Raw genomic sequence first — 72089 nt, forward strand, 5'->3', positions numbered from 1 at the left:
CTTTTTGTTTCATGGAGTTGCTCGATTTGTGCAATGAACGCAAGTAGGACGCAATTACAAGGATAGAAGATTCGTTGAAAGTGATCCAGATAACTATTGGTATTATAGAACCTGGTAGATACAACCTATAATCTTGTAAGATCTGATAATTCACAGAATTTCACAGGATTCGATAAAGACACCAATAAATATGTGGAACCCGATAAGAACAGTAGGATTGTAATAGTCTTATTGAAATGGATTCAGATAACTGCTCTTCAAGATCTGATAAGGACGTCCTTTGAATTCCTAGATCCGATAATAATATTGGATTGCCCGGAAAGTTGATGGCTATTTTTAAGAAAAATTCAAAGGCATATTTGAATTTTGATGTATATTTATTGAATTATATATGTACCATTTTGTTCCACAACCTTTCCACCTGTTAAGGAATGTACACATTTTATTTGTTCTCAGCCATTCCGATATATTCAAACCTGTGTCGCCTACTAAAAATCGGCATTGACTTTTCAGACAGCCCAATACTTCTCATATACGATAGATCTGATCAAGTCTCCTCCGAACTGCGCAGAATCCAATAGGAATAATAGAAAATCGGTTGGAGTGGATTCGAAGAATCGGTTCTCTAGGATTTCTTACAATTTCTACCTCATCCCTCTTCAACGTTTTCAAGCCGCAGATACTCGCGGACATGCCTCATCTCATCTCTGAGTGTGAGTGCACGTAGACCCTTGCGCATAATATGCGTCGAGATCGCGTGGGACCTGTTAGCCCCGCCCTGCACCGACCAGATGTCATTACTCATTATACGCCGCGTCGTTATGGGTTCCTCCTTCTTGATTAAAGGACCAGAGCGAACCGTTTGGCCGAACATCGCTCCACCGACCGTCTTTTTGCTGCAAACCTGATCGCGTATTTCACTCGCATTGCAGGCCCGTGCTGCGACAACAAATCGACCACGATCTCGAGCTCATTGTTGGGAATTTTAATTAGCCTGCGCACTTTACTGCCCTGAAAGAAATCGAAAACCCTCCGCGACGTCGCGTGACTCTGAAGGCGCATACTCATCGTGATACTATCACATTCGAGAACTGTTGGTTCGAGATTGGTTATGGGTTCTATTTAGGGGTGTCCGGGATCCCGGTCGGGGCGGGAATTCCTCCCGGGAACGGGATGGAATCCCGAGAATTTCGAGATCCCGAATACATCCGGGATTCCCGGGAATTTCGAAATCCCGTACATTCGGATTGCTGAAATTTTCAAGAATAACAACACTTTTGAAAATCCCAGATATTATTCTATATCCCGTACATTGTCGGGAATCCCGAACATTTTCGAGATCCCGTACATTCTCGGGAATCCCGGATATTTTCGGGAATCCCGGACATTTTACGGGAATCCTGAATATTTTCGGGAATCCCGCACACCCCTAGTTCTATTAGCTTCGTCATATGGGTATATTAGGTCACTTGGCGACACCATTGCGTTATATTGTCACGTCTTCATATCATCAGATGGTATCACTTTACACCACCTCGCATCATCATATCTTCGCATCGTTATAATGCTCCACACCTCACCACACCTCACCACATCGCATCAGATCGTGTTACGTCACATGACACCATCATTGCGTCATACCGTCACATCGTCACGTCGTCATATCGTCACATAGTATCACTTTACACCATCTCGCATCACATAATCATATCTTCTCATCGGTAAATTATCCCATATATCGTCAGATCGCATCACATGCCGTCATATCGTCACATAATTACATCACGTCATCTCATATCACATCTCGTCTCGTCTCCCACTGTCTATTTTATTCTAAACTAGTATTCACATGCGTCTCAAAACGCGTGTTCAAGTCCCTATCACATATTCTTGCTCCGAAACACGAAACGCTTCTAGCTTCCCATAAACTTCGTTAAGCGTGCTTACGCAACGCTCGAGACGCAGAAAGCGCGATTATAAATCCATTTCATAACGTAAACTGTTAACGCCGTATACAGACGCGTGCGCGCATCGGAAAGCCGCAATATGTTCGCGTTAACGCATCCGCGTGCTATATATGGTAGAATCGTATCTTACAATCATACGGAACGATACTGTTGCGCGTTTGAGCTTTGTCGCTGACGTCTGAATCGTAATTGCACGCGAAATATTATAGTCCGCCGCGGGATTTCCTAATATGGTCATACCGTGTATGGAAAGATAAACTACCCTACATTAGGACGTCTAGCATCCTCCAGCGTCTTGCGCAGGAATGAGCCAGTTGTGTAACGGTTTAATAGCAAGAACTATATTACCGGCGTAAAAGAGCCGGGGGGATACAGCTTGCGCGATTCACCTTCGAGAATACAACTCGCTGTCCGTGTTCGAGAATGTTTCACGGTGCATTTTATATGTTAATTGACACCGCAGCATGTTGGCGAGAATATCTTCACCCAGCGGAAAGAAAAAGGAAAATAGTATTTGTCGACGATGGATCGCAATTTGCGAGGGTGTGCCTTCTGAATACCTCGGTGCGTTCTGAGTACTTTTTTCCGAGCTTCTCGTCTTAAACTCGGTAAAGTAAACGCCGCGATATTTTATCGCGGTAAAGCACGTGCGCTTAAAACCAATTTGTAGGGAACAAGGGAAATTCAGAAATCAGGAATGCTACATTGTTTTAATAATAATCTTGTCTGATTTATGTTTAATATGCTTGTAATATGTTTTATGTTTAATATTTAAAACATAATCATGTTTTAAATAATCTTGTTTGATTTATACCACGATAAATGTTCGATTATATACTTTTCAATAGTCTAACAAAAATTCAATCACACTAGAAGTATCCAAGAGTATTAATTCTGGCAACGTGTTGAATCTGTATCAGGAATAAGTCCTGCTTTTATTCACGATTGACGGTCCAGTTTATCCCTCTGAATTCTATTTTAATAAATCTTCATCAGAGCGGTCGTTCCAATAATACATTTCAATAACGGCCAGCTCTGATTGGAAACCCTACAAGAAAAGCAAAGATGCCCGCAACCGAGGAAACATTCGTTTCGCGCGAATAGCTGTCTTCAATGTTGCGCGAACCGTGATTCCTCGCGGCGCCATTACTATGTAAAAATATTGCACCATTTTCCGAGCATTAACGAGCAAGTTTCGCGGTGTAACATAAACCGCGGTTGGCTCGTATATTAAGCCGGGGTCTGAATGTTCTATGAACGGATACGACAAATCCATGCTTCGGTTCTGACCTTCTTTGGCGCGACAGCGTGGGCGCATTTACTTCAGACGGAATTACAGTCCGCACTTACTCCATCTTACCTCAGTCATTTCAATATAAGTAACTGCAATCGTGAACCGTGACCGCCGCTCGTATCATCTGGTTTACGTAATTGGACGCATACACACACGTACGTAGAGTACCTCGAACAGAATACAGCCCGGAAGTAATCCGTGTAATCGGAGGTCCCGCAATTATGGAGGCTAGAATTCGTCGCGGAGCACGGGAAGAAACTGGTTTTACCTGAATCGTTTGCTCTAAAAGAGATTGCACATTAGCCGGGACACCACCAGGGGCTGGGACATTATTTCAGAACGTTATGTCGCTATCGTGAAAAGTAATAATTTTTTCTCGCGTTAGAAATGGAATGCTTCCAGGACGTTGGAAAGGTAGGAGCCAAGATTTAGGACGATTTCGAGCTTTGCCACTCCGTTTCTCACGATCACCTCTGTCTTCGAATTTATACCACTTCTGAAGTTTCTTTCGTTTGCGTCTTCATTTGTATAGGATTTCTCTTGAGCGAACCACTGTCATCTCGAAAGTTTTGTGGATAGTTACCGAGCATCTTCATTAAATTCTAGTCGTGTTGGGAACGACTTCCAGTGAAACAATTGTTCCCTAGTATTTAAAGAAAGTTTCAGAAATTTTCATTGAAGTTCAAGTATTTAATTGAAATTTATTTTCTTAGACTGTTAACTTTCTGAATTAATTTCTTTAGTTCTTTGGTGAATATATTTATATATATGGCGTGGCGCTTGCGCGCGAAACTTACAAAATAAACTATTTCGGAAAAAAATTAAACAAAAGAAGCTTTCGAGACTGAAAACTCTGACATAAATGAAACTGCGATGATCGACATCGTTTCGTATTTGGGTGGACAGATGAAATTTGATATAAGAGGCAGCTAAGTGTGCATCATACAATATCATACCACGGGGAACTTGGTCGGAAGCCAGAGAATGTAAATCACTTAGACGGTCGGGTCTTTCCCTATGCAGAATGGTAACGGATATGCAAAACTAGAGTAAAGTGCCAGCTGCCGTTTGACGACAGGAATAAGCGTGATACACAGTAATAATGCCTTTGCAGTCAATCATATGACACTGGCTAAATTATAGAACAGACTGTTTCTGCACGAAATTTGCATTCGCAACCTAGGCTAGGATGACATAATCCTAATAAAAATATGTTAGACAAATGTCCCCTTTTAGTTGGTAATATAATATCATTGGTTAAATAACACATTTGAACACGCATAAATTAAATTTCATCATAATAAGACTATACCAAATTCCATTAAACATGTATCATTTGCTTGAGAAAATTGTAGCATTAAAATTACACTTCTAACATTTTTTTACAGTTTTTAATAAGAAGAAATTCTTGAAGAAACAGTGAAAATTAAGATTTACGTATTGAATACGGACAGTTTGGGTGTTGCAAACATTGTCAAGCATACATGTCGACGATAATCTCAGAAATGTATAATTTTTAAACACAGAAATAAAAAGCCGTGTGGTCAGACTTTATTATCGAAACTCGAATGATAGTTGTAATAATGAATAAAAAATGAGTTTACACAAAATGAATAATAAATTTTGATTTAAACTTAATTAAAATGCCGCGTTTCACGCTCGCCATAAAAATATACGATCCATTAAATCCTTATGTATGTTTAATTAAAACCTGAGTTTAATGCACAATAAATGCATCGTGCTTAATTATTTCTAGGTTCCATGTACCATTAAATGCATGAAATATTACGAGCTTCAAATAGAGCAACGGTACTGCACGGTACGCAACGGTAAACAGATCGTACAGTTGAGTTTAAGGATTAATATTGATCTCATGAAAGATTAGGCATTCCTCCTCATCTCTATGTACATCTGCAGCAGATCTAGTTCACGAGGCTACACAATCGCGCAAACAATGTTACTTCTCTTATTTTAAATTTTGTACGCGTTCCAAACATTTTCTAACAGATTTCTAAACTAGTATCTACAGCTACATTACACTTTCAATCAACTGAGAAATTAATTGCAATTAACTTTAATTACAATTGAGAAAGCAGAATTCAATTGCTATTAATCTCTTGAGTCCTATGTGTTTGTCAATCGTTTCGATCTTTTAGGTACTTGGGACACAATTATGTTGTTTGAAATATGAATAGAAAGTTTATGTTCAAATATTTAGAGCCATTAGTGCATCTTGAAATTAATTTATCAAACGTACAATTTTCTCTTATCGAACACATTTATTTGTACATACGAAATTCAGAATATGGCCGGAACTGACGCGTTCATTTTACATAATCACTTCAAACGTAATTTACTGTCCGCGGGGAAGTAAACCAGGCACATAATTTTGTCGTGGTATCATCTGCATGATTAATATGCGACGCGAACGACTCGATCGACGGAGCGAATTTTTCGTAAATTTGCATGGATTGTTATATCAACGTAACATAAATATGCTCGAGCGGGTGAACATAAACATCGAACGCAATAAATTGTAGGGGAAAATGTGTGTTAACTGGTGTCATCATTCCAATTGGATGCCAGCTGGATGAAGAAACGAAATATATTTATAAAATTTGGTAGCAGCGTAACACGACTACGAATTCGCGTTGCAAACAGGAAGCGAGCTGTTTGAGGTCGAGAAACGTAGATATCATTTATCCGCGTCGATATCAATGCTAACGCGCGCATCATAAAAATTGCTGTAACTATGCAAACAGAAAGTTTCAAGTTTCGAGATCGTAGTTTATGTCAGGGTTTCGATACGCGATAAGCGTGCACTATATGCGGAAGCAGGCACGTTGAACATTTCTTTCCAACGTCGTTTAAATCAGTCGATAAACGATAAGGTTCAAGCATCTGCACTTTTACTACAGGCACGCATGCAACGCGCTACTCGTGCAAACTAACGAAACTATGATTCTATTGCTCGATTGTACGAGAAATATGGTGCGCTACTTCCATTTGGTTAATTGTTTATGCGCGGGATATAATCTGTAGCACACGTGCGTTGATGTAGCTTTACAGAATCTCGATTTTAAGTAGAAGTGTATGATTAAGTGTTTCTCGATCAGAGACAAACAAATACGTACGGCATTCAAATTACGCAAGTCATTCTTTTTTTTCAAAAAATCAAGTTAACGACAACACTAATTACAGTCCAATTACTTTTACGAATTTAAAAACATAGTTATGATACTTTCAAACTAAATGCCTCAAATATATTCCAATAATTCCTGTTTACAAGTCGAAAGAAATTGAAATTTAAACACGCAGTGGGCGTCGCCCATCAAAGTCGAGTTGGTAGAAAGCGTGTGCGTACACCCGTCATATCCACTTAAAGGGTTAATGGATGTCGACCAGTTCGTTTCTCCTTGCCGTCACTAGGAAATCGTTAAACCACGAACCCAGTCGCGTCCATTGACAAAGAGATACGAACGATCATCAAGAAGTGTCTTCTTTCGATCAGCGGTGCCCCATTGGATCCGCCCGCGCGTTAGACTGGGCCCGACAACATCCGAGAAATCCCGAACCCGTACGAACGCACGCTCGCGCTGGCTGTCTCACTTGTCTCCCTAGCGCGTCTCCCTAGTCGCTCGAGATTCGTCCACTCTCGTTCGTCTCTTATCGCGTATCGCGACGGCGCGCGAGTTTTTCGAAAATACGCGCGCTCACCGCATCGACCGTCGGTCGACGTACCGACTTTAAACCGACGTCGCGACGCCGCGCTCCCATTGGCGCGTACTCGCGACAACGAAAAACGATTCCGCTGTGAACGGCGAGCGACTCGATGAACTCGTCGCCCGCGTGACACTTGAATGCGACCGACGACGCGCGCGTGCTGTCCATCGCGGAGAGATATATGCGATCCCGATCGTAGCCAGTGACGGGTTATCCCGCGTCGGGACAGTGAAATCAAAGTGAAATGTTCGCGTTCGAACGCGACGTAGGACGATTACCGCGAACGGCCGGTTGAAACTGACGGAAAACGTCGAGGGGTGTGTTTGTGTGATATATATATGTGCCAATTGACGATTAACCTTTACGCGTGTGCACGCGGCCGCCGCGTGGGCTTTCCGCGACGTGAAGTTTCCGCGGATCAACGGAGCACGCGCCGCTCGGCGACACGAGGAAGCGGATTCATCGAGGGGCCGGTTCGTTGACAAAGTAGCAAACGTTGTGACCAGGCCCGTTATGGATTCCTATCCGATGGTGAGCTTTTCGATCGTTCCGTATCGTTTCTTCGTGGAAGTATGTTAATGCTATCTGACATCATCGCATTTTTCTCGAACGAGGTGGAACCGAGTCCCGCGGTATTGTCGTGCGAGGAAACTTAACGCGTGACGAAACTTACGCGTCTGTTGGATTATGGGACTATTTGAATGCGTGACGGTGATGCCTGGTCTATTTAACGCTGAAAGAAACGAGGCCGAAACATTTTACTATGTTTTTGTAATTAGTGGGGAGGGAGTAATCACCATTTTTCGACTAATAACGAGTTTAATGAGTTTGCTTTGCAAACTCACGAATAATTTCCGTGAAAGAAGAATACGAGAATTAGTAGACTGGAAGGAAAACCATAAGAGAAGACGAAAAAATATATATATACACTTGTAATTAACGACCGTAAAAAATTGCTTTATCCTTTCGAAGAAGAGAAAAATATACTCGTCGACGCATTGATTCCTGCGTATTCTTGATATTTGATTATCTAATATTCGTCATTAATCACTGAAAATCTCCAGCACCTTGCACACGTGTATCAAATGAATATGTTTTATACGTAAGCACGGAGCAGTAATTCCAGCCCAACTAATGACTAAATAAATCACTGGTCGTTAATCTCAACGATATCTACTAGATTTCCCGAACGATGCCACGTTTTTGCGGCGGCTCGCGAATTGCTACATTTGCACGGGTCGGTAATAGCCTTTTCCAAAGATCGTAAATTACGACAGCCACCATCATTCCGTTCACGATTATGAAAATATCTGTCGCGGTCCGAGACACTTAGGCACCCATTGTGCGTATCGCGCTTGATGACATAATAGCGCTCGCTGCACCCGATCGAATGCCCGCTGCAAATAATAAGAAATGTCTCTATTCGTGATGAACGACCGAGCCGTTGCTCGACGATCGGTTATATCGAAAAAATTTTTTATGTATAATTTAAGAACGTCTTATGTGAAACACGCCAAACGAATTATTCTGTTTGAAGACATTTTCTGAGAATGAAAAACACTTCTGGCTATGGCGTGAATTATGCCACTCTTGATATCTGAAAATTTTCTATTTTTTTTTCCTTCGTCTCTAATTTACACTATAATCAAATTTATGATGAATACACCTAAATCTGTTTTCATTAGTTCGATCATCAATGTTATATGTAACTTGTAAAGAAATTGAGCAGGACAGTTGAAAATTTTAGAGAATCTTGTATACATATGTATAAATAAATATGCCAAATTTCAAAAATTTATGTCAACTATTTTGACTGCAAAAAAAATAATGAAAACTGCCTCGAAACTGGTATAAAAAGAGTACCCTCTTAACGAAATACGTTACGACACAACTTTCCACGTAATGGTACGATTCTGATTCACGGAGGGTTTAGGGCAGCTGGTTTATTTAGGTACCAAATTGTGTGGGGAAGCGTTAGAATTTCCATATAAGGAGATATTTTAGGAGCGTTCGTTGCATCTGCTGGTTGCCATCCAGTGAAATACCTCTCCCTACGTTTCGAGCGTGAGAACGGAAACAGTTTAGGACGTTTTCCATGTGAATTCCCATGAAATTATTTAAAAAAACGTAAAATATTCTCCGTAAGTAACGTCAACAAATCGTTGACTTATAAACAATTCATGTTTTTGTTATTATTTATAGGCTCAGATTCAGTTGCGGACAATTGATCGATCTCAATATTGAATATTAAGTAACCACAAACTAAACAGAAATATTAGAGCCAATCAATCGATCGACAGAAATTTGTGATTACTTAAATTTTGTATTTATTAGTCAACTGATAAACGATTATTTCGAAAACTAATTACTGTGTTTGTGTCCAGTTTGGAAAGCCCTATACAATATGTAGTATATTTATTATTTAATGTTACAATAAAATAATACCATAAAATAAATTCATATAACTATAAGGAAAATAACGATCCAAAATAAAATACTCCAAACAGTTACTCCTTATTTCCATTTTAATTAAAATTTTCCCAAGTCCGCATAGTCTCTTTTCCGAGTCGTAGAAGGTATTTCCCGCAAAAACGTCGTATTCTCGAACGAGTTCTCGGATGGTTGAACAGCCAAGATCGAGATGATTCATCCCCGCGACGAAAACACGGAGGAATGGCGCGGTTAATTGCAAAGTTATCACGATATCTCCTCCGCGTTGTTCGCAGTTAGGCAGATAAATCGGAGGAGCAGATTGCGAGGTAAAATCGTGTTTCTAACTGCTGCACCCGTTGAAGATGAGGTCTCCGGGTCGAGCGCGATGATAATGATCTCTTCCTCGGTGTTATCTTGATCTTCGCCGACTCCTTGCTAGAACACTTTCGATGATCTAATTTTATACAAACTCCCAACTTCTCGTTGGTTTTAGTAGACGTACAAGGTATATATTTCGCGACTTTCTAAAACAGAACTATTAGTCCAATGGAGCCGCGATATTGAAATGATTAGAATTTCTATTGTAAAGGATTTTCTAAGAGAAGCTTTAGCATTTTCTTTTGTCTGGTAACAAAATGTTCGAGTAATTGGAATTAGTGGTGGAATGTGTATACAAAATAAAATTATATTATTTCAGCTGAACGATAATAATTATTATATTAGGTTGTCCCAAAAGTTTCTTTCGTTTTATTAATAATTAATACCTACACAATATTTTATGTTTTATGTTACATTACAAAATTGTGTACAATTCATTTCGCTCCGTTACTGTTACAGCATCAATGTCTAAGAAATTAGATTGTCTATTTATATAAACACTGTCACAGAAAATAATTGAATGCAACTCACGAAAGAAACTTTTGGCACAACCTAATACCTGTAACGAGCCTTCACTGATGTCAGAAGTGGTAGAAGAGTTGTTGCAGTCAAATTGTTTGTTAGCCATTCTATTATTTCGCAGCTCCGAATGGTCCACAGCGATAGTGAGATCGAATCAGAGCCCAAAAGTGCACATAATTGATACCTCACTTTGAAGTCACCATTCACAACGAGTAATAGCAGTGTATAAATTAAAAGAAAAATGTGAAAAGACTTAAAGTATCGTACATGGTCACCCTGGTGTGAGAAGTAGTAAAATAGTTGCAACCAGATCATTTCCAGGTCACTCTATTGTTTTGCCTGAAATGGTCCACATTGATAGTGAGGTTCAACCAAAACCTAAGAGCGTACATAATTAACCTTTTGCACTCGAGAGGTGACTCTCAGTCACCGTTAGGTTTCACGCAGCAAATCTACAATACCTAATGTTTCATTTAAATTTAATTTCTTTGGAGCTCCAAGTGTCGATAAAATGATTGTCGGCGAGGTAAAGGTGACCTTATTCTCAAATTTAGATAGCTTAGGCTATCAATTCATGGCAATAGAATGCTAAGAAACATCTCGAGTTGCTGGCAGATACCAGAAGAAAGGCCTCCAGTGCAAAGGGTTAACAAGTGACTCCGAAACCGCGTGAGCTCATAGAGAGTTAATACAACCCTCCATTCGTCCTTTGCTCCAGTTTTCAATTCTTCATCACCAATCACGCGAATCCTAAACACTCTGTACACTCCGTTCACGTTTTCAAGTTTCGTACCCGTCCCCAGGTACAATTAAGAAAGAGAAAGGCGCGTCCTCTCCCGTCGCTTTAGTTTATTTAACGAGACGGAGAGTCACAAAGAAATTCCAGGCTCGTCGAAAGGTCAAGATCGGGGTTTATTTACTCGGTGCTCTCGTGCACGGGGGAACGAGCCGCAATTAATCGCGAAGCTATCGCGATATCCACGGGAAGGGGCCCCATAAACAGGCAGAAATAACCCCGTCGGAATTTAACGCGATACAGAATCATGTTATTAGTCAGCATGGACGGGACCCGGGAGGATTATCTCGCGCGAGTTCATCGAGCGAGACTCCGGAGCTTTAACTACGCCCGTATCAGCGCAACTGGTCGCCGTGCAGCGGCGGCTATTATTTCGACCTTCCAGCGCATTCCTCTCCGTGATTGCTACCTGCTTTTTGTTTCCTTCCTTCAACGAAATCCTTGGAATCGTCCGTGGATGAAGTCATTTTGAAGGAAAGAAACCGAAACACTTGGCGCAACCTTGCGATCGCCGCCAACTGTTCGTGCCTCGGCCTTGGACTTTTTCGGATCGCTTATCGCAATCGAGCAAGTTCCGAATGCGTTTTTTTTTACATCTCTTCGAGACGCGGAACTGTATTTTTGGGAGAGTCGAGTATCCAGGAAATTAGTGGTAGATAATTTGGAGGCTGCAAGGTGTTAAGGACGAAAACAGTTTCGATTCGTGTAGATAACAGTCCACAGGGCGAATAACGTAAACCAGTCTAAAATAAAAAGGGTGCGAAACTTGAGGATTTTATAATTTCGTCGTACGTATTAGGTTGTCCCAAAAGTTTTTTTCGTAATTTCCACTCAATTATTTTGTGCGGTAGTGTTTATATAAATAGACAATCTAATTTCTTAGATGTTGATGTTGTAACATTAGACATAAAATATTGTGTATGTATTACTTATTAATAAAACGAAAGAAACTTTTCGGACAACCTAATAAAATTCAGTTTGATCAGTCTGAAGATTAATAATATTGGCAAAGTGTTTCACGAAAATCATCTCTGTAGTCGTATGTTTATTGCTAGAACTCTTCGAGCTTCTAAATATCTTACCTACGATTTATCTACACCCTGTATGTGCGAACGGAGGATAATGATAGCGAAGTACGTAAGATGATACGAGATTGCAATTTGTATGTAGCGCGAGAAACGCTGCGTCGAGTGTGCTTTATATGGTGCTTGTTAAATTTTACAACCAGTCATTATGCCCTTGATTCTGGTAAAACTCGAGGAAATAATAATAACGCGCACGGTTACCGCCGTTTCGATACGTACTCGATTTAAGAAAAGAAAAGATATTCTTGGTCTTTGAGGAAAACCGAGAAGGCCGCTTTCGTGCAACAAACTCAGGCGCTCTTTATGTCGAGTGTCTGCGAAACGACGAGATAGAATCTGAAAACGACCGTAATTATACGTGTTTCCTCTTTTTTGGGTTCATATTCTTTGCTATAGCGCAAATAAAGTCGACGGAGATGGGAATATTCGAATAACAGATAGTAAATAAAACGAATGTATAGCCGTTTATTCGTGACATTTATTCCATCGAATAGTTACAAGTCTTTATTTCATTGTGACATATGCTATGTTGCAAATTTTATTATTTATTTCATCTTTTAATATGTTACTTAAAATTTCTACATAAATAAAAATTCAGTGACACATCTATAATACTGAATATATGTTTGAATGCTTCGAACAGAAATCATGACTCGGTGGACGTCTTCTTATTTTTGTTTACCATTACGAAGATACTGTAACTACTTCTTTCCCTTGGTGTAGTTCCCTTGGTAAAAACCTCTGGTTTTTATTTTATTCGTATTCGCAATTAAGCAGTATATTTGTGAACACGTAGCATTGTCAAAAATATTTCCAATACAGTCGAGTGAAATTGCAAAGACGAAAAAAATTGGCTTACACGCTTCGACACTTAAATTTAAGATTTTTCAAGAAGCGGAGTTGATCGATTCGTGCAGTGAACGGCTCGCGTATACACGTATGTATGGAGAGATAATGAATTCGACATGGAACGAAGAATATACCATCGCGAAAATAGATAGAAAATGGCACGCTGTTCGAAGAGAAATCGGCGCCATCGATCGTCGATAAACGAGAATCCGTTCCCTTGTCTTCTTGACATACATAATAAAGCTCGCCGCATAATTCTTTCATAAATTATCTCGAGCGGATATATTCTAATTCGGGCGCGTGGGTAAACGGTCATTATTGCAGCGGCGACAAGGAACGAAGTCGCGTTGCGTGGTGTCCATTGCCACGCCGATGGCTGCGGCTTGGAAACTTATGATGCCATATGGGACACGTCCGAGCCCCGGAATAATTTATGATAGCTTTCTTAAAACGACGCTGGATTCCAGCTGGTGAAGCGTGCGTATAAACGAGGATTGATTGCATCCTCCGCGTCTCGTATATACGCACCTGAGGAACAGGAGATTGTTTAAGACGAAGGTACGATGATTATGGGGCCCGCTCGGGGCTTGGGACGTGCGAAACGATTATTTAAATGTCACATCTGCGTGCAGACCGTTCGAACATCGACTGGTCCCACGTCGTAGCCGCCATAGGTTGTAGGTAGAGATTATGTAAAAGTGTACCCATCTAGATCAATAGTTTCGCGTGATGGGACGGAAGGAATCATTGGAATGTGCGCAGTAGATGATATTATGAGTCAAGTGCTTATAAATAAACAAACTGAAACTGACACTGAGAATCATTGGTTAAGGTTAACGAAAGAATGGAAAGACAGAAAAATGTCCAACAAAATGGCTCCTATATATCAGATTGGCCAAAAAGTTCGTTCAGATTTGAATCCTCAAATAAACAGCATAAATAAACATTTTTCTTAAACAAGGAAATATATTTATTTCCTAACATATTGTTCACATTTCGTTCAATGATCTTTTCCAATATTTTGGTCCTTATCAAGTTAATAATCATCGAAATTGTAAAGAAACAACCATCATCACAAACCGAACGAAATTTTTGGCCAATTCAATAATTCGATGAATCTATAGCAATATTTGAACGTGCCTCGAATTTTCCACAAAAATTCTTGCTAATTTTCCAGATAACCCAGTAACGCTACGCGTTTTCTGGCCGCGCTTAATCGAGCGTTTATCTCCGGATCGAGACAGCGCGGTGCTCGCTCATTAATTTGTTTATAGCGGTCCGGTACACGATTTTCGTAATCAGAGAGCGTATTGTGTAGAGCAGCGCGCGTACGCGGTCATGTATCCCGCGTGTACGTTCGTAATGTTCTTGTATCCATTCCGGAGAAATAATCACCGTCCGCCGTGTGATTAATACCTCTACTAGTTCTTGCAGGGCAGCCATTTTCATCGTTGTTCCAGCGCCGGACCGTTTAGTACGCGGGGATAAGGGTACGCGTGGGTTTATCTGGATCGTCGTCTTCCATTCAGAGTCGGGCACAATGGCATTGAACGATCTTTGCAATCAATTAAATATCGCTCGAATAAATATGAGTTAACGAAGCACCGGGATCTCGTCCGCGCGACGAGGGCCCAGTCGCGCGTTCCCCTCGATCCCGATCGATAAATCCCACGGACGAAACGCCGAATTGATCGCTTTCGAAAGCACAGAGAGTTTCAAAAGTGTCCGCTCCGGGGGAACACCTCGAATATAATTGGACCTGATAAATTATATCTGCCGCAGCGTTGCACCATGTTACCGCGGACTTCTTTATTTACGAGCTTAACTTATCCCTTCTATTGTGCTCGGGCTGACTCGAGCTTGTCCGCGGGTACACTCTTTTATTTGGCATTTTATTGGGGACTTATTATGTAGTCATTTTTGGAGCCTGGACGCGTGGTGAAAGTACTTTTCGACGGATTTACTCGGAGGGTACGTCATCATATTTGTTAGGGTAAGAATAGGGTAAGAATATCTAAACAAATCTAACATAAGCGAACAGAAAAGATTTTTGTATCGATTATCATTTTGTGTTTGGTTGATATTACTGTGAAGAAAGAAATTATTTATTGGAACAAAATTCAAGACAATTTATATTTCGAGAAATAGTATACGAATTTCGACTAAATTGAGAGATTGATTCTCTAATTTAAATCGTACCATTCACGTTAAATAAATGTACATAATTATTATTTTTTGAAATAATGAAAAATGAAAAAGTAATTACAGTACAGAGAGTAATTTACATAATATGAATAAGCTGATTTCTCTCGTTTAATAACACATTCACATATACAAGTTACATTAGAATCATGTCGATAGCTCCATTGGAAAAATTTCCCCAATTCTCTTACATTCCACCTCAGACTCCATTAGAATAAATTAATCTCCACCCTTTTCGACTCTTTCATCAAAAGTAATTTCACAAATCGCAAACATACTTCACAAATAAAAATCAAGATCACAAATGAATTCATAAAGTGTGCAGAGTCCTGATCGACGAAGAGTTTCCGCGTCGCCACGCCACAAGTACGATTTCTAAAAAGCGAACAACCGAGTCGGTCGTCTTCGTAGCCGGAGAAAATTAATTTGAACTCGATCCGACGGTACGTTGCTCCTGGATGATTCGAAAGAGTAGAAGGGGCAAAGCATCCGTGGATATTGCGCTCGTTGCGCAGGATGATATTTTAATACGACGTTATTAGCGATAATTTTATTTTACCATATAAAGAACGAGTTTCCATTAGTCCGGGCACCGTGATTGTGGTCGGGGCTCGTTACGCGCGCGAGGTATTCACCGTCGTTCTCTTCGTGTTCGCTGGTTATGACATTCCTGTTACTCCTTTGACGAGGAAGAAGAAACGTGTTCTTTATTTCCCATTGGGACTCCCGGGACGGTCCGCCGCGGTCGCGTTCTTACTGTACTTAAAAATCCAGCGATCCTAGATCGCCGTCAAGCGTGACGGGACTACGATGAATGGGACAGGGACTCTTCTTCCTCGTACTGGATGAATGAGACAGGAATCCTCCTTTTCTGCTCGGAGTTCGCGGGAACTGGTCGATGTCACTCGTTAAGTCCACGTCCGCGTACAGTAAGGAGCAAAACGGAACCAATCTTAAAAATTTCTGTGTAAAGGTCTTTTTTAAACACGCTCACTGCCGGACTGATTCACATGGACTAGAGAGAATAAATAAGAAAATGTAAATAATTATTATGAAAAGATGTTACGAAGTAGTTCTTTACTTTATTCTGTGTATTTTATGGCGAAGTCTGACTAATGATGGTAGAATCTCCTGAACGGGACTACGAAAGGTAGAGCTATAGGAAGGAGATTATACCATTCTTGATCAGACCTAGTAGCTAACCTCTCATCTTTAATTCAACATACAATATACATCGGTATACATTTCATTGTGATCTGTAATGTTAGAATTCAAATTCTAAAGGTTTTACAACCATAAGGCTATGCCTTTATATTTTCTTCATAAGCTTCCTAATGCGTCGCGACATTCAACAAATTTTATACACAAATTCTGCAGAATTTTATTTCTCTCCAACATAAACGTCCCTTACGGACAAGCCAAAGCATTCAGCGATAAAGACTGAACTGTTAGAAAAAAAGAAAAATTTGTTAAATGCAAAATGAACGATTAAAAAGAAACAAAGATTCATCAAGAAACAAGAACATTGCAACAACAAGAATTACACATGCATTTGGAGCACTGAAGTTTGGACACAGAATTCTACGACGTTACGAATTCGTTTTTTTTTTTTAAATCTCCATAGATTTTCGACGAAGTTTAGATGAAGATGGTGGATTTCTGGATCGGGGATCAAAGCATCGGAGCGACGTGTTCGCCTAATAAATTCAGTCGGCTGGCGGAACGCTGATGCAACGACCGCGTCTGAAACGAGCGCATTGTTTCCACGAGAAACGCTCGCGTAACATCGGCGGGTCGGACCCTCGATAGAAAACAAAACCAGAAGGCGGTGGCTGGCGGGCAGGCAGGCGGCGTGTGTACGAGGAAAGGCGACAACATGAATGAAGCTTCCATTCATGCGTGGCTCTAACCCCTTCCTTCAACCCCCTCGCACCGTCTATGGGATCTTGTCCGCGGTACGAACGACACGACTATGCGACGCACACGTGTAGTGATGGGAACGAGCACCTTGCAACTGAGTTGGCCAAAATTTAATCTAATTACTCCCGGTTACTATGTAATTATACAAAAATAATTGCACGTTCCTTTTAGGGAAAAATAGGGTTTCTATTTGAATTTAGGGGATCAAATAAGGATGGATGTGCTTTATGATATCTGACGGTGAAGTCAGTGATGGGCAAAACCCTAGGCTTCGAATAAATTTGAAGTTTGCCGATATGTTTGTCACGTTTCCTTCTGTGGAAAATTTTCAAAAGAGGAAACGTGACAAACATATCGGCAAACTTCAGATTTATTCGAAGCCTAGGGTTTTGCCCATCTCAGGGTAAAGTGAAGTTTTTGCAAGTTTGATGTATGTTCTTTTTTGTACAATTTCGTAATTATTTTTATCATTTGAGTTCACTGCGACTTCTTTATGGTTACTGCAATGTTCTTCTTTTTATTCATGCATGTTATTCGTACTCATATGTGGTATATGATATACTCATTATGGTAATTATAAATTTTTATTTCAAGAATAGTTAAAAAAGGAATTATTTGAAAGAATGCTCGTGCATATCGTAAACTCTGACAGGATACGAGTACACGAGTATTTTATTTTCATTTCATTATTGGGAAATTGCGGATCGTCGCGGTAGCGTGAAGATGCTGCGACGATGTGAAGTGCGTTCTGAAGAGCGAGCTGAAGCGAATCGTCAGGATGTGTTCCGGTTTCCAAGAGAACCGGCAACTTTTGAATGGGCAGAACGTCACCAGACTTGCCATCGAATAGACGTGTTTACCTTGAGTTGTTAATAAACGTTTTGAGTTCTTGTTCCTTTTATAAAAGACGTGTTGATTACTTAAAATGACTACTACTCGATGTGGCACCAGCCCACGGCGCAACAGTATATTTGGTGTTCAGGAAAATCGGGGCTGGTGTCTGGATCATAATAGACGCAGAAATACATATTTACTATAATTGTAATTCTTCAAGCACCACTGTAATATTACAATTTGATGGTTTATAATTCATAAGGACACGATATAAACATACGTACCGAGCTTGATCCCATCGCTACACACGTGCACACGCGCAACTCGACGGCGCGTATGCCCGCAAAACGAAGCGCCGTGGCACACGTGACCGCCATTGTTGATTGCGGGGAAGAACCTGCAGCGCCGGGCTGGCGCGTTATTCCCTGAGCTTTTTGCAGGATACAGGACACCGATAGCATACTCGTTCCCGTTTAAGTGGTACTCTCGAGACCAGATACCGGGAGGATGCTCATTCATTCCCGCGGTCACGTAAGCGAGATTAGGCGTGTTTGGCGCCGATGTTTTTGACGAGAAACGGCGGCATCGTCGACCTCTCGCCGACCAACCAACGGAACTTGCCGAGGTTAACGACGTGGATCGGTCTTATGGCACGGACATTTGTTTTTCAGGTTCAGAATTAAACGACCTTTCGGTACCTTTCGATTTATTTTGTTTTCCAAAAATTCGTGATCCGTTCTGGTCACTTTTGTTTCTTTTCATTTTTTTAACAGTTCGATGTCACAATCTTAAAGAGATTGTAAGAATGTAAACGCACCTAATTCCTGATTTACGCTGTATTCTTTCTACAGGATTTTCGAAACGAATTTCTAAAAATAGTAACTGTTACAAACAGAATTTTATGCTGCACATATGTTTGTGCAATCATTCTTTAGTATCGTTTGTCTGTTAACACTGGCATTCAATTTATGAAAGGGAATTTCCCGTGTTTTGTACACAAAAAGCATTCGTATCCTGCCTTTTTAAATTGAACATTTTTAGAACTTCATGCTGAATTGATAGGGATAAATAATTATAGTTCACATAGTATTTTGATGACTCAATTAAAATGTAATATGTTTCACCAAGCGAAAGTAAGTTCAAAAAAAAAAAACAAAAAAACTTCTATATTCTTCATAAATTTGTTATTTCATGAACAAATAGATTTTGTTTGTCATTTGTATTTACTTTTACTTCACATTGCAATGAATGGATTCAAGTAAACGACTTGCTAAAATTTAAAACGTGAATCATTCGCTAAATAATCGATTTCACTGTGAATAAATAAGAATCGAACACTTCAATCCATTGATGCAAGCAGCCTCGTACACCCTGTACATATTTCAATGAGTTCTCCTCAAATTGAGTGTTCAAAGCATCGAATTGGCGATCGCGTTTGAATATAAAGCTAAGCGCGCGTCTCACAATCAGCCAATAACTTTCTCCTCTCCAACGTAAAGTTGTAGATGTTCGCGTCCGAAGAGTCAATCACCATAAATTATCACTTTCTACTCGGCGCAACAACTAGCACGGAGCGCGAATCCTTGAAGCGGACTCACTTCGAATCGCAATGCATGCAAATTAGATATTTCATCCTCGAGGTGCAATTAAGCGCGAATCGAGGGCGTTACAAATGAAACGAATCAGCGTGAGAAATAAGTCTATTCTTCGGTCCAGCGTTTCTCAAACTGAGGTTTGCTCTCGAAACAGACCAAAGCAAACATACAGTGAACTGTAAAAATAATGTTTGTAGTAGTGTTTCATTTCGTCAAAAAAATACCTATTATAAATACTGTCGTAATGGATGGTTAATCCAAAGGGCGTTGCTGAATTTCTAAGTAACATAAATGCTTCCAAAGCAGTTCTATCAAAATTATTTTGCACCGTTTCATTCTGCCTTTGTTACAGCTTCTGCTATATATAATTTTTTTGACAAGGATATTAATCGAACAGGAGATTAAATTTGAAATATTTTCACCTTTATTAACACCTTTTTCTTTCTGCAAAAATTCAACAGCTATATGCAATTAGTTTTAAACATTAAGCTTCCAATATTTACACACAACGAAATAAAACACTACGTATATATTCTGCTATATTATTATATCTACTGTAACATTTATTTGTCAGTAATTGAATTCTATGAAATAATAAATTTCATTCAGGTTTCATTGAATCTATTATAGCCGTCACACATGAACAAAGAAGTACGACAACCTTCCCCCAAAAATTCCTAATGAAAGTGCTTTACACGTTGCCTAAATAAGAATCTAGTACTTATTTTCTTACTTTTGTTCCAAGTGGAATTGAGATCGTCCATTGAGTCGATGCGTTGTTCTATCGCAATCATCTTCTGAAAGCGTCCGGCGTCCGAGTGGTTGGATAATTGAAATTCAGTCGCGAGTTTCAAGGTTCAACGATGGCGTGACCTTTGTCACGGATCACTGTCTGAGTACCGGTAGCTTCCCCAAGGAAATGGCGGCGTGACAAGCGAGGTTCCTCAGCAGTGACAATCGAGAGGCAGAAACCCGTAAATCACGCCTTGATCGTGCAGTCGGATAAAATCATTGTGCTGGCGACGGCAAAGATAAACGTGTGTATACAGGGTGATCCTTATAAACCGACGATAGGATCCTTTATTCAATTTTCAGACAAACGGAACAATCATACGAAAAGAATTGAACTTTATATTGTTCAGGTGGCTCTTTTAATTATTTATGGAAAGAACATGGCCACTACTCACAATCTACTAATATTCGCCTGAGATAGATAGGTACTTGTTCGTGGCTCATTCGTGGAACACACTGTACTATACGGCGATAAAAAGCTGGCTAGTTGGTCTGACTGGTGACACTATAATCTCCTTGATTATGCTACAGATTTCTTTGTTATAGTCCTTATTGTACTGTTTTATAGTCTATACTTTACTATATTTATAATACACTGTAGGATTCCATGGTATAATCCAGGAGATTATACAGTCACCAATCAGACCCACTAGCCAACTTCTCACCTCGGCTCAGTACATGTCCACCGACAGAAATTGCTATGATTATTTGATTGAGCAATCGAGAAAAGAAGCTATCCAAACAAGTCAGTATACGAAGGTAGCAATATCAGTAAGACATCGCAGTATCTTACCCAAAGGACACAGCTTATACACGGAAGCCTCGGTTAGTATCAACTCCGAGACAGAAGTCGTGAAAGTCTAAAATATCTTAATCGAATAGTTCAGTTTCAATGAGACACCACGCTCGCAACTTTCTTTGCCCTCGCGAATTTTATACGTTAGCACGAAGGTCCCCGTGTCCTCCAACCCGATCGCAGGAGCTTCCCCAAATTAATTTCGTCGATCACTTAGTATCACCCTGTATACAAGCGCAGGACGGAATAAATAAATGCTCGCTGGGATCGTTTTATATCGAGCTGCTATCTCGACCTTTCTTTGCCGACGGAGAGGCTGGTAGGCTCGTCTTATAAGGAATAAGGGCTGCTTATGTGCGGCCGCGTACGTATTCATATAAGATCGTTTCCACGGCGAGACGCAAGCGCGTCTATCTTTCCTCGGTCACGAGCGAAACTTAAGTACTCGCGCGGTTTGATGAATGGACCGTTGGACACACGCAGCACGTGGGTGGAATTACAGACGATTCCGATGGTCCGTGCCGCGCCGCGTTGCTGGAAACGCGAAACGATCTACGATCCACGATCTATCGGGCGATGGAATCGTTTCAACGGAGCAAAGATCCATCGTGACGTCTGAATCGGACGGAAAACGCTGATTCGATTTTCTTTACTCCTTGATATAGTAGAATAGAGCAATACAGAGGCATTCTTTCCTAAAATATGTGTGATAAATTGAAAATTCATATAATTGTGTCTTTTTTTTTTATATACTGTCATACATAGAGTTTATGTACGAGCTATGGTTAGGTGGTTCTGTTCGGTCTATTTAGGTATAATAAGTAGAATCTTATAATTTATTTTTAATTTTGTTTTTATTTTTGTATTCGTTAATAAACTTGTCTATAGGTTCAAATTATAGATAACTATAACAAGGTTGATAGGTCATAGGTTGAATATCGTAAATCTATATCTCTTTTTTCCACCTTCAACAAACATCTAGTAGTTTGTCTTAATCACTTGAAAATAGAAAGACACTTGGCCCTTGTCTACATGAATTATATTTACATAAATCTTTTTGAATAATGGAGAAGCAAAACGGATTTTTCAATCAGTTAATATCTATTTAATGATCGAATGATGTCTAATATTATTAAATACAGGACTCTCCATCAAGATAAATTACTATTATTATTATTATTATTATTATTATTATTATTATTAAACGTCTTTATCGTGTACAGTGGCATAGTGTTCATTCATTATATGCAACAGAAAGTAATTTACGCAAAGGCGAGGTACAGCTGGTTTTCAACCTACCAGCGATTTTTTCAATAATAAATAAATAAAGTGGATCCACGGACGCGTAAGACAACCATTCTCAATGAATGAGGATCCATAGTAAACACTGCGACAACTCGAGGGTCATCTGGAAGTTTACTTTGCAACTGATGTCGGTTTGACGATTGCACGCAATGAGGAAAATGCAGAATGCAGGAAAGTGGGTTTCACATGAATTATTGGAACACGATGTTACGCAATGTTTGAATATATGTATGCAATTGCTCCCTAGACAGTAAGGAAGGAATTCTTTGTGAAATATCGTTACCGCTGACGAAGAGTGGATCCATTATGAAAATACAAAACGCAAGAAACGGTGGTTAGACCACGATCAGCTTCGATGCCTAAGCGTTCGCTGTAAGAGAGTTATGCTTAGCATTTTAGTTGGATATGAAGGTTGTCTTGATTTATGTTTCGGTTTACATTTATTATGTTTTCTCCAATAAAAAGAAACGGCTAATAGAGAAGCTCTGTCACTGCCAACGAACCGAACCTTTGGGCGATGCATTAAATGAAAAGAGACGACTCCAACAAATTAATTAATTGCTTGCTCGTTTGAAATTAAACGCACAATAAAATACTATTCCTTTTTGATTGATAACTTCCAGCAAAACAAACTTCAGCGTTCGCCAATATATATTCCAGCTGCGTCAATCGAACGCTTCCGCCCATTTTTGCAACCATCGTACGTCTTTGGATCCATCGAATTTTTGCTCGAATCATCTCGTACGTTGCTCCGTACCGACGATACTCGACTTCCGAAGACCGAGAGCGTTCGAAACGCCAGTTCTAGTACATAACAAACTTCTTTCCGCGGTACACGCGTTGAATTCGCGCAGAAGAAGCGCAGGAATGTTTACGAGGTTCGCTTGGCGTCGGCGTTCTTTTCTAGGAATGTAAGAGCACCTTCGTCGCTTGCTTCCCGTGGAAGATCTTATTTGTAGAGCCAGCTATTATCTTCGAAAAACGCGGCTGAATAATGTCCGGGTTGACGATGCGCCGCTGGAATACGATGTTTGATGAATGAAGGCGAAGAAGAAGCCGGTGAACCAGACGGACGAGGTCTGGCTGACTTCCTCTCAATGGGACGAGTCGGTTGGCCGTCTTTTTAAAGGCTGGCCTCTCGTGTCGTTAGGCTCCGATAATTCGTTGCGTCGTTTTGTCCGTATATGGACAGGGAACGAATCGAGTTGCTCGTATTTATTCGTATCCTTTTTTTCCCCTGCGGCATTGTTGATTTATAATGCCCCTTTTCGTGTCGTGCAATTATCAATTCCTTTGCAACGTACTTTGTTTATTTTTTCAGGTAATAATAATAGGGATATGCTTGTGTAATTTGGAGTAAAAATATAGTAGCTTAATACGTTGAGAAGGTAAGAAATATTCGGACGTGTTGAAGTCAACAATTCTGTATAATAAAGTGAATTGTTTTGAATGATATATGTGATAAAGTAACCAAAGTACAGCTCACGAATACTAATTTTTAGATAGAGTTCTACGTTCCTAGTCGATGCTCTAATCTTTTGGAAAGTGAACTTCGTAATATAACAATTTCGCCGTTTTCATTCTTTGAGGTTTTTAACCCACTTAACTTCGATGAGCTAAGTAATATATTTTTACACATGTATTGCAATTGCTTATTCTATTTTCTATTTTCCTTTATACTGATTATCCATTTAATACAAAATAAAAAATGAAATGCGATTTACATACAGGCAAAGTTTATAAGTTAACCACGCTTGATATTTTCTTAATATACAATCTCTCGATGTTTCGAATCACGTAAATCACTAAAAATAACCATTGAGATTCTATCAATAGTCCATTAAATGGGTAATTACTGCGCGTTAACGGATAAAAGCGGTCGTTGCAATTTAAACGATCGATGCCCATATAAGGACATTCCGATTTGTACTCCGCTTGTGTTTATCTCCCGTGCCAAGGTTTTTCCAACGAAACGACAGGTTATGATTCATGCAGTAATTATATTCGTTAATAACACGTTACAACAATCGCTTCATGAATATTTCCTCGTTTGCTTTGTCAAGGTCCTTTTTATACAAACGTTCCAGAAACCCGGAGTTTCAGTCATGATTATTGACGGTGATATCCTTCCACATTAATTATTTGTTATAATGCTTATGGTTAATGATTCGTAAGTCGCGGAGATTGAAGTTCATAATAAAATTAAAAAATAATAACATTGCGTTAATTTAATCTTTTTGAAGGGGTAATCAAATTGAATACTTAGACACAAATGAACATTGTGACGGAATGTTTGGAATTTTTTAGTCGTTCAATATTAGTGCCATACCATAAATAATTTTATTATGTGTTTACTTCTGTTAGTTTTTTAATCTTAAGTAATCTTCGACTGTTCCAGGTTTCTATATTTTTATTTATTTTCAATGCAGGAAAGCGTACTCCTTAATCAACAATTTCCATTTTCCTCTAACTTAAAAAATATTTTCCCCTGAAAATTTAGAAATTTCAACGAATCTTCCACGTTTGCTTCCAACCCAATCATTTTATATTTTACATTAGGTAATACAATCACGTTTATTCTGGAGACGAGTCAGGACGCACAGGTCGAAACGCGAATGGATGGTGTCTCGAGGACTGTCAAGTTGTCGTCTTTAAATTAATAACCATTCATTGACTTTCGTTGTTGCTTTCGTGCCAAGTCTGAACCTATCCCCCGGATGACACACCGTGATTTACGAGCTGGCTGGCTTTGTTTAATAACGCGCCGCGTATGAAAGGCACCCGGAAGATTCCGCGATGTTAGATATCGAGGGTTTCTGCCATTTGAAATCGCGGTATTCCAGAGATAGGCATAGCGGCGCGGTAAGCTACGTTGTTGCGCTGTTCACCCAAAACCAGAAGTCCCTAAGTAACACCAGGTGCACGCACTCGAAGGTGAAATATTCTGCTTTCGGATCGCTGGAAAGAATCTCTCGCTTCTTCGGGAAGGAACGAACGCGTGCCTCTTCTCTCTGCCCCTCAGCCTCTAACGGGGAACGTTAGTAGTATCGAACAGACTTTCTCCGATTCGATGTTTTCGAATTTGTGCGATCGCGTGGTGGCATGGTCTTCTAGGGATACTAGTTGTACGATTTTTTTGATCGATCTCTTCGGAACAACCGAACGATTAGTTAGAAGTTTACTTATTAAGCTTGGGGGTTGGCGGATGAATGGCTCGGGGAGATTCGAGTGATACTCGAAGCAAATAGAGATTCGATTAGGATCACAGGAAATTATGATTTTTCTGTCAAAGCATAAATATTTAGGTATAATTCCAGTATCTCTTAAAAATTCATTTCGAGTAGTTTTTTTAATTTTCAGTCCTATCTTAAGTAAAGGCATTTCAGTCAAAATGGCTTTCCATTATCGTGAGTTGTACAATAAGTGGAACTTACTTGAAATATATTGCGTTAATTAAATTCAACGATATTATAAAATGCTTGATTTAATCACGTTTATAACGACACAACAATAAAACAATTCCTTCTCTCCTCTGTCAATGATACTATACTCCAATTTCAACTTCTGTCTCTAATTCGAAAACTGTCCTAACAAAAGGTACCTGTGTAGCTGTCTTCAATTAGTCGCTCTGAATTCCCGCGAGGTTTCTTCGTCGATATTTCACTCGGGAGGACAATGGCCAGGTATAGTTTTCTAATCAGAGAACGGTCTTACCATTAAGAGGGTAATCCATCATTCGTCGAGCCTACGTAGTCCAAGTGAAGCCTGGAGGGGGGGCCTAAAATACATCTGAAACAGGTGTGGCCGTCGTGGAAATAGAATAGGCAAGTTCGCGGATTGGCGCGAGACAACGAACGGATTTTGTCACGATTTCCAAGAAAAAATTCCCTTACGCAATCGACATAGTCAGTGGCGCAACCAGGAGGGTGCAAGGGTGGAATTTCCCTATTCTACAAACATAAGTTTATTAATCGTCCAAGTTTTCTTGTATGCAAATTCAAAAATAAATTAATGTCATCCGGAAGATACTTGAAAGAGGAAGATTTTAAACAGTCGATCTCCATTCTCGATGGGTGTACAGTTGCTCTCAAAAGTATCCGCCTGCCTGTACAACACATTTAACATGTTTAACGCTTATTATATATTTAATCAAGATTAAAGCTGGAAAGAAGTTTATTTAAAGAAGTATTCCTATCCATGAAAATATTATAAATACATGCTCTGAAGAATTTGTCCAAAGTCAATATTTATTTTGTACAAACATAGTTAGAATTCATTATATCCAATTCTTAAGAATCTTATCCCATTCTGACTAGGACCAGTAAAAAGTCATTTAAAATAAATCTTCAATAGTGTTCGATTCTATATACGAAATTTAAATAAACTCCCATTTCTGTAACTCCTAGTAAAGTTTTGTAAAATTGTTTTTTAATGGAGTCTAGTTACGTAGTAGTTTCTGTTGATTTTAATTGGACACCCTTTGATAAATTTGTAGGCACGACGACGGCCTTGCCTTTTCGAAATTTTCGTGCTCGAGACAATGCTAGGATTGTACTCGTACGATCATGGAGGATTAAACGACAACAACGCATTGGCCACGGGTGGGCGGACTCGTTACGACGTCTCATTAGTCAATGTTCGGTCGGTTCGCAAAGTAAAACGAAATACTGTTGCGAACTCAAGGTTACGGCAAATTAATGGATCGTGCGTGAAAGGGAATACAATTGTCGGGAATAATGAATTTTTAAGAACGATCCCGATGCACACGGTTGTCCCGTTTCGACGGCTCCAATTGACAGAATTTACTTCAAACGTCTAGTTTTTCGAGGTTTTAGTATAAGAGATCTTTAATTTTAAAAATAGCTTAGATTAATGATTATGTATACATTTTTTCCGTAATGTGTCTCGTTTAACATGATTCGAATTAGTATTTATCACAAACGTTTTATTTTTCAAAGTTTGAGAACGAAAAATTATTAAATCATCAAGCGTCTCATTTAAAAATACAAGAATTGAGATGTGGCTTTATATAAGTAAGCTTTGTAGAAAAGAATTATTCTAATACAGTAGTGATTATTCGAGACTACAATTTCTCTCTTTTCTCAAACAAAAATACTATCTTCCTTTCCTATAATCATTGTAACCACTCGCTATTAATTTTTTCAAACTCTAACAGAACAGTATCCAACAAAAAAAAAAAGTTTAAAGTTTTTCCTAGCTTGTATAAACCAGAGCAAATATATTTTAGAAGCTTACAATTGAATTATTCCATTCGAAGTAAACTTACCATCGTTTCGTCTCGCATTGTACTGTATCGTATTGAAATTTATTCAAATCTGGCCGCGCTCAGAAGGATAAGGCATCGAAAATACATCGAGCAAGGTGAACACGGAGGCTGCAGGTAGCTTCTTAAATTGTTTCCGTCCCGTTTTTTTGATTAATGACACGACAGGGTTCGTTTGTTCGCGCACCTCTAATTGCGGGCCTTCTTTCGTCGTGGAGGGCCAGTTTGCATAGGTAAAACATTGTCTCAGGTTCGGAATAATGAGATACGGGGCAACGAAATCCATTTACGATCCACGTGATCGATGCCATTGGCACGGACGCATATTTATCTCCGAGCTGTCACGAAAACATCGCTCCATCATTTTTAATTAAGAGAACTCGTCTCGGTGATCTCATTTGGTTATCGATTGCTGCGTTCGATACGTAATTACGTAGGCAGAACTAGTTTCATATTCGACACACTACATCCTGATTTCAACGCCTTTTTCGAACGCCGTGTATGGTCAGCGCCTCGACCAATTTTTCTGCTACTCGTGAAATGTCGTTTACATTGCAATGAGCATTTCACTTCTGCTTGTTGTACCGACTCGATGCCGAAACTTTTGAAAAATCTACTTCTTGGTAGAGAATAGATTAAAAGTACTCTAGTTTATTACTAAACAGTATTTTTAGGGTATAGAAAGAAGTGAAACTAAGAATAATAAAATATGAAAAGGATCGCAAATAAATATACCTATGAATAATCGATTTAGAGGCAGGTTATACATTGTAGAAATTTACTGATAATATTTATCATCGATTTAATTTGCGAAATATTACTACTAAATTTCTGTATGTTCTTAGGAATTTAAAAATTAAAAACAATTTATGTACTGTTCGTATTCCATACGATCTTCTCATGTTACAGGGTCGACAAGAAATAATAATCAGACTTTATTATCATCACTCGGACGTTATTATTAAACAACGTGTCCATACTTGCAATATCAATCTTACTTTCTGTTTAACAGTACCGTGCAAAGTATTTTTGGTTAGTCAAGTTTCGGCGAACGTTTTCGAACCCGACCCTGATTTTCGAGGATATTTTTAAACTCGTACGTAGTTGCTAGATTTAAAAAAAAAAGTATGTTTTGAGATAGCTCTAAATACTCGTGAATCGTAATGCTCGGAAAAAACATTTTTAGATAAAGTCTCTACGTAATACTTGGCGCACCATGGAGAGTTCCTTCGAATCCTGAGTTCAAACGTCATTTTTCTATAGGAATACTAATTATTCATAAAAACTTGCTACCTGCACCTGAGTCACATTAACGGAGAAAATCCTCTTCTATGTTCTAAACGAGGTGGTAGTATTCTAAATAAGGTGACAGTTAAACTGTTAATGGTTTAACGAACGTGACAGCGTTTACGTAACAAGCGGCGAACAGCGTTCGCCGAAAAACCGTAAGAATTTAGTAATAAACAAGCGCATAACGGGCAGAGACGCGAGAGTCGCGTGCGTGGGTGTCAGTATTTTCGTTCTAACCTAATTCAGTAGTTCTAGGGTTACATGGGTGGCTTCCTAAATATAAAATCTAGCGCGCCGTACGCTGTAAAACGTCGGATGGCTAACACGCGCGTGTTTTTTGCGCGGGACAATGCGCGTTTAGCAGAAGAATGTTACTTAACCGACCCGCTATGTATCTCTCGAGCGGATTCCGATAAAGCTCGTCGGCGATAAACGACCAGGCGCGACGCCACCTTTTTCCGCGCGACCGTTACGGACATCTTAATTGCAAAGGGTACGAAGAAACCGCCATTATAGATTTTCTTTTCGTAGACGCTCGCGATGAGTCTCATGCGATGGGTTTCCACGACACCTAAGCGATACCATTAAATAACGCTACGAAATTAAAGTCGAAGACTCTGACATTTCATTTAGTCATTTGACTATGGATACCTTTCCAAGGGTTTGCAATCGTTATCAAACTCGTCAAATAATTTGTCTCGATGTTTTTAAGGATCAGAGTAGGGGAATAGTAAGATTTTTATAAAAATGATTTTAGTAATTGATAATATTGTACTTCCTACATTTTTGTTTCGTAAATGTAATTACTGTATGAAGAGGCATTTGAATTAAATGTATTCGAAGCAATGAACTGACGTTTGAAGCTCTATTAACAAAGCTAAGGGTGATCACATTGAAACCCTCTAAATACGTCGTATATCTCTTCGACGTAAATGAACCTTAAAAATGTCCAAAGAATACCAATCAAAAGCTTATTTCACGGTAAAATTGCAAAAACACACAATTATTTGGATACGTACAAATGTTCTAGTACCAGTGTCCTATTACCCCAGTTATCAACAGAAGGGTTAACTCCGATTTTTTCTCGTACAATACACGAGATATCTCGGTGACCTGGTGCGCAATGCGTTAAGCATTCGCCTAACGATTCTGACAGCCATACTTTCTCGAATTAGCGGGTATGGCGATCGGAGGTGGGTTTTGCTTGGATCTGGCGCGGAGATCCGCGAGCCTCGTCGGAATGGGGGGTACGCGATCGAGTGGGACACGAAGGTGGGTATCCAGACACACGGTGGGAGAGTTTCCACATCGAGATACCTGCCAATCGCGATCGGCGGGTTTTACCCGCAGCCACGATTCCCCATGCATCCGGAGACAGATTGCAACGGTGAAATAATAGCGGCGCGTTGCCCCCGCGATCGGCTCTACCCCCTTTTTCCGTTCCCTACCGGCGGCCTGGCTATGACATTTACATTCGGACATACCAGCCGGGAAAAGTCTTACAACCTGGCGAGTCTCGGTCGTCCAATCAAAGTTCCAGAGAGGGCTTGTGCAAGTGACACCGACACGTACTGTCCCCCGTTCGCCGCGTGGCTTTTTGCGCGATTTCTTTCGGCGAGATCGTTACTATCGCTGCTATGTTATGCCAAAAGATTGCACGGCGAGCCGTTTTTTTGGCCAATGGAAACGCGATGCGGCATGATTGTGCATTCGGCGAATAACGAGGCTCTCGATGAGAAGATTGAACGAAGATTGAGGAGACACGAGTTATTATAGGTTCCTTTGGTGTACTCGTGAATGTTCGTGCGTTTATGACAAGTGGAAATATGGGAAAACGTATGAGAGTGCGCATATATGCAAAAATATATCAAATAACAAGAATAAAATATATGTTACATCGTTTTTAGATGATAAGACATACTTTCATTTAAATCTTAATTCTTTATCTGCATTTATAAAAATATACTGATTGTAGATACCCTAGCGGTGTTGTATCGTAAACCACCCTAATCCTGATACACTTTCAATTATTTACACCTAAATAATATTAAGAAATGTAAATGAATTTTATGCTTACAAGTTAGTTACCTTCACTGTAAATTTTATTTAATGATTTAGTTAAAACTATATGCCAGCATTTAATGCCAGCATTAGGAAAATTCATGTCAATAATAGGATATCAGTTGCATTTACCAAAACCATTTAAAATTCACAACCATTCTACACAATTGTTGTTAATACGATTATTCTGTTTGTTTCAGGTAAGTCAGCAAAACTTAATATATTCAACTGCACAGCTGTTTTCCAAAGAAATTCCTCGTCACAGGTATTTATCATAATTATTCACCATTGACAATGAAGCAAACAAAACGATTAAATATGCATATAACTGAGCCATCGAGAATCACAAGCTGACACTTTATAAATTAATGCTTGCCTGATGCATCGTTTACGTTACCGATAATTTCTTTTTGACTCATGTCCCTGTTTGCAGACGAGTTTTCGTACTAAATGCACTGCTACTAATTAGAGGCACAATAAGAGTTCAGAAGTAATTTCAGTATGTCGGACGCATTCTGCGTTGGCTTGGATGAATGGAATCCAAATAAACAAGCTCTCCATGAAAGACTTCGCAACGCATCTGGACCTCGATGCTAAACGAATTCGCGACGAGTACATGGAAAGTACTTAATCATGCGATGCGATCATTCGTCAGAACTGTCATCGACCGAACCGACGAAATTTCACCGTCCCATTTGTCAGGGTGACTTCAGAGGTGGACACAATTTTTATCTGAATATGCATTCGAACGAACACTGTTACGAAAAACATTCACAAGCTTTGGGTTTGTGCAATGAAGGTACGTTGCAAAATGACCAGGAATATGACTTGGGCTACTATAATCCACAATATTTGATCTAATCGTAGCAGGCTATAATATTTAATAGTTTTAGAGAAAGATTTCTTTCCTTCTTCAGAGAAAGAAGTATCGAGTATGATATTCTAAAAAATAGTAAAATTTCTTTCGATAGTAAGAAAGAACGACTGAACAAAAAGTATTTAATGAAGAAAAGTTGGAAATGTGAAATTGCACAATAATAGTACATGATAAAAATAAACCAAACAGAATATTCTACGTAAGTCACTAGTGTTTATTACTCCTAAACCTAATCGTACAAGTCGATGGCTCACAGTACACGTATTGTGCGTCCATTTTTAGTATCTCTGAGAAAAACAGATTCAAAGATTCGCCGATATTCAGCGAAACAAGTAAAAACTTATGTGTATGTATAAATTTTCCATCGAACGAACTTGGCGAATGAATCATTTAAAAACGTTCCATTACTTGTTCCATATAAATTACTAATTTTAATCATACAATGAAGTAAAATTCTACGAGAAACAAATAAAGCTTACCTCGATAGCTGTCTAATACTATAAGCATCGATTTCAAATGGCTTCGCAGTGTTTTTCGTCGTTATTACTCGATACCAGAATATAATTTTAACAAGTGCTGTTAGGTCTGCGACGATCATGGGCATAGTTTTACGCGATTTCCTAGAAAAACACCCACGCGAGCGACAGAGGCACGCGTGAGTTGCGTCAGTGCCGAATTAAAAGCGGTACGCCTTGAATAGTTTCGTGGCAGAGAAGGTATGAGCAGTTTAACGGTATTGATAGTCGGGGCTCGGGTATTCCTTTCAGATTTCAGGCGCGTGGGCGATCCAATTGGCCTAACCGTAAGGTGGTCCACCGTCCGCGCACAGGAAGTGCTCGTTTTCTCTTCTTTATACTTTGAACAGATTGCGTCGATCGTCGATTCGGGCGGTATCGCGAGGACCTTTTTTTCATTCGAAAGTGGGCATACACTCGTCGCGAAAAGTATGATGACGTGACAGAAAAATCCGTATTTCGAAAGAAAAATAATGGGAATCAGTCTACTGCTTGAGCTTAAGTAAGGTAACGCAATGTAACAAATATAAATTCTTTAATTCTTTTCTGTAGGAATTTTTATTTGTGTTTTGTAATTTATTTCAAACGGACGTCATGAGATAGTTTCTTGATTGGTACTTTGAACAATTCTTCTTATTATAGTAGGTTGAAAGTAGATTTCAAAATTTCATAAATTGCAAATAAGAACAATAAATACATATTAAATACTACTGAATACTAAGTACATTTATATGTTACATAAATTTGAAAGTTCAATAATGTAGATTCCAATATATTGACTTTTTGAAGTAACTAATTTTTAAATCTAATTTTCATAACATTTTTATTGGATCAGTGTGTCTTTCACTACGTCCCGAAGAGAACCCAAAATATGACTGTTAAAATCGTCGAAGACTCTCCTAATATGGACCCGACTTATCAAATATCTGCCCATTCCGCTACCCTCGGGTATTTAACAGCGGGAGATGCCCTTTTTAGGCTGGTCGGGATACTTTTCACGACGAGTGTACGCCCTGAGTGACAAATATTACGCGTTATGTAAAAACAAAAAGAGGTAAATACGCCGATTGCCGAGATAAGTACGTCGAAGTGCAAAAATCCCGTGACAAGGTGAAAGCTGTGTACGCTCTTTTGATGGAAATCGACGTTCGATTCCCGCGTCGAAACGAAGAAATATTCCCTGGTATCGGCGACCATTTATCGTGTAAACGTTTGCTACGCGTCCTGTATCGCGGCACGCTAGATACGTGTTATTATATTTTTACGTTTCGCAACGGTGCCCAGTTCCGACGATGGGAAAACACAACGTGCACACGCGTTACGGGAAATTATAATTCTCGTGTCCGTTGCTGCCTACGTTGGAGAAAATTGACGGTCTCCATCTATGGGATTTTTGTTCAGAAGCTCGCGTCTATTCAATAGAACTGAAAGCAAACATCGAGTGGATGATTAACTCTCCCTGGAGGAGCGATAAAATTTTATTCTCTGTCGTGAAATGTATTCCTAGAAACACGAGATGCGAGAGTATACGAGAAGGAACACTCGTGGGATGAATTATTGTTGACTTGAGCGCGATTGGAATTTAAGAAGGGAAAGGTTAATGGTGGCAGATGTTATAATGTTGCTAGATGGTAGATCTCTAGTTAGGAGTCAACTTTAGACGACCATTGGTTTTTGAAACAAAGGAAGATAAAGTTTGGATAGATCTTTTCCATGATGGATTCCTGACATCAACCCTTTGAGTACCAAGTGCTATATGTAAGTGCTGTAACTCATTAAAAAATCAATTTTGCTTTACGAAAATTACATCACTATCTAATGCACATAGATTTATTTGTGCATGATCAAAATAAATCTGAAGGTAGTAACAAAAACGTAAGGATGGATTAATCAAAATAATAATGTAAAACAACAGTAATAAGAATAAAGTATAAAAATAAAAATAAAAGTATAAAGATACACGTGACTCAGGATCAATTTTCCCTAAACTCCCTAATATGTACATTCATTAACGACCAGCAGTTACCTACCCAGTAACTAACGAACACGATCAGTTATTAATTGCAATACACGATCACTTATTACTATAATAATGAAGATGTGTATTCACTACTAATGGTTCGCATTCATTGGCCATCAGCTTCCACCGTAACCCATCGACTGATAATTTTACGCTTACACAATTTATCGAATGCGTCGAAGAGATTTATGAAAAGAAATCTTCATTATCAAGAATGGCTTCCCCGGGGAGCTCCGATGGATTAATTATCCAGCAATACGTCGATGGGTGGCGTGTTTGAACCGGTTCGTCAGCGAAAAGAGCGCAAAACTCGAGTCCGAAATACGTGTCGTCGATAACCGCAGCCCACGATTGGCAAATGCCGAAAACTTGTTTATGAGCATTAAGGACTTATAATTGGCCACTTTTGCGTCGATGGTTGATGGGGTTCGCATACGCGGAATATCCTTGCGATAGCCACGTGAACGCCGCCCATTTCCTGTTTTATATTAGGTTGTCCCGAAAGTTTCTTTCGCGAGTTGCACTCAATTATTTGATGTGGTCGTGTTTATATAAATAGACAATCTAATTTCATAGATATTCATGTGGTAACAGTAATGGAGCAAATTGAATCGTGCACAATTTAGTAATGTAACGTAAAACATAAAATATTGTGTATGTACTAATTATTAATAAAACGAAAGAAACTTTTGGGACAACCTAATAATTCTTCTACGTGAACATTATATTTCTTGTACCTTTTGTGTCACTCAGGAAATCATGCCCAGTAAAAGCTTGTAAAAGTTTCATCTCAATTGGATGGGTGAAATTTCTATGAGAAAGTTAACAGAAAATAAACTTGGCTTCGTTATGATATCGATGATATATGATAGGAGTAGAGCGATGTTCTAGTAAAAGAAATTGTAAAACTACTTCCTCCATTTTCTCGAGGCATCTTGTTTTATTTGTATACAATTGCCTCGATCGAAAGCACTCCTGGTAGTCATTTCACGGTTGCATAGTGATGGATGTACCTTCTATTGAAATGACACAATAACTGCATCTTCGGAGAATTCAAAATGGCGTACTTCCTTTTATATTAAGAGCAATAACTGCGTCTCGTCCTGGATCTGCTGGTGGACTCTCCAATGAGGGCTTTGACATCCAAGCCTGAGAAAATATCGAATTATTTGTTCAAAAATTCCACTTCGTCGCTCGACCAGATAAATTTAAAATTGCGTACTTCCTTTTACATTAAAAGCAACAAATACTACCGTTATACTATTGGTTTGTTTAAAAAGTCCATGTAGATTTTTGGTAAATTCTACAGGTCTGAATATATCGGAATAGTTGAAAACGAATGTGTGCATCCCTTAAAAGGTAGAAAGGTTGTGGAACAAAATGGTACTTGTGGAATATCACTTCGAATTTTTCTTAAAAATAGGCACGAACTCTCTGGACAACCCAATGTATTCAAATGAAAATCAAAAGATTATTTACACTCCACTATTTGTGAAAAACAATAAAAGTTTCCCCTAGAATCTGAACAGAAAGAAATTAGAAAAGTCTCGAGGGCCTGAGCTTGAAGTTCCATCAATTTCTGAATAAATTCTCGTTCGTTCTAGGAAAAGAATCATCAAACCAATCAACTAAATATCAGCAGATCGAATAATCCGAAGGCGCGGAGAATGTATCTCGAATCCATCTGACATTTAATTCATGTTCGCGCGGATATCGTCACTCAGGCTACCGTCGATAGAGAGACGTCACGTTGCTGGTACGACAATGTGTCGCGAGTTTATGCGTCTGTGTCCAATATCGCGGAGGCGTACATTATATCCCGCATAGGTTAAGCCACCCCGCCTACTTGCTCGACGTGTCCCAATACCTGGCAGCGATATGTCAACAGCTACTTTCCCCTTCGCGTCCTGGCACCAGGTTTTATCCGAGCGACGCTTACGGGGCTACGTTATGCTACTCAGCTATGGCGACAGCTCTGGAGTATACAAGACGGCTGACAAGCTGTCGTTTTAACGTACGATCGCACTCGGAGCGAAAAAGGAGAAGTCATCGTTACCTTTCGACGTGCTCGACGATGAAAGGTCAAGTCGACCACCGAGCACTGCTCGAGCTTCGTTTATCGTAGGTTCAGGTTTTCCTTGGGAGATAAAATGTCGTTCAACCCCTTGCACTTGTTAAATTTTTGGTATTCTTTAAACCTTTTCGTGAAACGATTAAATTTCTTCCGAAAATTACTTAGATGCTAAAATTGTCTTAAATGTATACTAAAATTACTTTATACAGTAAAAGTTACTATAAACGTCCTGTACAATACAAATGGTAGTTTCATACAAAGGTTCATACTAAAGTACAATACAAACTTTCTTCTTTTAGACACAAATATATATAAATGTTACATAAACTACAACAGCTTCGTATTACTAATTTGTATACGAAATTATTCCAAGTTATCTGAAAGCAATACACAAAGGGTTAATTTAATTATTTGATAAGAAAATGTTCCTCTGTTTGAAATTCTCGTTGCTCGAACCTTCAGTTTGCGAAAAGCCCGTACAACGCAACATTATCCCGTATCTGTCCACCGTGCCAGACATCCGGCGAGCGGACACGGTTTTCCCTCTAACTCCAAACGCTAAACGATCCCACGCGACGTCTCGTTCGCGTACACGCGATAGATAACAGCACGCGTAATAAATCGCGTGCATTAGCGGATGAACGTTGCGGTTGGACGGACGTACCGGCGAAGAGCGGAGATTGCACGTCGTCCGGTGCACCGCTGTGGGAAACACGACTTATCCACCAGCGGTGGAGCCTTCAAGGCTCATTAACCCGCGAGACAGCGCGTTAGGCTGGATTACGTCGTTCCTTGGTGAACGCGTACGCTGAACTGGTCGACGCGGTCGCGGAATGTTAGCTTTCGTTGCGTATATTTATACGGCCGTACGCGGGAAGAGAAAAATACGGGATGATATTTTACAATTTCTTCTTGCTAGGGAGTCCGCAAAAGGCTTCTTTATAATACAGTTTATGACACTTGGCAGCCTACCAGGTAGGGGAGAGATTAGGTCTATGGAAGATCGTACTGTTAAGACTCCTATTACGCGGTTAATTGAGTCGTTCACTGCACCAGTCACAGAAAAATTGTAACATTACTGGCGATTATTTTTTGGCTATTCTTTCTTACTAATTTTATATATCGTTAGATGAAGGCTACATCTGTATTTATGCATTCTACGATATTTATTACAATTTATATTACAAAGGGAATTTTACAAAAACAATGTACATTATTTCGTCGCATTTCGATTTGTGCAATTAACGGTTAAATTCTTACCGTGTTGTAGAAAATTCAGAATTAGCGTATGCTAGATTAATACCAATTTTGTAACGAGATTTTTGCGTTACATTATCGGAGAATTTAATTGTGAATATTGAATCTGAATGGAGATCGTTACTTCTGTGTTATAGAATTTCAAATAGCTTGGAAAATATACATCTCTATGTCAGTATCCTCTAAGAGGATAATCTCTCAAAAATAATCGTGATTACTATATATTGTAAATTTTTCATCGCCACCAGAGATGCAACCCTTCGAACTCGATTTCTCTGTGCCCTTCCACATGACAGTTGACACTCAACTAAACGATCCAGCACAAAAAATTCATGCAGAAAAATTCATCTATTTTTTAATACATTCCTTTAGAAGATCTCTTTAAAACATCCTCTTAATATAATTAACATAGTGAAACGTGGAATTCAAATTTATTTACCTGAAATGAACGAAGTGGATCGTATGTTGCAACGTGGTGGAACCACCCGGTACATGGCGACAGTGAACGTGTTAAACGGTTAATTGCGTTCTGTCCTATCTGGTTTAACCACGTTTCATTGTGCTCGTGTACGTTTACTCGCGACATTGGCTCTGAGAGCGAACGTGTTAGGTATTAACCGGTGCATATGTAGGCATAGTCGTTCCTGGCTGAACCACTAATGCGCAGAAATAACAGGCAAAGGAGGGCACAAAAGTTATGTCGGTCCGCTGACCGTAAGGCTCTCGGAATTCGAGAGCGTAAACTCGGTATAATTATTGCGATTGAGCAGACGCGATCCTTGAAAATCGTCGAGGAAATTCCATGATTATTTTCTTGGGAAGATTTGTTGGCTCGTGGAATCGGTTTACTATCGCTTATATTATGTATTTGTTCTTGTTCAGGTTTATGAAATAAATGAAATCATAATTGGTGCTCGGTGATTGTACTATTTAACATAGATGGAATAATTGAAGATTAAAGAATAAATTGAAAAGCAAAAGAAAATATATTATAGTATCAAGTTTTTCTTGCACTTCCTGTTAACAGACATTTCGCCCTGTAGTATACGTCCATTTACAACCTGCATAACCAAATCATACAAAATTGATGATTGTATAAAAATCAGTGTTGAAAAGAGAAGTTTAAAGTATCTAATTATTTGAGAAACCTGGAGCCTTACGAACATCGAGCTTATAAATGAAAGTAAAGAATTCATATTCGAAATAAATCCTTAAATTTCTAAAATTGAATCCCTTCGACTAGCAAACCATCATACTGTACCACAATAAAAAAAAAAAATCGTCGTGGTCTGAACGAGAAGCATATTATAAGTCACGACTGACTGACGTGTTTAACAACCCTTCGATCCTTTTAATCGACCACGCTGAATGTTCGATCGAAAACTTTTTCATCGCACACCTCGCACGAAGGTGCCACACGAGGACTCAAAGCGGAACGCGTTTAAAAGGAAGAGCAAGAAAGAAAGTGAACAAGAGAATCGCGAAAGAGAAGTGGCTTGCACGCGGCTCGTATCCTCCTTGGTGGTTCGCGGGGTTAAATATACCCTCGTGTTTGCATCATACGCATTGGCAAATCGAACAAGACCGATGCTGAGAGAAGAAAGGGAAAGCCAGGGAAACGGGAGACAGCCAGAAACCGAGTCTACTGAATCACCACTGAGAAAGGTTGGCGACGTTGTTGCTGAATTCTCTCCACGCTGTCTCCTTGAATTTGGACAAAAATTGAACGACATTGGTACCTTGCCGTAACAAATTTCGCAATTTTCTGTGCAGCCACTTCTGAGATATACAATAAAGCAAGGGTTAATTCATACATTAATACATTACCCAACTCAATTTAACTTAACTAACTAACTCGATACATATGAACTCGTAGGTCATGTCTGAGTACATACACGGGGAAATTTTTCAAAATTTGATGGTACGAGTGCTCCGAAATACAGACGTGACCATGTCAAATTTGATCCTGATAGAGTAGCACTAAGACACAAGGCAAGACACAGGCAAACATGCATACACCACAATTATAAATATGTAGAAACTTCTTGAATTGAAATAGATAGTTTAGAACAGAAGTATAAATCTATTATTGAATGTCATTCATGTATTTATTAATTTATATTACACTAGGGAATATATTTTATCAATAGTTTATTTAATCTCCTACCAGTAATAATAAAAAAGAATCTAGCAACGACAATTTTTACAGCAATAATATACAGTGTAACCATTTTTATACACTTTCAGACCAAGACAGTGATTGAATAGCGAATTTCTCTCAGGTTCTGACCCCAGTGAACCCAAACACCTCTTAACGAACCCTCGGAACGAGCGTAAGCCTCGCGAAAGATGAAAACAGGAAACAAAGTAAAAGAAGCACGCGCGAAAAATACGCAAATAAACCCGAGCCATTGAAAACTAGAGACAAATACGGACAAGATCGGAGAGGCGAAGGAGAACTGTTAAGCGCGGAAGAAAATAAAGCAAACGGACCCGGTGAACACAAGGCAAGATCAAAGTGCAAAGGGGGAAAAAGGAAGGAAAGCATCGATAAAGGAAAAAACATTATCCAGCAACGGACGCTGAGGAGGTAGAAGAAAACGAGCATCGCGAGGCACGCGATGAAAGAAAGATCGAAACGAAGGAGTCTGCGACGGAGTGAGACAGCCAGAAGCGAGAAGGGGGAGGGATAGAGAGAGAGAGAGAGAGAGAGAAGGTTCGGATGTCTGCTATTACAGAGCACCTCCGTGGTCACGGCGCACAGCCCGATATGGAGCAATCTCAGATTTCCATCCGCCCAAATCAAGAATATACGCCCTCGCCTCCCCTCGCTCTTCTTCCTCTAAGGGGGACCTCTGGCTCGTCTTCTTCGCCACCGCCGCCGTCGCTGTCGTCGTCTTGCTCGTCTCTCGGCGGAGGTGGAGGCGCTGCTCGGGGTTGGTGCTTGGCCGTTCGTGCTGGTAACAGTGCCAAAACTGCCTCAAAACGGACGACTGCTCCGTTCTTCGCGTTTCTCGCTCCCTCTAACTCCGACCGTCTCCTTCTCATCCCCTCTGCTCCCGTGTTCCCGCTCGATCCACCTATCTTCATCTTCCTCCTTGTATCGGGCCTCTCCTCGTCCGCGGATAACCCATCCCAGACACGTGCCCTCTATCCGCTTCTTACCTTTCTGCCATCGACCACCGTTCCTCCATTCCGCGCACGGTCTATCCCGCCAGACGCTTTTCCCTGCTTTTCCAGCCACGTCGAGTCGCGTGCACCTTCGCGAAGTGACACCACGGCCGCGCGATACAACAAGTGTCCGACCACGGGTCCGCGGGAGTTCATCGTACCTCTGCTCGCGTGTCCCGTCGCGATTACGACGATAACGCGAGTGATAGTTGGAAGACCGGACCACCGATCGCACGAACCTCGGTTGGTTCGAGACTACGCGTTCGCGGTCCGTCGACCAGGATTTATCGAGAAGACGGATCCTCCAGCAGGGCGCGTTCATGTTGCCCGAAAGCAAGTTTCCCGTGACAGGTAAGGAACCATCGGGACGTTACATCGTGGTAGAGATTTTTCAGAGGTTTTTCCTGAAAAGACACGAGCCTACACTTGGCCAGACGCTGCTCGATTGTAGGACGACGTGTCCGATGCTTTTTATAGCCGGGAGCTGGAAAGATGATCCCTGGTTTAAGGGGAATGTGTGAGATTATGGAACCAGGAACAATTTCTTCCAGAGATGAACTCGGACTTGGTGTATAGCACGCTTATGTGAAGATGGTATCTGGACCCTGACCCCTGACGGTGTACCCTTGGTGTCTTATCTTATTCTCGGTCCACTATTACGTATCTACCAGAACCCTGGGGACTCTACTGCGACGCAAAATCGATGGCAAAAGCGAGTTATAACGTAAAGGCAGTGATGGCGTTGGGTGATAACGAGTGGGCAGTTTGTATGTCGTTGCGACGACCCTGTGGGTGTGTTTCGGGGTGTCCTCGTAACCAGGCCAGTGGATCATGGTCCTTCCTGCTGATACAACTCGATTTCTGGCTTCGAATAACCTACCACGACTCGAGACTTAAATCTGGAAGTAGTATCTTCGTCGACCCTTCCAGGTCGATTCGAGAAGTAGTCTTTCTCATTCGTCTTTGATCGCTGGGGATCGCACGCGAAGAAGAATTCCCGTCGGTTTTCCTCCCTGCGATCGCCTTGACATATTCCTGAGCTTTGCAGCTGACTTACCGTTTTTAACCTACTTGCGCTCCTGCCAATTGAGACCGAACACATGCTCGCCCGCGTCCCGCGTGCTGTTCGCTGAGAATCGTCCACTTGTTGCCCGTAATTGTGTACACGCGCCGTGCTAGATGGAAATGCCTCCGCTTTGACGGACTAGGCGGCTACGAGGTTCTTTGGGTGTCGCAGCTTCTCGAGACCCCACGTGCTTTGACCTCGGAGATGAACGGTTCTCATCTGGATACGTTCGAATAGCGAATAGATTTTGATTCTTGATTACGAATTTTAAGATGGTGATATGTTTCATACGGTGCTCTTATTCGTCAGATATTGTTTGAAGTTTGGAGATTGGCTAAATTTTATTTGGCTGACGAGAAGAGTGTTGTGGTTTGTCAACGATGTTTATTTGATGAGTTTCTAATCTTTCTACTTGTACAGGGATTTAATTCTACGCCTCGAGGTTTGTTTTCTATGTAATGGATGGCTAATGAGGAGTTGTGTGCGTCTTCCGTTCGTAATGAGTAATAGGTGATTAGGAGGAATACAGTGTGGTGATTTATTAGAGATGTTCGTTTGATTAGAGAGTCATGCAGATCAATTTCTATTCTTTCCACACTTACAGCTTCTTATTTTTGAGTTTCATTTAACGAGAAAACAGCTATGTATCTTCTATTTGGAAGAGGCAAGAATAATAAGAATTGAAGATCTACACAGATCGATCAATACTCTCCCAATACAAAATAAAATTTAATTCCAAGCTTGAATTTCGAATTTTTATTCAACGAATAAATAATTCTCTGCGTTTCATTCGTGAGAGCTAAAATTTTATTTGAATAATAAACGACTAATAGAAATTGAAGAACTACACAGATCGATCAGTACTCCTTCAACGTAAAATACAATTCAATTCCAAGCTTGAAATTCCAATTTCTTTTACTCGTTATTCCATGTTTTTCTTCGACATCCCTAGAGCATATCAGGACCGTGAACATTCCCCCGAGTGTTTCGGAGGATCGAGTGTCGAAACGTCAGAGTTCGCGAGCATTGTTCCCGCGTGGAGCGATCGGGGGCTCGTTGACGCGAGCGCAAATGGATCCCTGAAGATAGGGAATAGCCGGTCTGGCGAAACGTCGCGGTACCGAGGCAACGAAAGTGTCTCAGACGGGCGTAGTCGTAAAGATACACCGCGCCGCGGGCCCGTCATTCATAATCCCAAATATGGAGTGAGAAATTTGAGAGAACCGAAAATAGTGGCGCTACGCCAACCGCTAAAAATAGCCAAAAAATAAATTGTAGTTACGCGGCCGCCTGCATCATTCTATAACTGGTCTTCAATGAATCGGGCCACCTCCCGCACACGCCGTTATTAATACCATCACAGACACTCGTTGGTAAGCTATATTGCTCCCGTTTTTGGCGTGCGCTTATCGCGAAAGCCAAGACGAATTTTCGGACCCGTTCGCCTGCGCTGCTGGACGCTCGCCGTTCGGAAGCAGATATTAGCCCAGCCTGAATTTTTCGCGGTCCACGCGCGGTGCTTCTTTAACCTTTGGGGATGACGAGTTAACTCGTCGCTGGAACGCGCTTTTTTATTAGACGGGACGAATTAACTCGTCCTGGGATTTCGAAGGCGGTGTTTCTTTAAATTTGATATTAGGTCGTCCCATAAGTTCGTACCGAAGACTGTGTCGAGATTTAATAAAAAAAACCACAGAAATTTTCTAGTAACGGTATAATGATTATCTGAGAGAGGTGAGAAACTATTGCGAAATGAGACAGATTATCTTTTCTTACGACACTTGAGAGTATGTTTCACATATTAATTTGAGAAATAGAAGTCTAAATGGCACGAACTTTTAGGACGACCCAATACATCTTTTGTGAACGACGAAAGTTTACGCATTTATGGCTACAGGAAATGTAGGAATATGTACGAGGGTGCGAGTAAATTCAAAAATGCATCAAGTGTCAACAATATAAAATGTTACAATGTTTAGAAGATGAGAGATACTTTAACTTAAGTTTCATTTCTATATCTGTTAGAGTTTGCGTATACATCCTCGGTCTAATCATTTGTTTTTCCACTTTCGTTTGTTTACATTGATGAAGATAAAGTCAGCTCTACTATTTCAATAGCAGATATCGCCTTGGCGAATATACTTGCTTGTACATCTAAAATAAATTTGATTTTATCGTTCATGAAGCGAGAAGCTTGAATTATAATACACGTTAAGGAGTGTTGGTGACTGTGATGAAACGTGTTTTAAACATCTACATGATGAGAAGAGTATGAAATTATTTTTTTATTGTAGCGTCGAACGACGTTTACTTCTGATTAATTCGCGCACGTGACCGCGCGTTTAATTTTAAATGGCACGCGCCAGGGTTATTAGAACTTTTGTCGCACGTGCTCAGAGGGAATTACTCGTAACTTTAGCTGATGAACGTTGATTATCATTGGAGATCGTGCGAAAATAGCTTCAGACCTTTTAAAAATTCAACTGTTCGTTAAAATTTAATTTTCTAACGTTGCTATTTAATTTGATACATTGTTAAATAGAATATATTGTTGCCCTTCAGTTGAATAATTGTGTTGCCTGAATTCGATCTATAATCATAGTGTCTCGTATCACATGTTTAACACATAAATGTTCATTTAAAAAAATTAGTTAGGATATATTTATAGTGAATTCAAAATAAAATAGTAAAAACAGTAGGATAGAATAATAAAGAAATATTTTCACTGACTGTTAGAGTATTAAGCCCTCTATTAATTACTAAATTGTAAAAATCCTTCGACGATCTGGTAAGCCCGTCATCAAATCTACCTACGATACAAAAATACCGAATATATTCGCATCGAGTTTACTTTCGACATCGTTAATCCGTAACGTATTCTCAGAGAGCGTGAAATCCGATCGACTAATGCCAAGTATGGTCCAGGAATTGCGGGTGTTGGATGGATCGTACACGCGTGTCGGTTTCTATTTTCGTACGAGGAATATTTTTATTCGGCAGTGCCGTAAAGCCAGTATGTATCTACAATACGCTTCTTCGTCTCGGCCCCGCCTTCTCCATCTTTTTTTCTACTTCTTATTTCCGCTCGTCTACGAGTTACGAGTCTTTCTTTGATACCAACGTCATCGGCGTCATTCGTCGGACCGTCTTGTCGGTTAAATAATCGTACCACCCGGGGTTCCTTCGCCTCTCCGTGGAACTCTGTTATCAATTTATCATTATCACGTTATATTTATCCCGCTCCGAAGAACACAGGATGCTGGGAGCGTGTATTTCACGTTGACTGTTCTTCGATATTTTTACACGCCTGTGCTCTTGTATTATTTGCTAACGCCTTGGTTAACATGTGCTGGTAACAATGCGTGGGAATATATTTCGAAGGTTTTACACGAGCATTAAACGTTTTTAGATTCGAAACCATCTTAGATGTTTTATATATATATGGAGATTAATGTTAGAAATGTAAGTTTAACGATTCAAGCATTTTTTCACTAAATAATGAAGGAGGTTTCAAACCTGGAAGCCACCTTTCAGGAAATGTTCAATTTGATCTATTTAATGGGACTGTGATACAAACAGTACCTTTGGGAACTTGGAAATTGTTTAAATATAATTTTGCAGGAATATTTTACAGGCTTTATATAACAAGAATATGAAGCAGAGAATCTATTTTTTGGCCCTAAATAAAAGAGCATTCTCTTAAAATTCAATCCGTCTACTAAGGGTGTGATATAAAAAATGATAACATTGGCAATTTTAAAACTCTTTCGATAAAATTTCTTAGAAATATTCCGAAGACCTCAGTCAACAAAACAATCTATTTCTCGAGCCATGAAAAGACATATTCCCTCACGAGAACATTACGTAAAATAATAATAGATGACGTTCTGCGTTTCAAAGCATCCCTAAGGCGATACGTCGCGTAACGAATGGCAGCCGCGTTTTCCTTTTATACGATTTCGAAGCCTTGGACGTCGTCTGGTGTGCCCACACGTTGCACAGACCCGGCCGCGGTGGTGTAACGCCCCGCCATACTCGTTTCCACGATTTGCATGTGGGCATTTGTTTCAGTTTCTTCCATTTCTTACGCCCGTTTGTCCGCGAGGCGTGCACGGTCACGCATAGAAAACGCGTCGTCTCACGCTCGCCGTTAATCCGACAATGTTTCATTAACGAGAAGGTTATGAATATTCCGCAACGTACAGGTTTGTACCGCGAGGCAAAAGTCGGTACAGCGGATGGTGCCCACGCGCAACCTTTCCTGTGGACCTATATGCATACGATTATCGACTATTCCGCGAAACGGAAAGTCGAAATTCTGTGGGAACCAGTCTCTATTCGAAGTGGTCAAAAGGCGAAAAAATAAAGAATCTTAGGACAAGCGTTTGCAGTGCAAACAGGTGAGGCGAAGTTAATTGTTGGGTTCCTTGCGTCACTCTTCGCGACACTTCGATTCTTGTTTAAAAGAATTACTTTTTCTGAGAGGTTATTTGCGACGACATTGGCATTGAACGATCTTTCGATTGTGGAATTTTATTTGAGTTTGGCAATGGGCGTATTTATACTGATGAGCGTGCTCATTTTAGTTTCTTTCCATTAGGCTTTGTAGATGGTAATGTTGAATGTTAATACGAATTTGGGAGTGGATGGCGATCATTAATAATTCAAATATTTCCAAGTTTTTTTTATATTTTATATTCCCCTTGAAATTTCAAAGTATTCTTTGGATATTATTTCTTTCTTGTCGATACTGGCATTGAATAATGGCTGTATAAAATCGATTCGTTAGTTATCAACAAAAATTCACCCATACTACTTAAAGTATTTACTACTTTTTTCGTCATTCCTAGAGCTCAAACTCCAGGCCCCTTTCACGATTGTTAGCTCCCCCATTGAGTTCTTCGAAGCCTCCCACTGATGTTAAGATCCTAGATTCTAAACTAAACTAAAATAAACTAAAATCACAGTAGCTAAAACATACACGAAAATTACTAATTAGTCATGAAAATAATCAAAATAATCTAAAAATATGTCAAGTCAATGAAGTTTCGTCCGCCATTCCTGCAACCTCAGTTGGTACACTATAATTGCAAGCGAGACGAAACAAAGGTTGCAAAATTTTCACGAAACGCTGTCAACATTAAAATTGGTCTTACCTGATAATTGAATCGACTTCTCCGAGATAACAAACTGCGTTTTATGTTTCAGGGGGCACTATGCAGACCGAGGAAGTCGTACCTCGCGCAGAATCTACTGGTATAGACGGTGTCCCCACAGACAGCACATCTTTGCAGCATCATCTGCATCACTCGTCGCATATAAAGTGTCCGTTGCCACCTCTGCTCCACATGGCGGTCAAGCAGGAGCCTCAAGAGGAGGAGGAACGGAGTCGTGACACGAATGCGTTGAGGTGAGTCTACGATTATGCTAATCGCCGCTTCCCATGTGTTAATTGCATCTTCGTGCAACTCGCTTTCCCCTGCGAGACCCTAAGCTCGAACCGCGAGTCGTTCTATTCGAGCAATTTTTAGATCCAGTTGAAATAAATTCATCTTTTGGTCAAAGTTTGCTATGAAAAATGCAGTAGCAAAAGTACATTTGTTGCAAATGTAAGAGTATAAATATAAGAATATATTATAAATATACTCAAAGCACCGTTGAATATATCAAGATATTATTGCGTTTATTTAGTAGTACACGTGAATGTGTTGGAAATAATAAAATGAAAAATAATTAATTGCCAAAAGATTTAAAAAGAACGTATAGTTTGTAGATCACAAGAAACAAAACGTGTTACGAGATTATATTTTTATATACCTTGCTTCTTGGCCATGGCAGATGGTTAATGGTAAATTTCATAGTCCGCAAGTAGATGCAGACATATCTCTGACGTCTATCGATGGTAAACACCATGGCCACGTTCACGAGGCGAGCCATCATCAGATGCAGGAGCTGGATGACAGCCCAGGCCAGACTGTTTCGGATCTCAATAACAGAGGAAGACCAAGGTAATTTACTATTCACTATTATCTTTCGTTTACAATTAGATTTATTTATTTAACAGTAAATACAAATTATTTATCCTCGAAGAATATACACATATTTGTATACAACCAAAAACTTAATATTTAGAAACATCTAGATTGAAACACAAACCATGTTTACATTCGCATTGATAGATATTAAATTTAAGAAAATATTAGATTTTTCGATTTCAAATGTATCTTGTGGTCACGAAGCGGTCGACCATACACTAGTGGTTTTTTTTTTTTTCAAATGCTCACTCGAGTAACGCTATGTTATCGACATTACGAGACCAGTTTTTATATGTTTAAATGTTCCCATAAAACGCGATAAAATGTTGCGACCAAGAGTTTCTTTCCAAACAATTTCTGAAAATTCCTCTCCTCTTAGAGACGTACGCGCGTTAACGATCGATGGCCGTTGAATTTGTCCAACACCTTTCACCGACAAGCAACATTTATTTTTCTACCTACGGCATCTCCGCGTTCGCTTCGGTTCTCGTCCTGCGTGTCGGCTGACACGTTTCCTCCTCTAACGACCCCTTCGGACGTAAAACTCGCGCCGCTCGAGAAAGCACTTTAGACGGCCGAGCAAGAAGGATAAGGCGCCGGAGGGAAACTGGTTCGTTCCGTCTACGCAGCGAGTCCTCTGCGTAGTCGTTGCAGACAAAAAAATGATTTCTTAGGTACGTCGCTGAAATGCCGCGAGTCGATTACCGTTATTGAATTTCATTAAAACACGCGTTAGAGGCAGAACGATAGAAGAGGACCGCGAGAGACGTGGCACCGTGCATACGCTAGCTAGATGGTGCCACGCTAAACGCGGTATAAATTACCGTCGAGGTGTGGTCTGGAATGCAGCTACGTGGAAAACAACATTAACGAAAGACCACTATCTCGTCAATGCGTAATTATTGTTATTAGGCTTGACGGGACCGGGCTCTATTTTGACGCTATCTTTACGACCGAAATCTCTGCTTTCCCATTAAATCGTTTTTACCTCAGGTGGACTTCTGGGGTCCCGACTGACCTTATTTCTAAATTAGACAGTTTTTGGGAGAACTTGAAAGGGAATCCATCACTTTCTGTACGTTTTTTTTCATGTTAAATATAAATCTGGTCTTATGGAACTTATGAATCTCGGCTGACTGTAGTTTTAAATTATACACTACAATAAAAATTAAGTTTCTTGGGAACCTAATTTTTATAGCGTGAATATCAGGTTCTGCAATTGTTGACGATGCTACAATCTAGCCATGGTGTTTTACGTTTAGGATCCTCATTTTATTACTAGCTTTCTGGGTTGATTCTATTCAGAAAGTTGTTCTTTAGCTGTCGAACCATCAAAGAAGAGCATGTACCCTACCGGCATCTTGTGTCATCTATGGTGATCTTATCAGGGATCCATCTGCCTTACTTCTAAAGATATTACAATTTTTTGATTCACATAAACGCGATCTGCAATTTATTTTGAATATGCATTGCAATTCCATTAAACACAGAGCACCAGATTGTCTAAGAGTTTAAACTAAATAACACATTCTTACCAACACCCAAAATATAAATAACCTCTATGACAAAAATCCACAATCAACATCATCAACATCAAACAAATCAACTCTAAATCATCCATACAGAAGCTTCACCCTAATACCATACAAAAATTTCCACCCATTCCCCAATCCTCCCCACCTACAACAATCCACCGCAATTAAAACATATCTACCTACGAATAAACGACTCGTCTTAATACCAGTCCGGATTCCCAAAATTTGTTGCAGTCGAGGACGGAGGAAGTCCCGCTGGAAGCTCAAGTTCCACCACCAAGCACTGCCCCCAGAGTACCTGGACCACTACGAAGCGTCGCTGGCCCAAGAAGCCTTGAACTCATCGCCGACGCACATGGCGGAGCCGACGGTTCCTAGCCCAGCGCCGACCAGCTCGACTTCGACGCCCAGCCCCATCGCCGATGTGCACGGTTGGTTGCAACGAATTGCTGCGATGCAACAGGAGCTTTGTCCTCAGATATCGTCCCCTCAGTGTTCGACAGCGAACTCGAGTCAGCCCTCAGGCTCGAGGAGGTCCGTGATCACGTCGACCTCCTCCCATGGCTTCAATCCCAACCACCATAACCACGCGCACCAGTCTCAGGCGTCCAGCAGACCGCCGATGAAGTACTCGGACCTGCCCTACATGGGCGAGATCACGTTGGACAACAGCAAACCGAGAAGAGGTCGGAAGCCCAAGAAGGCGGACATTTGCCACCTGATCTACAAGAATTACGGGACCATACTGCCTGGCACACCCGGCCACGAGGAGAGGAGGCTGTCGCCCAGGGACAAGCTCGATTGTCGCGAGCGAGTCTCGCCGCAGATCCCGTTCCAGAGGACGGACGTGCAAAACAGGATCAGCAGCTTGTTGGAGAAGAGGCTGACGCAGGAGTCTCGTCGAACGTTCGGGCTGATGGAGCACTCGAAGGAGCAGGACGAGCCGCTGAACCTCTGCATCAGGGACTTGAATCAGCTGAAGATCAGGCTGCTACGGAAGCACGGGAACGTTTACGAATCTGGCCACGTGAAGAGTGAAACGTCCAGCGATGGAGAGGAGGTCGAGTGCATAGGCACCACGTTCTCTTCGGACCCTGGGTACCGTCCAGTAGACTCCATCGCTCGTGTGGGTGCCAATGTGAATCATAATAATAATAATATAATAGACCCCATGCTCAGCGCCAACCCTGGCTTCGTTTACTGGCCCAACGCAGGCGTGTTCATCCATCCCATGGCTCTCCAATCTCAGCTCCTCTACTACCAAAAAATGACCCAGAACGACAAGTGCTGTCCCAGACCAGCGGACCAACCGAAGGAGCAGAAGATCGTCCCGAAGTCCCTCTACTCCATGATGGAGACGAAGAGTCCGCCCGTGGCATCACCTCCGACGCAACCTACACCGCAAACCGCGCCAGTGCCGCCTCCCGTTTCCCCTAGACCGAAGAGGAACGCACCAGTCGGTCAGAGCCAGAGCCAACCGACCAAGAGGAAACGCTCCGCGATATTCATCCCGCCGATGCCCACCGAGAACAACAACAACCCCGCGACGGAGGTCAGCATATGCAAGTTCAAGTTTACCGGTGGCGCAAAGCCGAGTCTGCAGGAGAAGAAGAGCTTGTCGGTGGACTCCGGAGGTAACTTCAGGTACTACAGCGGAACTGGAGACAAGAGTATGCGTGGCTACGAGTTTTTCCCTAGAGAAGCTCTTCAACAGTCGGCTGGACAGTCAGGCTCCTCCACGGGAGCGTTCCTCAGCGCGGCTGGCGAGAGGATTCAGCCTGCTCCGTGTCAAAGGACCACCAATCAGGAGGAAGGTCGACGCAAGAGGAAAACACGGAAGTCACTGCAGAGGGAGAAGCTGGAGCAGACGTTCAAGGAGAAGGGGTTCCTTATTCAAACGCAGCAGCTGGAGTCCGCAGAGGGTGCCACCTACTGCAAGTTCAGGCAGCTGAGGAAGTTCACCAGGTATCTGTTCAGAAGCTGGAAGGACTATCTTCCGGGCAATGTGCGCGAGTTGACTGGTGCCGCGGACAGCGAGATCGTCGATGGGGATGTCGAGAGTGACCCAAACGCGCTACCATCCCCAGGTCCCCATCCCAACATGGTGGACGTGTCGACGGGGTTCGTCGACGATCATCGCGCGCTACCTCTGACGTGAAACGGTGAAGTCGATTCCTGAGGTGATCGGTTATACCTTGACGTAATTTTTGCTGGTGTCACGTCGATGTACCGAGGATAAGAAGTAGCTTGGTGCAATCTGAAGGTTGATAGCGCGTGACCAGGTGCGAAGAAAATAGGAGGTTTCGAGAGGGATATCTGTCTGATCTCAGATTTTGTGTTCTGTCGCGTTGAAGGCGTTGGAGGGGTTACGGGAGGTCTGAGTTTGTTTCAATTTTTCTTTCAATTTTTCTTTCATTTCGACAGTTTGAAGTGTGTTTGATGTTAAATGTGCCTCTTGAATCATGGTACTGATTTTTAATTAATCGAAACTTAATAGCTCAAAGCGGACGAAAGTGGCCTTACTGTTTGTTTACGAGTGATGGAGTTTGGCTGATTTAGAAGAAGGTGATACTTGGAAGAAACGGAGGTATATTTTTGGAAGAAACTTTTATGGGAAGGTCTTCTAACTTTAGGGGCGCAAAAATGGAACGACCTCGGAATTTATTGGAAGGAAAATAATTGTTGCATATCCTTTGGAATATACCGTGGTGGATTTTCTAAAACCTCTAAAGTGAGAAGGTCTCTCAATATGGTAGAAAGTTGTACTAAATTTGAAAAATTGTTATTAAAAGATAAAATCTATACCGAATACTTAAAAGCAGATCTGGGCAGAAATTACTTGCGGCACGTAAGGAGAAATAGTGTTTCAAATAATCCTTTGAATTAATGATTTTTATGGCAAGGAAAATTAAAGCAAGACATTTTAACTATTCAAAATATTCTTTAAACTGAATTCTAAATTCTATATTTTAAACATGCACAAAGAAATATTTGAAGAGCATTTGTTGCGATATAAACATAATTCGTTTGGAAATGTAATAACGAAGTAGTTCAGAGAAAAAAAAGTCTTCTAATTTAAATAAATTAAAGTGTCATCAGAAAAATGATCAGAAAATAACGTTCGATGAAATACAATTAAATTAATCATTCTGACTTTGATTAATGTCCAGGTCTGTGAAAGCGTTTAATGCACAAACATATTAACATTGAGCGGAGAAGGACAAACACTGCTGAAACGAATTTATTTTTGCGAAGGAGCTTTAACGTGCGCCTGAAAGTGCAACGTCTTCGTCGCTGCTGCAAACGTTACTTGCATTTATTGCATTCAACGATGTCTAACTGCCTTATTACCATATCGTTAGGAGTTCTCGCGCAATTTGTAGATGGGTCGAAATGAGAATACAATGACTAGAGGAATTTATGTCAACGGGGGTTCGACCTATTCGCGGTATTCGCCGTCGCATATCTCGTTCGATATCGAGAAGTATTTCTATCGAACGACTGTCTTGATTCTTTCTTATAAAAACGGTTTAAAGTCAACGCAATAAATATTTACAATGGAACGTACCTACTCTTGTATAAGTATATATTGTAAAATTTTCAAACAGCGACGTGCTTACACTCACTTGCTGATATGCAAACACCTGAATTGAAATAAATTGAAACTAAATGACACTTGAAATCAATGAGAAGCACACAGTCGTAAACAGTCGCGATCCAATCGATGATTGAATTAGTTTCATTAAGTGGCAAATATAGTACAAGGATTTCGTCGTCATCTCGTTTTATTAGCTACGCGGGCGTGTCGACTGTCGTCTGTGATATGACACAGAAGGCGGGAACGATCAGGATATTAATAAAAAGCTAGTAACGAACCTTGAAAGAATCTGTCGACAATATGACTCTGTTATGCTGATAGCTCAAACCTCGTGGGAAGTAAAGCGTTAATATGAACTCATGCTGCTAAAAATTGCAAAACCATTTTATTAAAAAATTGATGACCAAAAATTTGAGTGACCGTAAATCTGTGTCACACTGTACATTAGTAATATTTGATTCATTGTCTTACCATCCAAGACAGTAAATTGTTAGTACGAACTAAATTGGTAAAAATTTCAATCAGAAACATACGATCAAAAACGTGAGTGAACGTGAAATTATGTGGCGCACTGTATATTACCAATACCTAATCAATTTTCTTACCATCCAAGACATGCTACCACCATCGTCGATTCCTCCCTGCCTGTCGTGCTACTTCTTGCTCTATTTCATTGTGTCGTTTAGACAATGAGACGCAACAGACACGAAATCGATCGTCCCGATCGTTTAATCCACTTAAACGATCCATAAATCGGCAAGTGGGTGTACCGGTGTCGACGCGTCGTTTAACAGCGTTTCGATCGATCGTTTCGCGAGAAACAAGACGGCTCGTTCGATTCATGTACGAGGACTGTAATTAGTAATCGCGCAAGGTGAGCGGGAGAGCGGAGAGAGAAAATAGGCGGTGATTCGCGGCGACGTTATCGCCGTGAGGCGATTTAATAATAATGTAAATTCGATCGTAGTTCCGTGCCAAAGATGGGAGACTGGAATGTACATAGCGCTGAAAGAACGTGTTAACCAAAGAGTGGTTTCGTGCTCACCGATTAGAAGCGGATGCGACGATAATCTGCGTTAAGGGGCGTCAGGCGATAAATTCAGGTTTCTATCGGCTCGACCAACCACCCTGAGAACTTTCCTCCGCCGATTTTGCAATGCATTTCGCGTGGCTAGCCTCGCAGACCTGGGCATAGTTTACTTTCGGAGGAAAATCAGGCGTGACTATATTTAAGAACGATTTTGGTTTTTATTTTTCAGGAATAAAGTTAGTTGAGCATCATTCATCCATTGATTTATTTGAGTGTTTAAATAGTGTCTAAATAAATTAAACTGTGAGGTAACATTCATATAGTTTGCGTGATACAATAATTTATCAAAAATTTATTAAAAAAAATTCTTCGTAGGTACGTTTTGTAGAAATTATTACCACGTCTGTGTATTTAAAAGTGTAAACACATACATGAACATAGATATGCAAAATGTCAGTGAACTATATTTTTTATGAAAATTGTTTTCTCTCGGTAGACCATGCAATTTTATCATTTGAATAATACAGAGAAATTTACGATACGTTGGTTTTTTCCAATAATAAATAATAACTTCATTATTTTAAATAGGGAAATATGATTTTCAAAATTATTTCGTACAATACGACAATGTAATTGTATTTCGAAATGAAATAATCATGCAAAAATGTAACGTGTTTCTTTTACATAAAGGATCTCAAATAATATTAATAATAAACAACGTTTTGTAAAATGATGAGAATAAATGGATTTAAAATAGTGTTACCTCAAAATTGGTCGGATACGGTGCAGAAATATTATTTACAAAAATAATTTCGTGAAATAAGATAATCCAATTGGATTTCAAAAATAAAATAACCGTACAAGAATGAAAATAATCAAACTTCGAATAACGTTACTTAAAAAGTGCCCAGGTGAGACGTCTCGTAAGAGCGAAACGGAGATAGCGAGCGTGAGAGAGATCAAGACTCGGAACAGAACAGAATACGAAAGTATGGCCGTAGAGAATGCCCGTCGTTATCATTATATCACATATACATATATATATATATTTTTTTTTTTAATCGTAAGTTACACACGCGAATTATTTAATAACGCCTAACGAAATCTAGTCTTGTTTATACTCTTTGTTAAATCAAATGCCGTGTTTTTCTTTTTATTATTATTATTATTATTATTATTATATAGCGATTTATTTATGTGCGCATACGGCAGAATGCGACGAAAGGGTGAATGTATGTACGAATCGAGAAAGAACCGTGCCTTTTGTGCGCGTATCGAGATGTCGACGGAGCGACGAAAGTCTGAAAACATTTGTTGGGTGAACCGATGAACGTTCGAACGGATGGTGGAAGCGTGAATGAAAACGATCGTACCTGAGGTTCGCGATTAGTTTATCGGGTCCTTAGATATGACTCGTACTCGTATATTCACCGATTTCTCTTTTCCAACATACCATACCGCGGTTCGGTCGTCGACGGAGCTCCATCGTGCGAAAAAATAATAGCGCTCGAACGATGATCGTATCGAAATAACGAGAAAAGAGTGCAACAGGAACCGTCCTATATCCATATCGTTATTATCCTGTGCAGCGACACGTTAGAGCCATTTTGTACGTATTGCCGATTGTAAATTGATCAATTCTTATAGTCTGTAATAATAAAGCGTAATTGTTACTTATATTTACCGTATTTACTTGTTGATTGCCGGAGGATTAATGTAGCAATAAATTTCAAGATTTAATGCATCCACCGATGGAAGAGATTCCGTACTTTGCACTATGCGTGCTTGTAAATGTACACGATAAGGGCGTTTATAGTGACTGTTTCAGATATAAAGTCGAAGATAGTATCGACTGATGCTGGACGAGAGTTAATTTCTTTGAATTGTATTTATTCGTTGTCCAGGGAGTTCGTGTTAATTTTTAAGAAAAATTCAAAGGCACATTTGAATTTCAATATATATTTATTTGAGATACTGCGTGTTACGTGGACTTTCAGTCTTTTTCAAACCACCCTCAAGTTCGAATATTTAAAAAAAGCATTTAGTCTTAACCAAAATTGTGCCTTTCTATAAAGAAAGGTGTAAATCAACAAGGAAAAAACAAAATGGGTATAATTTCGACACTTACTTAAGCGAATACAGTTGTTTCTATATAAATATAAAAGTAAAATACAAATTGGAACCATAAACGTGATCAAAAAGTTTTCAGAAATTAAACACCCTCCTTCCCCCACCCCTCCCCAAAAAAAATAATTCAGCGTAGATATTTCAAGCCTCCGTAAACGTAGCATTAAAAATGTCACGTTATTAATCATTTTAAGCCCTCCCTCGGTGCTTTCCATCGCAATAAATCAACCCTACACAATATTCATCGTAACAGATCTACTTTTCACTAATCTCAATCTTCCCCCAATATTTGAATTTTCTCGAGTAATAAAATGTTGATTTATGGTTCCGCGGGACCCCGTACGACGCAGAAGGTGGTCTCAATCTTTCAGCCCGTGATGTATATGCATGGGAGTGGTGAAAAAGGTTTCTCGAAGAAAACTTAATTAAACGTCCCCCGAACCTTTCATTGATGCATCGGATCGGTGGATCCGTGTGCACGGCGTCCACGACGCAACTTGGTCGAACAGGTACACGTGCGCGCACACTATCGCGTAGAGTGCACACAGAAAGGGAACAAGGATGCGTGCGAACACACGCACACCAGTTGATCGGTCCCTGGTCGGTGCGTACAGCTAGCCATTCATGCATACGCCCATTCATACGTCTCTCTGGCTCACCTTGAACAGTTTTTATCGTCGGTCGATGTGGACGCGGCTGTGAAGCGGCGCTCTTCGGAGCCTCCGCGACAAAAGCATCTTCGTACAGCATCACTCGAAGGAAGAACATTTCCACGACGTGTTTCGCGAATTTTTATGGAACTGACCGTGATTGGACCTGGTATAATCACTTTGGACTCGATTAGGATAATTACAGGGAAGATCGGTTCGTTGGAATGTAGTCCAAACCAAGATGGTGACTTTCTGTGCGAAAATAAGTGTAAATCGCAAAAAGAAAACAAAATTGGTATAGTTTAGACACTTCTTTAAGTGTATAGAGTTGTTTTAATATAAATATAAAAGTAAAATGCAAATTGGAGTCAGTCCATTTAAGGAATAATGAAATATGATGCACTTTATTATATGAAATACAAGTTAAAATCTCTTTTTAAAGACACGTTTGAGGATGAAAAAGTTCCAGACTCGCTAAATTCCATAAGTGAGACTAAATTTGGCAATAAACAATACCTTACTGTGTAATAATAATAATTTGTATTTCACAAATATTGCAAATAGACAATTGATTACTTTCTATCTCTCCGCTATAAATATTATAACAAAGAAAAGGTATGAATGCTGCATCCTTCAATGCTTATGTTACATGCCAAGCTTCGTTAAACTCGACTATGGTTATTTAGGTGACTTTTCCTGTTGGTTTAAGCCAGAGAAAATATTTTCGTTAACATTCTGTGGACGACCAAATCGCTTGGCATTGTTTCGTGGACAGCCCCGTGAATTTGACGCAGAAACGTTGTGCGCGATTTTTCGAAGCACGTGTCGTAGCCGTCGTCGTTCAGGGTGGCGCGCACAATGACTGCAGGTTTCCTAATACGGTCTCTCGCCGTTGAGCCCGATGAAAAAAAGAAGAATTTTGGCCACCGTCAGGGGCCTGGGAAGGACCGTCCCGGGTTAGAAGATGCCGACACGAAACTCTCATAATCAACCACGGACAGCTTCGACGCGAAACGCTTCGTTACCACTTCCCACGGTGGTGTGTTTAATTTCAGACTTTTAGTCGACTCATCCAATGTGTCTTTTATTCTTTTTAGACCGTTTATTTTAATTGAAAGTAGGTACTGGAGGATTATTGTAATTTTATTTATCGAAATCTCTATTCTGTAGGTATTAAGTTACAAGTATAGCGTTTCTTCATACACACATATACAATCAGTCTCATAAGTATTCGTTCCCTCTATGTCTATCGAAACAATTTGCCTAAATTAAATAAACTCTACACATGTATATACTTGTAATGAAAAATTTATTTGAAAATATAAAACCTATAATTTAATTTAGGCAAGTTTCTTCAATAGATATTGAAGATACAAATACATGTGAGACTGACTATATATACATTCTCGTACTATCAAAAGATTCTCTTATCGCTTTATAATTTTAAATGTATTTAATTTAACTATTGCTATAATGTTCTCCCCTCTTAAATCAATTTCACTCTTCAGCCTCTCTCTAAGTCTTTAACATCCAATAACAATAAAGACACCAGGTCCCCGTAATAAATCCAATTGTTCTCCGTCTCCCACCTTCCTCAAAAAGTGAATTCCAAGTACGGATATTCCTCGTCGCGCCTCGAGCGATAAAATACCCGAAGGACGTCCAACGCGCGAGTTTCCCTCGCGCGTTATCCAGCCGTGATACCCTGGCGGGACCGCGCGAGACAAATTGAAGTTTTTCGCGAACGAACCTGTCTGAGCAACGCGAACCTGTCCTTCCTTCGGGCGAGCCAGTCGCGGGCAGCCTGCTCTATTCGATATCCCAGCCCGCTTCACGCTTCACGCTCGCTATCTTCCTCTCGCGGCTCACCGACACGGGGCGCACCTTAAATCGCCGATTTACTGGACGCGCGAACTGCTTATCTTTCTGCCAAATAAGGGACTGGCCGAGTCGAACGCGCGAGGACAAAGAACACGGCTCCTTGCCATTCGTTGCTTCCGAGCGGAATTTCGGTGAAACTGCCCTTTGGCTCCGAAAGGACGCTTCGATCCCAAGGAATCGAGGAGCGTGCTCTCGAGCGTTTTGTCGCGTGCGTGACGAGATTCGCTGTGGAAATGATTGCGAGTTGCACGGTGGGAAAATTAGGGAACAAGGAGGTTGTATTAGGTTGTCCCAAAAGTTTCTTTCGCTTTATTAACACGTTGACTGGCAGACAAATATTCTTTAAGGTTTTGTACTAAAATGAAATATTATTTAAACTATTGGAGACTGCATAATCAAACATTTATCGACGTATTTATTCTTGTAATTTCATCAAAATTCGTGAATTTGGTTTAAATATTCATTTCCTTTGATGCTTGACATTCGGAATTAATTTCGTTAGTTAATAAGTTAATAAGTAATACATGCACAATATTTTATGTTTTATGTTACATTACTGAATTGTGCACGATTCATTTTGCTCCGTTACTCTTACAACATGAATATGTATGAAATTAGATTGTCTATTTATATAAACACGATCACATAAAATAATTGAGTGCAACTCGCGAAAGAAACTTTCGGGACAACCTAATAGATTCTGAAGGTGTGTTTCGTAGGGTACTTAGGGGGATGACTTAGGGGGATGATTAGAATATGTTGACTCTGTCTTCGATGGCACCAAGTATTGCGGATACTTTCTCAAAAAGGTGTAAGCAAGCAAATATTTGTATTCAGTGTGTTGTTACATTTTGAGAATTCATCACTGCTTCGTACGATTTTATTATGAATTAATTGAAAAAATTTACTAAATTTGAATATTGTGCTCGAATAGGATAGAATGAATATAAGTGGTAAAATTCTTGTAAACTATTAGATTTATTAATTAATGTACAAGGTTGTCTATTGTGAACGTGAAAATAATTATCAGGTATTTCAATAATTTTTTTCGCGCTGCCGATCAAACAGTTCGTAATTGTACTCAATGGAGATTGACGGTCGCCACGAGGCGTGGGCGTAGTCGCGATTTTAAAGAAGTTCCATTAATTAAAACGAGCCCCTGGTACTCGTTACGAATGCAGAGACGACTCCGTACAAGGTGGCCGGTCTTAATTTGGCATTGGCGAAATAGTAACGCCGGTGCCGGTTAACGCGTTCATTGTCCTGTCCTCGGGGGTTCAAGAAACGTTGCTGGCCGATAATTAATTAACTGTACCCTTCATCGAACGCTTCCATTTACGCGGTCCCGCGACCCGCACGAATCCATCCCGGGAAAACATGGAATTATCTGCTGGTTAATCGCGAAATGCGTTCTTCCTTTTAAGCGTTTCGTTCGAGTCCGGCTGGCTTATTAAAGCGTACACGAAGCTTCTCCTATAGCCACTACGATATCTTCGATTTATCGCGTCGTTTCCTAGGTCATGCGAGCTTTTCTTTTCCTCTCGTATTTCCAGGGGATCGAACACGAAAATGTTCTCGCGATCATCATTTACATACGGAGTTCCATTTTATATTTATGGTAGTGATAGAATTATGAATGGTTAACCTCTTGAGGGATGCTGACATATAGTCAGTGTAAGAAGTATTCGTACAGCAACCAATTTAAAATAAAATTAATAAGAAAATAAATAAGAGGTTAACGTTAAAAATAATAAACTTTAATTTACGGAAATTCTACTCTAAAAATATGTAGGAATGTATATGCGCAGGTTTGCTTTTATATAAAAATTATTGTTTCTTACGATCTCGGTGCCTTTTAGATATTAAAAAATATACAATGTTAAAGTGATACACTAAATTTGTACGTTAAAATCGATTTAGGGATGAAAATTGGTCTGATTAAACGAAAGTATGTCTTATCTTTTTCCCCATATTTCCATTCGTTATAAATGCATAAACATTTGCAGTTTGATGACAAATAACTATACACAGTTATTGTTGTTTTTTATCTCTGTGTAATGTCTATCCATTGCTCTGTCGCTTCCAGGATCAATATTCAACTCCTTTGACGATTAAAGAACCAGGATTCCTTGACTCTCCTTAGAACAACGATTCTCTAATAAGTCTACGATATTCGTAATATTGTAGCATACGAAATTCAAGAAATACGAAAAGCGAGCGTACGAAACTTCTAGAACGGGAGCTAGGACGGGAGTATGTTCCTGGTCGCCTATTCGACAAAGAGAGTTCGGCGATAATACCTGGACGCCAATTACGAGCGGGAGAGTACAGAATGATTCTTCCATTTCCAAGATTGAATATCGTAAAATATTGTAAAATGATGAATTTTTTTTTTTTTTATTAAAGTTTTAAGTCGCATTAACAACTCTGGTCACGAGCGACTTTATACATTTACATTTAACATCATGTATAATTTTACATTGTGCTGGTCGATGGGACTACAGTGTAATTATTTACATGTACAAACTTATGTTATCTGTAATTTTACAATTTTTTATAGATTTTGGTTTCTTTTAGGAATATAATTAAGTTTTTGTAATTGTCCCGAGAGTTCATTTTTTTTCATTTATATTGTTTTGGATCTTGAGGTTTTTCCTAATTCTATTGAAATGCTGGCAGTTAAATAGGATGTGTTTCATGCCAAGGATTTCGTTGCATATTGTACATTTGGGTGCACTCTCTTTTAAGAACAAGTAGATATGCGTGAGTCTGGTGTGGCCGATTATTGTTCGAGTGATGATTACTTGATCGCGTCTGCTCAGATTACTAATGTCTGGTTTGAAATTTTCCGCTTTGCTGGAAGGTAGTTTTGATAAGACTAAGCTTGTTAGGCTTTAGTTCCAGTTGTCTCTTAGTATTCTATTCATTCTATTCATTTTATTCATTCATCTCTCTTCTGTAGCCCTGGAATGGGATTTAAAATGAATTTTATTATGTTCTTTTGTACAATTCCGTTCATTCTGAATTCTTCTTACAATTATCCATTCTTAATCCTCTGTATAACCATGTTCCTCACAATAAACCTTTGTCTGTCCAGAATCTTAATTCTTCAATCCTTAATCATGGCTACAATATTAAATTCACATTATCCTGACACCTTATTCAGTCCTTCAGACTCGCAAGATCCTCCCCAATCCTCTTCACCATCGAACAAAAATGACGTATGTCTCGCCTCACCTCTACTACCGTCATCCTCAGAATTCTTCCATCGATCGTCGATCCACCAACGATCTACGATTTTCTTTCCCGCATTCCAATATCGTTCTCTATCTTGGAATACCTACCCCAAGTGTTTAATTCCGTGTAATCCCCCATCCATTACTCCCGTAGCGCTATTACCATGACTCCGTCGCTCCCATTACCAGTGCCCAACTTCCTCGATAACGAGGCAAACACCGATTCCTCGATTCACCTCGCGACAGCGATTCTCTGGTAACGCAACGGTTACCGTCGTCGTCTAATTAATCGACGGAAAGAGCATGCCGGTAGAAAAAGGAACGACACCGGCGTCGAACGAGAGAAATATGACCGCGGAATCCTGGCGCGGTCGGACAGGTTGCTCTTGTTGTCAGTCAGCTCGCGCCGTATTCCGGTTTTCCTTCGATTAAACCTACCAGGGGAGAATGATGATTTCCGGTGGCGTCTGTTTCTTGTCCAGCGTGCAGTCCAGGCTGAAATAGCGGCCAGATAGAGGGAATCCGATAGCGTATTCCGTCGGCATTGTGCCGATATACCAGTTTCTACGTGATGTCGTCCCACCGCTCCGTAGAAGAGGGAAGATGAAGAAGAGGACAGTGGGAGGAGAAAAAAAAAAAATGTGGAAGCAAGCTTTTTGCCGAACGATGGCCGCAAGTTCATTCATGAACCCGTTCCTGGACGAAACCAACGATGAACGAAACGCAGTCGACGACGAACCGACGAGGAATGCGGCTTTAAGGGGTTAATTGCAGGAATTACGTGAATTGCGCGTGCACGCGTCGACATGGTGCATCTTAATCGACGGGAATTATCGGTTGGACAACCGAGTGTCACGGCTAGAGGCCAGATTGCGACGCGAATGTGTTGCTTGCGCAAGGTTCATTCCGACGTGGTTAATTCTTGAGGTGTTGAGGATAAAATTTAAAACACCAGGGGTGGATGTATTTGATATTTGTTTCGCTGTATTTTATTTGCTTCTTAGTAGATTGGCATATAAAATCGATGGCTTAGCGACTTGTATTCTAGGTCCCTACGTGGATAAGATCGAAGAGGATTGTTTAATTTTTCTTCCGAGTACATTGTTTGCAAAAATCGAAAACCAAAGTTTAAACTGTCGTTAAACTTCTGAGCGTTAACATTCTGAGCTCCGTTCCACTTGACGTAACTTGGAATATTCATACGCAACTTCTAAACAAATTAAGCAGGACAGTAAATTTACCACAATCTCGAATCTGTACGTACCAAGAAACGTACCACATTTCGAAAGTTTACGATAAATTGCTATGCCTACAAAAAAATCGTGAAGGGTGAAATTAAAGAAACAAATACTCTCTCAAACTGTACCAACGTTTCTGTTATTAGTCTCACACGACTAGTCACTCTACCATTACTTTCTCTACAGTCTCTACCATTGGTCACTAATGATTTTATTTATATTAAAGAAACAATATTTAATTATAATAAAGTAATATAACTTAACTCTTTGCGGCACAGGAATTCAGGTCATAAAATAGATCCATGTTGCGCAGGAATTTTATTGAATTTTAAATCAAACAAAATTGTTATATTTGTATTAATAAAGGTATCAAACCTATACATATGCAGCTATTGCAAAATTTCGAGATGGGATTAAAAGTGTTCCACCATGCATTACGGTCCATCAAAAAGGTGGGACACCTTTAATCCCACCGTGCCCCAAAAAGAGTTAAGTTATATTAGTTTATTATAATTGAATATTGTTTCTTTAATATAAATGAAAATATTAGTGACCAATGGTAGAGACAGTGACTACTCGTGTGAGAATTATAACAGAAACATTGGTATGTTTGAGAGCGTATTTGTTTTTTAATTACTATCACATTTGCAAATAGTAGTGAAATCTACGCTCACTTCTATAAGCAAAACAATCTGTGTACCTTTTCTCGAATCGATTACCGATTCGATATCCAGCGGAGAACGATCGAGTGTACCGTAACATCGACAGGACGGGCGTCGCCTAAGTTTTACCAGGGCACAAAGATCTCGTGGACTGGCGCGTACGCCAGCTGGTCCAACTTCTTGTCCAGCGCCGACAGCTGCAACGAAAACGAAAAATTGGAATCGGAATCGGCGGGAGCAAGAACCCCTACGACATTTAGAGGGGATGGTGTTCTGGAGGGGATGCGAAGGATTGCGGGCCTGTTGGAGAAAGGAAGGAAAGGATGATTGGAAGGGGGGGGGGGACAGGATGATGGAACCGGATGCGACGAAACGCTGGACATGCAAGGCTCAGCCTTTTTTGGCCTCTGACGTTTAATTCTTTTTTCTTTCGAAACGATGCATGATGGGTAAACAAAGTAAACTTATACCCTGATTTATGGGGAAGATTGATTGCTAAGGATAGCGTGTACTTTTTGAATAAAATACTGTGTAGATTGAAAAAAAAAAAATATAAATGAGTGTAATTTAGATAGTTGTTTAAGAGGGTATTATCGTCTAGAAGTTTGTTTTTTCAGTAATATTTAGGAATTAATTTTGCGAAAACTATCAAACCTACAGTACCAGGGTTTTCTATGCATAATAAAACATGTTTCAACTAACAACACAAATTTTTATGAAATACTTCATTGAAATTTATACAAGTTATGCGCTGTCATGCGGGTTGTGGCCTGAGACGGTCGTTCAATCGGGCGCACAGACTGTGGCAGTTCTAGTCGTCTGAGACAGAAAAACAAATTTTTTGTTCAATCTATATGAATGTAGTTATCGTCTGAAATAGAATTAAGTAAGTGCTAAATTTTTTATCGGAATTGCAGCTGTTTGAAAATTGAGGTTCAATTTTTCCGGAAAGTTGTCAACTAAAATATGAGAGCAGAGCTAAAATATTCAAGCTATCGGTATAATTCTAGTTCAGATCATAGGTGATAGTGCCCTCGAAATTTGTGTAAAACCAGAAGTCAAAGTCGGTCCAATAGTTTTTGAGAAAAACGTGCGCCCGACTTGAAAAATGTCGTTTCGAAAAAAACGCGTTTAAAGTTTGCTATACATTTAGCACTAATACTGGTGAACAGCCTTTAAGCCCCTGTAACTATGAGAGCTCTGCGAATTTCAAATTAATATTTCAGAGGCACATTCTCAAAACCCCAAACGATAAGAAAATGCAAAAAAAATTCGAATTTTTGAAGTTTCTAGACGATAATACCTCCGTAATGGAACTCATTCATTTGGAGATAAAGTAAAATACAAATGGAAAAAGGAAAGATTTAGATCTTTTGCGAAATGATGAAAATTTAAAGCTATATTTAATCAATTCTTTGTGAACTTATGCGATTATAGCTTTCCTTTTGTGTCTTTTTTTATTGTAAAGATTTAATTGAGTTAAAGGAATAGACGATAATTGTCCATAATATGAATTTGTCAGGTTTAATTTACAAATTAATACTGTTATAATATTTATTTTATGGATAATTCAATTGAATTTATTGAAAAAATGATCCTAGGTTTTACGGACAGACCTATGGATCCGATTGTAAAAGGTAGTCCTTAAAAATAAGCATCCAGAGACACGAGTATGTTAGTCTTAATTAGTTTTAAAATAATTATTCAAAATCTCAAACAATAACACTGATGTGGCGCCATCTAAAATAAAACGCCCAAGCTTGTCGAGAAATAGTTCAGCTTTTTCAATTGTAAATGTCGCGATAAAAAAATTCTATCGAAAAACGACAGTTATTGTTGAAATAATCTATATTTTTTTAATAAATACAGTGCAATTTCAGTCTATTCGTGAATTTGTAAATTTATAAAGCTATATTTTATATAGTTTTCGTTATTGTTTTTACAGTTATATTACTCCTTTTCACTTATTTTCTTTTTTAATGCAAAGATGGAATTGAATTGTAGAAAAAGAAGATATGACTTCGTAACGTGTAATTAACCAATTAAAACAGTTATAACGCTTATTTTTCAATAAAGATATTTTAAATATTTTCAGAGATATGTGGCGCCATCTAAAATAAAACGCCCAAGCTTGTCGAGAAATAGTTCAGCTTTCTATACTCTAGATGGCGACATAAGTAGCGTCAGGATAAAAAATTATTAAAAAACGTATATCCAGCTAAATTGTAATACCCTAATGCTTGTAGTGTAATTACTAGTTCGGTATTGAGCATAATAATGTAGATTTTATGAGTAAACGAGATTAATAATAATGTAATTTTTTATCATTATGGTGGCGTCATCTACGGGTAGAAACTAGGAACTATTTCTTGACAAACTTGAGCGCTTTGTGAGAAGATGGCGCTACATACTACAACAGTACTGTTTTACCTCGTTTTTTAATAAATAACTCTTAATTTAATTTTCAGTCGTTATAGCTTCAATCGAATACACTTTACTGTAGTTACAATGTAAGATGTGGAATAAAGTTGAAAACGTATAAATATATTGAATAATAAAATGCGTAAATGACTGTGATTCAAGAAAGAGGGTCCATGGCGCCATCTAGTGGCAAAAGCCTCGAACTATTTCTCGACAAGCTTGGGCGTTTTATTTTAGATGACGCCACATATTTTAACGAAACTGTTTTACCTTGTTTTCGAATAAATAACTTTTGTTATAATTTTACGCAGTTAGAGCTTCAAATATATACACTTGACTCTAGTTATGATGCGAAATGTAGAGAAAAATTGTAACGCTAACTATTACTGCAAGGAGCAATTCAGATTCTGAAAATTGCTATAAACGCTCAACATTATTCCAGAAACTCAGAGGTCACTTTATGTTTAGCAGACGAATGTACAGTGAAATTCGCCGTAGCATTTATGATTCAGTAAATCGATTGGTCGACGCTTAATATTTATTACCCCTTGGCGATTGATTTTAACTTTAGCTCGATTCGGTTCTAAATCATTCAGCCAGCAAAAACCGCATTAATCTCGAAATGTTTCGTTCTGTTTCCATTTTAAAAAATTCACACCAGTTTGTATGTTATTTATTTTATCTACTAAAGAAGTGTTAAAATGTAAGTGTCAATTAATAAGATTAACGTTACATACAACTACTTCAAAAAAAGTTATTTAGTTTTTGTTTAAACTCTTCTTTAGACCTTTTAAGGAAAAATTTCAATCGAAACTTTGAATGAAAAAGATAGCGGAATTAATTTAGAATTTTAAATTGATATCACCAATTTGTAGAATGTTCGTAATTTTTAATTGCAGACATCGATTAATATTAACGTACATAGTCTACACATCGTGCCAGATTTAATATTTCATATTTATTACTACCTTTCCGGTTACGATGTTTATATTAATAACAATGATAATTAAATGTCGAATTAAAGAAATTGTTTCATAGAATTGGTACTTGGTTACTAAAAAGAAGAAATGATTTATTTCATTTTTATTTCAATTTGAAAGCGCTTGTTTCATTTAACTCTAATTCGATTTTATATTCCATTGAAGAAACGGTTGGTAGTCGGATTTCGATGTCAAGATTCACGGAAGCATAGAAACGTATAAGCAGGCGAGGCTTACTACCAACGTGGTCACGTAAGGCTGATCGATCATGTGGAAGTATCACTGGGACGGTTTCGCGTCCTTGAGAGTATGAAATGAAATATTCGTGGAGTGTGATCTAACTTTTGTGCGGATGTTCAACTAGCAAGGGTAGTATGGATTACGGGGAATGTAGCCTGCCTTTCTTTCACGAATTTCATCATGAAGTCTTCATCAACAATAAGTTACTTTTACCCAAACCCTATATAAATTGCATTCAATCTGAATATTTTTTATGCATTTATATGATTTAATGAAATCATGAAAACGTTTAGATAGTATCGATCAATTTTCAACAAACATTTCTATTATGTACTTTTATTATACTTCACAACTTTTAATCAAACTTTTTATAGATTACATTTAATCTAAACTTACACGTTGTTTAAAGTATTTATATGATTTATAAGAGAGAATGACATAGAATTTATTAAATATTTATCCAAACATTTGTAGTTACTCTATATTATTTGTTCTCATAAGTAACTAAATGAAATTTGTCTCTTACCAAGAATTCAATTCAACTTGGATATTCAATAGAAACTTGGCTGAAAAGTTTTATTTACATTAACGCAATCTAATGCACTTGTAATATTATCATCTTACTAGCAAATTTGTATATTTTATTATTAAATTTATAGTAAACTCAGTTCAGTATTTACTATTTTAGTAGAATATTTATTTATTTCAGTCTTTTCATTGCGTATTGACCTTTACATTAGTCCCGGTGGCAATTACGTCACTCGAGGTAATGTATGTATCCACAGACTGTAAAATAAATATTTGAATCTAGTTATTTACGTGTACAGGTCTAAGTATGTACTTATGTTGGTGCTATTTCGAAGCTATTTCTGACGCCATGTCGAATGAATTACTAGAGCGAGGGAAACGGAATATAGATCGGCTACTTGAACTCGAGAGGATAATGTTGTGGATGTGCATTGCTTTCCAGGTTCTGCGATATCTGCTCTTAATATATTATAAATAAACAAACGAATATGCCAATTGAAGAACCTTTTCTCTATGGACAATCTCGCTAGGAGAGTTTATGATTAGAAGTCATTAAAGATATTGGCAATATTGAACACAAATGAAATTCTATGTAATTCGGTACTATTTTATAAATATTAGTTTATTCATTTTATTAATTTCACTTTAGTTTCAATGTAATTAAAATTTAGAAATATGTCCGAGTTTAGTTTCATTTATTTCAGCGTGGAGTACACAAACAAAATTCCATGTGTGCACTGTTTCACAATATGACAATCTTTGTAATTTATCTTATAGCCTATTGGTAAGTCTTTATACTTCTAATCTTAAGTTTCATTTAAAATATATAATAATATTCTAATGACAGCATGTACATAAAAATACATACAATTGCAAATAAATTCTGTGTATAGTTATATTTTATAAATATTACGTAAATTTACATGTAAATAAAAGGGGAGTATTTAGTTTATTCGTTTTATTAATTTCACTTTAGTTTCAATGTACAGTGGGTGCAGAAAGTATTCGAAATAATTTATTAACAAGTGCAATAAAAATGGGCAAAAACGAAACGTTTCGTTTCCAACAAGACAATGATCCGAAGCACACGGCAAGAAAAAGAAGGGAATGGTTATTATATGATGTACCGAAACAACTCCCTACGCCACCTCAATCGCCGGATATTAACCCGATAGAGAATCTTTGGCATATTTTAGATTTAAAAATTCGCAAAATGAAAATTAAAAATAAAAATGACTTAAAAGCGACGCTTTTAGAAGAGTGGTCTAACATTCCATCGGAACTTACACAAAAACTTGTCGAATCGATACCTGCCTAATCGATTACAGGCCGTAATTAAGACCAAAGGCATGCACACCAAATATCAAGTAAGATCAATATTGTTCATATTGTTTATTATTGTACATTCCTTAATAACACTGTACGTGTGCCAATACTTTTTCGGCTATGGATTTTTCGTTTTCTTTACTTTACTTCCTTATAACAAATAACTGACAACACTCAGTAAACGTACTATTTATGTGTGTCAAAAGACACTAATAAACGTACTTAATATTAATAGATTACTTGATAGTTTACAGATATTCAAAGAAAACTGTGTGTGCCAATACTTTTTTGACCCACTGTATAAGTTAAGGGGTTAATTATTCAATGAACGTAGTAGGTACCCACATATTAATGAACGAGGGTGTTCAAGTCTCCACAATTTAACCATAAACTCCCCATCCGACTTTATAATGAAATTTTCAAACCTCCGTATCATCCAGCCCCGATCGTTTACCATTCGCATACGCGAGAACGTTCGTCGATAATCGAGACATTTACCTTACTCACCGAATTCAGCGCGCTTTTGTTTACGAAACCGATGGGTAAGATTCCAAGTGTCGCAGTTGCCGCGCCTGCCTAATGAGCGACTGGGAACATTGGATGCGCGCGTGGGATTGCGCGACGGACAGAGGCGCGCGTGTTACGCCTCCTGTCAGAGCTGTCCGTCCGTATCGCCGCAGGACGAGTTGTCTCCGTAGAAAAGCCACCTATGGTGGTAGTGGTTACCTCGCGGGTTTTCACCACGTACGATTTTTTTTTGTTCTTCAACCTTTGACGACATTTCGCGCAGCACAATCGATAAGCGAAAGCGTGCGTCTTTCACGCGGCCCACGCTGTACACGTGCACGCGAACGCATCGGAGAGTAACACGTGTCTATCGTCGTTGACAGGTGAACCAGTGTTGTTTTTCCGTTTGCTCCTGGCACCTGTCGTCGCACCATCGCGCTGCCAGGAGGCTGGTGAACGACCAAAACCTCGTCACGCAGCGAGCGCAGGAATCGATGCCGACCAGGATACACCGAGGAACGTTTACCATACCCGCGAGCATCACTATGTGATACGTGAACCGGATAACGTTCGGCCTCTAAGGGATACCTGCCCCTGGCTCGACGTCACCTTCACCTGGGATTCTTTCCTAACGAGTAAGTCTTCGTTTCTGCGTTCTACGTTTCTGCGAATTCGCGATTGTCCAACCGAATTCACTCGCCAGTTGGAATAGCGAACCTGGTTCGGAGCGAAAATGCTTTTCGAGCGAGCGTCCGTGACTTTTGTCGTTTTTCGCGAACCGTAGCGTCGGGATACGATAAAAAAAGCACGGCGATTTCGCGCGGAGTACTTTCTGTGATGAAACGCGAGTTGAAAACGGTCGAGCGTGTGTCGGGTTATTGAGTTGGAGCGATCGCGAATTTTGGGGAGGGTTTTGGCGGGATAATGGAGTAAAATGATACGTTAATTGGGAAATTGTAGTTTCTTGGTTACTTGGGTAATTTGTTTAGTAGGAGGTTTGGATAAGGTCATCCTTGCTATTGTAAGTTATATTTGATAAGATTGTTGGGTCACTAACTTTCGTATATGTTACGGTGGATGCTTTTCTGTACAGGCCTCTCGTTCAACCGCTGCTAATTATTTACAAATTTCTGAAAAACAATTGTGTATATCCTTAATGATAAGCCTGTTATTCTTGATATTATTATTATTCTTGATTCATGTTTTGTACTCTTTTTCGTAATTGTTTTGTCGTATTGTATTGTATTTCACATATTGTAATGTAAATCTATATATGTACTGATAATATGCACAGCTATGTGCATATTGCTAATAATCCCGTAGGGACTTTAATAGCTTTAATAAAAAAATAACTTTCGTATATGTACAGTGGGTTTAGAATGTATTCGTACACCGATCAATTTTCCAAAATACTTTTGTATGAAATTGTAGTTTCTTAACTTCTTTTTGAGCGATCTTGTTTACGTTTTGGGCCCAGGCTGCTGGAATATAAATCGTAGGTTAAGGGGTTAATATACACCGTACATTATTGCTATACAACTTTTGTTGCTAAATTTTATATTGCATGAGTATTTAACAACGTTCAATAGTATCGAATGTTTTGTGTGCCATGGCCAATTTTATAGTGGAACTTTCTATTATTTAGAATTGGCAATATTGAACACAAATGAAATTCTATGTAATTTGGTACTATTTTATAAATATTACGTAAATTTATATTTAAATAAAAGGGAAGTATTTAGTTTATTCATTTCATTAATTTCACTTTAGTTTCAATGTAATTAAAATTCAGAAACATGTCTGAGTTTAGTTTCATTTATTTCAACGTGGAGTACACAAAAAAATTCCACGTGTTCACTGTTTTACCATATGACAATCTTCGTAATTTATCTTATAACCTATTGGTAAGCCTTCATACTTCTAATCCTAAATGTAAATTTGATATAAAATATTAGGTTGTCTCGAAAGTTTCTTTCGCGAGTTGCACTC

General features: G+C 39.5%; 2 protein-coding genes across 3 annotated transcripts in view; both read left to right on the plus strand.

Annotated features, from left to right (window-relative positions):
• Nucleotides 1–6283: 6283 nt before the first annotated feature.
• On the plus strand, nucleotides 6284–55983 carry LOC128890154 (uncharacterized). Of its 2 annotated transcripts, none has more exons than XM_054148405.1 (4): nucleotides 6284–7515; nucleotides 47315–47516; nucleotides 47968–48114; nucleotides 49911–55983. In XM_054148405.1, the coding sequence occupies exons 2-4, from the start codon at nucleotides 47323–47325 to the stop codon at nucleotides 51832–51834; spliced, it is 2265 nt and encodes a 754-aa protein (XP_054004380.1). In that variant the 5' UTR covers nucleotides 6284–7515; nucleotides 47315–47322; the 3' UTR covers nucleotides 51835–55983. The 2 variants fall into 2 exon arrangements, with proteins under 2 accessions (XP_054004380.1, XP_054004378.1); XM_054148403.1 differs by lacking the exon at nucleotides 6284–7515 and adding an exon at nucleotides 39589–41391.
• Nucleotides 55984–70234: 14251 nt separating this feature from the next.
• Nucleotides 70235–72089, plus strand: part of LOC128890189 (potassium voltage-gated channel subfamily KQT member 1-like) — a 36114-nt gene continuing 34259 nt past the window's right edge. The window contains exon 1 of the mRNA XM_054148472.1: nucleotides 70235–70735. The gene's annotated coding sequence lies outside the window, so the exon portion shown is untranslated. The remainder of the gene's footprint in view (nucleotides 70736–72089) is intronic.

The sequence above is a fragment of the Hylaeus anthracinus genome, unplaced genomic scaffold, assembly GCF_026225885.1.
Source record: "Hylaeus anthracinus isolate JK02 unplaced genomic scaffold, UHH_iyHylAnth1.0_haploid 12000, whole genome shotgun sequence".
NCBI classification, from domain to species: domain Eukaryota; kingdom Metazoa; phylum Arthropoda; class Insecta; order Hymenoptera; family Colletidae; genus Hylaeus; species Hylaeus anthracinus.

Bases quoted from the DNA above. Each gene is read 5' to 3' on its own strand.
- LOC128890154 (XM_054148403.1), top strand. From the start codon at position 41,361: ATGTTGCCCGAAAGCAAGTTTCCCGTGACAG. The intron at 41,392-47,314 runs GTAAGGAACCAT...TTTATGTTTCAG, and splicing joins AAGCAAGTTTCCCGTGACAG to GGGGCACTATGCAGACCGAG. The intron at 48,115-49,910 runs GTAATTTACTAT...AATTTGTTGCAG, and splicing joins AATAACAGAGGAAGACCAAG to TCGAGGACGGAGGAAGTCCC.